The following is a 72,089-nucleotide window of genomic DNA, read 5'->3' as shown; positions in this document are numbered from 1 at the left end:
TCGTCGTGCACGTTGATGATTCTGGTTGGTACCAGCGATTTGATTTTTCTGCCCATTAGCAGTTGAGCAGGACTTGCCAAGCTGTAGATCACCGGGGTGGACCGCCAAGCCAGCAGTTCCAGATGAAAATAGTTTCCCGCACTTTTTGATTTGCCGAGGATGGATTTCACTGTTTCGACTTGGCGCTCAATGAATCCATTAGATTTTGGGAATGTTGGGGATGAAGTGACGTGGTCAAAATTCCATTTCCCAGCAAATGAACGAAATTCTGCGCTGGAGAAATGAGGACCATGATCACTCATAAACGTATCAGGAATTCCGAACTCAGAAAAAATCTGTCCCAAGTTCGCAAAAATCGTGCGACTGGGAGCAGACTCGGGCAGGTTGCGAACAATAGGAAATTTGGAATAATAATCTGCGATGACAAAGAGAACAATCATTTATTGCAGCACCTGGAATCATGTTTATGTGCAACGACCCATACACACACCGCCTGTCCCCTCCCCAGAACTCCACCTTCATACTCCAACTTCCGGTTCCACACCGCCCGACCACACCAACGGAAGCACTTCCGGTTCCACACAACGAATGTTATACCATTACATTCATATTTGCTCGCCTCACCAAATGGTCAAACACTCCGACGCAACCGAATTCACATTCAGGAGCTCCCAGCATTTGCTGCGGTGCCCCATCAATCTTCGAGCCAAAACAAGAGTTCTGAAGCCACAGTAAGTGGGAACTGTGAACCATCTGCAAGGTCTGGTAATGAACCTGTGAATCATGACTGTAATGCCACTCGTGCTACCAGAGCAGAGATGGTTCAACAATCTCCCCAGCGTTCTGCCAGTTTTAGTTACATGTTGCCTCCATCACAGAACCTGACAACTGTCCATACGAGGTCTGGGCCGTGTTGTGAAAGCGCCATGCCGTCTTGATCTATAAAACACTTTGCTTATCTGATGTTTGCATTTATACACTTTGATTATCTCGTGTTCACTGCTCTGGGTTACTGGTTTAGTGTTGTAATGATCTAATCACAGTGCAGACATGCAATGGTATTTCACGGGTTTGCTGTTTTACTTGATTACTTTTCTTGTTGTGGGAAAGGGAGATGTCATGGTACATGAGTTGTGTTGAACCGGAAGTGCTGGCTTGCGTTTTGGAGTATGAAGGTGGAGTTCCTGGTGGAGGGGGCAGAGGGTGTGTACGGGGTCGTTGCACATATACATGATTCCGGGTGCTGCAATAAATGATTGTTCTCTTTTACATCGTGTCGTGATCTATTCCACATCAGAAATTTACACTCATGAGATAATGGCGATGATTTTGGTGCATCAAATTCCACATCAGAAAGCTCCAGAAGAACTCCATTAAAAAAAACATGTCGCACTCTTTCACACACGCGGCCAAAATAGAGGGGAATAACAGGGGTGTGTCTGACAAACGATCGGAATGATTGGTAACTCGGATAAATGATAAAAATGTCGAAATGATCAATGCTTATCGCAGCTCAGGAAGGAGAATGAGCGAAACACACTTTGGGCGGTGTATAAATGAGAACGAGCGAAACAAGCGATCGGTGTTAAAGAGCATATCCATAGCTTAACGTATGAGCACCTTGTTCTATTTTTGTAACACCCCCAAATTATGTGTTTTTAAAATGAAAAGCGCCCTCAGGCGATTCTGAACAATTAAAAACATTGGGCGCCATTTGGTCCATATGCCGCTCCTTGGGGATATTTTAGTTAATAAGGCTGCGTTGATCAAGGGCGGATCAAGTGAGGATCAAGTGAAAATCAAGCGAAGATCAAGCAAAGATCAAGCGAAGATCAAGTGAAGATCAAGTGAAGATCAAGCCTGGATCAAGTGAAGCTCAAGTGAAGATCAAGCACGGATCAAGTGAAGATCATGTGTAGATCAAGCGAAGATGAAGCGAAGATCAAGTGAAGATCAAGCATGGATCAAGTGAAGCTCAAGTTAAGATCAAGCACAGATCAAGCACAGATCAAGTGAAGATCAAGTGAAGATCAAGCACGGATCAAGTGTGGATTAAGTGTGGATCGAGTTAATGGGAAATGTTTCTGGGTTTCTGTCAACCCTCGACTCTGATTCTGCAACTGGACCTGACGGCATCAGCCCACGGGTCCTAAAATCCTGTACTTCCGCTCTTTCACTCCCTCTATCTGTTCTCTTCACCCTCTCTTTTGCTCAAGGTCATCTGCCATCTGCTTGGAAATCTGCCAACATCACTGCTTTGCACAAAAAAGGTACAAAAACAGATCCCAGCAACTACAGACCAATCAGCCTTCTCCCAATTATCAGCAAAGTCATGGAATCCAACATTGCTTCAGATATGAAATCTTTCCTCTTCTCCAATGGCTTGATCTCTGATCATCAATTTGGTTTCAGACCTGGTCACTCTACTCTGGACATGCTGCTTCTGCTTTCTCAACAATGGATGGAGGTCCTCAATGCCAAACAGGAAATTTGAGCTGTCTCCCTTGACATATCACGTGCCTTCGATACGGTCTGGCACCCCGCTCTGCTCACCAAACTCTCCTCTTTTGGTATCCATGGAAATCTCCACGCATGGCTGGCGGACTTCCTCTCTAGTCGTAGTCAACGTGTGGCCCTGGATGGGTTTCTCTCATCTCCTCTTCCTGTTCAGGCTAGAGTTCCCCAAGGCAGTGTTCTGGGCCCTCTGCTTTTTCTGGTCTTCATCAATGATCTCTCTGACTCTCTTTAAAATCCTCTCTATCTCTTTGCTGATGACTCTACTCTCTGTAGCTCCATTCTTCATCCCTCAGATCGGCAGTCTGCAGCCTCCTCACTCTCTGCAGACCTGGACAAAATCACAGACTGGGCAAGCAAGTGGAACATGTCTTTCAATCCTGACAAATCTCACACTCTTACGATGTCTCTCCGAAAAGACCGACTGGACAACCCTCCCATCCACTTTCTGAATAATCCTCTCCAAGAAGTTCTGTCACTCAAGCTTTTGGGTCTCACTATCTGCCATGATTTTTCCTGGGAAAACCACATTTCAAATCTGGCCTCCAAAGCCAGTCACCGACTGGGCATCCTCCGTCGTGCGAAGTCCTTCCTTGGCACACCTGATCTCCTCACCACATACAAGGCTTTCATCCGCAGCTCAATGGAATACTGCTCTCCCCTCTGGGCTGGTGCTCCTGCCTCACACCTAGCTCGTCTTCACGCTGTTGAAACCAAAGCATTCAGAATCATTGGAATCTCCCACGATGAAGCTAACTCCAAGGGCCTCTCACTCACTCACCGCATGCAGGTTGGTGGCCTTTCCTTCTTCTACCGACTCCTCTCTGGCCTTGCCCCCCCAGCTCTCTCTGGGCTCTGTCCCGCAAATATTCCTACGAGTCGCATAAGATCTGCCTGCAACCCTCTTATGGTTAAACTGCCAAAATCAAGACTCTCTGCTCACCTTCACTCCTTCATTCCTCTTTTCTCCCGCCTCTGGAACAAACTCCCTCACTCTCTTCAATCCCACTCCACCCTCCAGGTTTTTAAAACAGCTGTTCACCACCATCTCTTATCTTCCCCCATCCAAAACCTTGATCTTTTGAATCCCCGCTAATTTCACCCCAATTCCACTTTTTTGAAATCCCAACTTCTGTCCTGGAAGTCCTTGGTGTCCTTGTGTTTTATACTTCTCCCACCCCCCCCCCCCCTTCCCACGCCTCCTACCCCCAAGCCCTCTCCCTCCCACACATCTCCCTGCTCTTAAATGTTGTGTGCTCTCAAGTGTTTGTGTGCTTCCCCTTCTCTTGTCTTCCGCTCCCTCTTTTTATATATTTTGTTTGTCTGGTTCATTTGTTTGTGAAGTAAATGTCGGCTCTTTCACGAGCCTCGATTCAGTATACAAAAAACAAACAAAAAAAAAAAGTCACAAACGGTCGGATTTGGAAGAAAGGAAGAACAAGATTTATTTACACTTTCTACAATAATCAGCAGAAGAAAACACAGTGCAGCCTTAATCACAGTCTTAACTTATCCCAAGACAAACGGGCCCGTTCACACTCAGACACACTCACACGGGGTTGCAGACGAACAGGTTGATGGTCCAGGGATGGCGTCCAGGCAGCTCGCTCTCCGGTCCCCAACTCGCACTGCAAAGGAGATGAATACAGATGGCAGGAGCTCTCTGCGTGTCGTTTTCGCGCACAGGCTAACACGGGGCGAACGGTAGGCTGGGCTTTGGCGGTTACACTCGCGTGGCTGCGTACGTAATAAATGAACAGGCGCTAACAATGCGCTTCTCAATTAAGGGCTCTCCCTCGTGCAAGTCCTTTCATATGAGTCCTCCGGCAAGGCGCAATTCCTTCCAGATCTGGTAACGAGTTCTTCTCATAAGTCCTGCTGGCAAGTCCTTTACAATGCGCGATTCCTTGCAGTCCTGTTGAAGGGCTTTGTGCACTCACTTATATAGCCTTGCCCAGCGAACCTTCCAGCACTTGCTAGACGCCTCTTACCACGCCCTATCACGCCATGACCTCTCAGCCCTGGTTGGCTTGTAGCCCTTACCGTCATCGCCTTCTGATGCGCTGCTTGGTGTGGCCACACCTCGACCCTCGTGCTCCTCCCTCTTCTTAGGCCTACCTCGTGTTACCCGACTAGTTTCAAGCAAAACCAAGGGCAGCGAACGCTGCTGCCAGCCAAAGCGTAACAAACTTGAGGGATGCCAAATGGGGCGCGGGATCGAGTTTGCCTATGATGTAATTGGAGGGTGGCCGCAAAATGAAAAGGCCCTGAGCTCATTTCTTCACACAACGCAGATGTTACTAGGGAAATGGCCTACTCTTACACATACTATGACATAACTAATACTCTAAGTGGGCCTACGTGTTGCTTGTGGACTAACTATGGGGGGCAAACCTTTAACCTTTAATGATGTCATATGTACACTCTCAAAACCGTATCAATATTCACCAAAACCGAATCGATTTGGACTTGTCACACACGCAACCTGTCCACCAAGTTTCATCCAAATCCGTCCATAACTTTTTGAGATATCGTGCGATTATATTGTTTCTGGCCCTACCTCCCAATGGTAAAATAATCGCTAAAAAATTCGACGAGCCAGATCCGGATCCAGATCTTCAACAAAATCTAATAATTTCGTTCTTGTCACATATGCTACCTCACTGCTAAATTTCGTCCAAATCACAAACAGACAGACAGATGAAAAATCATTCAAAGTGACGCTTGGAAAAAGAGAACACAGTAGGAATGGCACTCAGTAAAGCATCCTTTTGACCTCAAAAATAGTTGTTGGCTGAATTCAGTTTGCTGATATGAAAATGCTATTGAAGTCAATCGGATGAAAATTGAGGATTTTAGAAATCTGGCAAGGTTGTTGATCTTTGGCCTTCGTTGACCTTTTGGCCGATGTTGATCTCCAAAATAGTTGGTGGTTGATTTTAATTTGCTGATATGAAAATCAGATTCAAATTTCAAGTCAATTGGATGAAAATTGAGGATTTTAGAAATTTGGAAAAAGTGGGTGGTTGACCTTTGGCCTATGTTGACGTTGTGACCTATGTTTACCTCAAAAATAGTTGTTGGTTGAATTCAGTTAGCTGATATGAAAATCCTATTGAAATTTCAGTGCAATCGTATGAAAATTGAGGATTTTAGGAATTTGAAAAGGTTGTTGACCTTTGCCTTATGTTGACCTTTTGGTGTATGCTGATCTCAAAATTCGTTGGTGGTTGATTTCACTTAGCTGATACGATAAATCAACATAGGCCAAATTTCTAAAATTGTAAATTTGCATCCGATTAACTTAAAATTTGAAGACAATTTGCATATCAGGTCACATAATTCAACCACTAATTATTCGTGAGGTCAAAAGGATGCTCGACTGAGTGCCATTCTGCTTTGTTCTGTTTTGCCAAGTGTCGCTCTGAGTGATTTTTCATTTGTGTTTGTTTGATTGTCCACACACAATAAATATGATTTTCGCTGCAACCATTGGTCCGATTGACAGGAAATTTTCACCATAGGTGCAACTCTACCTGTGGAATTTATTTAATGATACTTATGACGTCATAGATCATGGTATGGGCACCACCTTGGAAAAAATTGAAAACTTTTCACCCCTACATCTCCGAAAGCCCTGCACAGATAAAATTGAGACATGGCTTATTGTAAATAACACTCCATGGGGAATAACATATGCTAAGGATGTCATAGGTGCTTCCATTATGACGTGATAATTCGACAAGTACAAAACTTCATCCAATCAAGATGAAATTTGTTGAGCATCATCTTGGGATAAATTGGTGTAGAAAAAATATGATGTCATCGGCCATGTGGTTCGGCCGCCATATTTGCTTTAACACAAAAGCCTTAAAAGCCACTAAAACCCGTCCTGGTGACTGTCTGCAATCTCTGATTGCTCTTTTTCTTTTTTTTTCTTTTTTTTTTAATATCCTGAATCGAGGCTCGTGAAAGAGCTAACATTTATTTCACAAACAAATCAACCAGACAAACAAAATATATAAAAAGAGGGAGCGGAAGACAAGATGGTGAGAGAGGGGGGAGGACACAAACACAACATTTGAGAGCAGGGACATCGAGAGAACTGTGGGAGGGAGAGGGCTTGGAGGGAGGTGGGAGAGGTATACAACATATGGACACTGCAAAGACTTCTAGGAAAGAAGTTGGAATTTCAAAAAAGTGTATCTGGGGTGAATTATCAGGGGTAGAAAAGATCAAGGTTTTGGATGTCGGAAGATAAGAGATGGCGGTGAACAGCTGTTTTAAAGACCTGGAGGGAGGAGTGGGCTTTAAGGGAGTGGGGGAGTTTGTTCCAGAGGTGGGAGAAAAGGGGAATTGAAAGGGTGAAGGTGAGCAGAGAGTCTTGATTTTGGCAGTTTAACCATAAGAGGTTTGCAGGCAGATCTTGTGTGACCTGCAGGAATGTTTGGGGGGGGGGGGGGCACGGCCAGAGAGGAGTCGGTAGAAGACTGAAAGACCACCAACCTGCCTGCGGTGAGTGAGTGAAAGGCCCTTGGAGTTAGCTTCATCGCGGGAGATTCCAATGATTCTGAACGCTTTGGTTTCAACAGCGTGAAGACGAGCTAGGTTTGAGGCAGGAGCACCAGCCCAGAGCAGAGAGCAGTATTCCATTGAGCTGTGTATGAAAGCCTTGTATGTGGTGAGGAGGTCAGGTGAGCCAAGGAAGGACTTCGCATGACCGAGGATGCCCAGTCGGCGACTGGCTTTGGAGGCCAGATTTGAAATGTGGTTTTCCCAGGAAAGATCATGGCAGATAGTGAGACCCAAAAGCTTGAGTGACAGAACTTCTTGGAGAGGATTATTCAGAAAGTGGATGGGAGGGTTGTCCAGTCGGTCTTTTCGGAGAGACATTGTAAGAGTGTGAGATTTGTCAGGATTGAAAGACGTGTTCCACTTGTTTGCCCAGTCTGTGATTTTGTCCAGGTCTGCAGAGAGTGAGGAGGCTGCAGACTGCTGATCTGAGAGATGAGGAATGGAGCAACAGAGAGTAGAGTCATCAGCAAAGAGATAGAGAGGATTTTCAAGAGAGTCAGAGAGATCATTGATGAAGACCAGAAAAAGCACAGGGCCCAGAACACTGCCTTGTGGAACTCCAGCCTGAACAGGAAGAGGAGATGAGAGAAACCCATTCAGGGCCACACGTTGACTACGACTAGAGAAGAAGTCCGCCAGCCATGCGTGGAGATTTCCATGGACACGAAAGGAGGAGAGTTTGGTGAGCAGAGCGGTGTGCCAGACCGTATCGAAGGCACGTTATTGTTATTTGTTATTCTTGTTATTTCTTGCTTGTTATTCTTGTATAGGAGCTTATTGGAAGCATTGAAGAACGCTGACCTTTCCACACTAGAGGGAAGGTGTTGGAGACTGCTTATGGTTTAATATTGTTACGGGACCGCGGCGAGGATGTTGTTTGCCGAGCGGATGGCCGCCGCGCCCAAACAGTTACCCCGACTAACCCGATTCCTGAACGTTGGCCGAATCCCGCCACAGATATTCAATGAGGGAAAAGACAAAGGCGACACGGATGTGAAGAAGAGGAAGACAGAAGTAGGGAATACGAATATAATTTATTTCTATTTACAACCAAAAGTAACCAAGGAGAAGGAAGGATAATAAAATAAAGACAGAAGGAATCAAGAAGACACAGTGAAAATTGCTAGCTTATCTAAACAGTCTTACTTTACCCAGGGACAGAACAAACGAAGACAGACTCACGTGGTGAATGATGACAGGAATGGAAGGAGGTGGATGGCTGGAGGGAGAGGGTGAAAACTGGAACCGGAGCACGGTCAGGCCGGGAGTGAGCAGCCGCCGCCCCCCTGGTCGATCGGCACGTTTAGCAGCCGCCGTTCCTTCGCAGCCACGGACGAAAACTGCCGTCGAAGCTCAAAGCTGTGGTGGTTGCACTTGTCCTCAGGCTTGAGACTTGTCACTTGTCCTCTCTGCTCCTTCTCTTGCTTCGCCCTGACTCCCTCTTTTTGCTTCTTTCTCCCTCTCTCTCTCTTGCTCTTTTTGCTTCGCTTCGCCCTCTCTCTTAGTCCAAACACTTAAAGGCTTCCGCGCGCGCTCTTTATAGCGCCTCAGGCGATCAAGCCGCTGGTGTCCAGGACACACCCATCGGTGAGCTCACCTCGGCCCTGGTTGGTCGTGCGGGCTCCCGATCCCGCCCTTAGAGGAGGCATTGGCAAGGCCACGCCTTGTTCCCGGCGCTGGGCTGACTCCTCCCACCTTCGGTTCTGAGATTACCTCGTGGCTAATGGAGCCTTAGGATGAAACAAACCACTGCTGGAGCAACCCTAACAAACCGCCCAGTGCAGTTGGCAATGGTTGGAAGGGGAATGTGAAGGGAATCTACTCTTATTTCACTTGGTGCAATGGAGTATTTAAATTAATGGAAGACACAGCCTTACACTAATACACATAATAAGGATATAACTACTGAACAGGGATATATGGTGTCCTGCGTGTATGTTTTATGGAATTAACTACGGGAACGCCCTTTGACCTTTATACAACAACAAATGCAGGAAGGAGGGTGACATTTTACAACAATTCATTGCACAACAATAAAAAAAACAACATTCTCATATCCACAACAATATATTAAGGGGAGGGGAGATTGTGTTTCATAAATTCAATGGAAAAAAAAATCACAAGCGGGTCAAATATACATGAAATATGTCCTTCAGTCCTGGCAACTCTCTCTCTCTCTCTCTCTCTCTCTCTCTCTCTCTCTCTCTCTCTCCCCCTCTCCCTCTCCCTCTCCCTCTCCCTCTCCCTCGGCCTCTCTCTGAAAGTACCACCTGGCAACCTTTTCCCCCTCACATTTTGAATTTTGGGATTTGCCGATTCTTCTTGCCATTTCCTGTGCAAATACGCTCATTGAATAAATAAAGTAACTTCACTTTCCTACAGTGTTCAAACTATCTAATGATACAAATGCTCTTCCTTTAAAAAATTTAAATCTTTAATACAGGTGACTCAGTGTTATTTGCCAGTGTGATGAACATCTGATTTTCTTAAACGTGGTTTCTTATTTCTGACCTGAAAGTTATTGATTTGGGGAAACTGTCTGCATATCAGCATACCTGTGGCATGGATTACAACTGAGCATAAATACCGTAAAACTTCGTCTTCAATGCACCCCTGTGCATAACGCACACCCCCAACTTGGACCTTTGTCGTGGTGTAAAAATCTATAGACCGATATATAATACGCACCCCCATTTCAGCATTCAAATGAAAAAAATATCGATGTAAAACATGTTATTACATCTGTCAAAAATGGCGTAGTCCATCTCAACCACGACTGTCGGCCACGATTTTGTAATTGTTGAACAGAGCGACGGCAATGAAAGAATATCATGGCAGGTCAAGGAACTAAATTTACGACTCGTAAATCGTATCAATCATGATGTTCAGTTGTGATTGCGCCAAGTTCACACATTGCAGCACATCGTTATATATAAAACACAGTTTGTGTGTGTGTGTGTGTGTGTGTGTGTGTGTGTGTGTGTGTGTGTGTGTGTGTGTGTGTGTGTGTGTGTGTGTGTGTGTGATGTTACCGATAGACTCCTAAACGGAGAGGCTCACATGCTTGATATTTGGCATAGACATGGCCATTGAGCCTGGGAAGAACAGGGCCGACCTAAAAAAAATTATTTCATAATATTTTTTTACCATATTTTTACCTCAGCGCATTTCAGCGAGCAATATTTAACACAGAATCTGAGCCGGTGGCAGAGCAGCGCGCTAATTCGCTCAGAGCGATCACGTGATGTTCCAACCTTGCCACCATAAAGTCACAGTTACGCGTTCGCACGTAATTCAGAGCGAAAAGCAATTGCGTTTTTTCACATTTCAGCGAGGAACATTGCCATTCACACCACATAGGTTTTTTTTTCTTTCATCTTGAGATCCATATTTTTTGCCATAACGTAGTGCATTATGGCTCGCTCGAGCTCGAGTTAGCCAATCACCTGGGAGCATGAGGCCACGTTGGCCACGCCGACGACACGACGCAGAGTTGCAATCTTGACGAAGACTGACTGTGATAAAGGCAATGGCACCGAAGAAAATAAATTTGTCGCGTTCAACCTCCCGAGCAAGGAAAATCGCTGATCGGAGACTCCATGAAACCGATTAAGATACTTTTCACCATCGACAAGCCAATCAAGAACGTGTCTCTAGATTCAGACAGCAAGAGACAGAAGATGAGAGAACGGCACGTCTAAACGCCAATCAACAATGTCTGGCGAGGGCCAGACAGCGAGAGACAGAAGACGACACAAACGGTATTTCAAACTGTATTTCAAACAAACTGTATTTCCCATCTACACTGCCATGTATTCCTATTAACGTTATGTAAAGTACATAAATTGTGTGGATTACATCATTTGTGGATGTGATCAATTGCCAGTAACCATCGATATCCCTCCCACTCCCTCCCCCTTTCCCCCCTACCCCTTCCCCCTCCCGCTCCCCCTTCCGCCTCCCCCTCCCCCTCCCGCCTCCCCCTCCCCCTCCTGCCTCCCCCTCCCCTCCCTCCCCCTCCCCCTCCCCCTCTCCTCCCCCCATTCCCCTCCCTTTCCCCCCTACCCCTTCCCCCTCCCCCTCCCTTTCCCCCCTACCCCTTCCCCCTCCCCCTCCCTTTCCCCCCTACCCCCTTCCCCTTCCCCCTCCCCCTCCGTTTCCCCCCTACCCCTTCCCTTTCCCCCCTACCCCTCCCCCTTCCCCCTCCCTCTCCCCCTCCTCCTCCCCCCTCCCCTTCCCCCTCCCACCTCTTCTCCCTTCCCCCCCTCTTCTCCCCTCCCCCCCTCTTCTCCCCTCCCCCCCGTTCCGTTCCCCTCACCTTCCCACCTCCCCCTCCCTCCCCCTCCCTCCCCCTCCCTTTACCCCCTACCCCTCCCTTTCCCCCTCCCCTCCCCCTCCCTTTCCCCCGAGTTAAAATAATTTTATTATAAAACCCAAGTGTTCTTTTGCAGCTTCATTCAGTTGTTCATAAGATTTACCAGCGACTTATATTTCCACTAGTTTTCATAGAGCGAGAACATAGAGTGAGCGTCCATCTTGGAGAGGATGGGTGCTCGCTCGCTTCTTGTCCTCGACGCCTTCCGCTGCCACCGCATGCAGTCCATCAAGACAAAGCTCGTCACCGATAAGACAGACCTCACCATCATTCCTGGTGGAACGACAAAGATGCTGCAGCCACTCGACGTTACCATCAACAAGCCAGTGAAAAAGGTGCTGCGCCGCATTTGGAACACATGGCTGCTTGAAGGCCAGCACACCTTCACCACTGGTGAGCGCATGCGCACACCGACGCTCCAAGACGTCACAGTATGTATCGTCAAAGTCTGCAACGAGCTTGATCCTCCCATCATCCAGAAGGGCTTCATCAAGTGCTCAATTTCGAACGCAATGGACGGTAGCCAAGAATATGCTCTCTGGACAGATGGCGACACCAACACACCAGACGGCTACGAATCCGACTGCGATGAAAATGATGTTCACGACCTGGACAATGGCATAGAACATATAAATCTGGAGGAGCTTCTTCATCTCTTCATTGAGATGGACGAGTTGTATACTGAATACTTCACTTAATGATTGTGAACTTCCAGATTATATTGTTGCGGTTTTGTAAATAAAGGATCCCCCCTCCCCCCACCCCCCTCCCATAGTTAGTTACACCACAACATGTAGCCTCGTATAGTTAGTTATTTCTTATTAAATGTGAAGTATAGTCTCCTTCCCGGTGTTAGTATGCGTTGAGGCAGGCAGGATAATGGTAGGCCTCATTGCAACCTATAGTGCCTCGCCATGGGCCTAGGCCAGGCCTTGCAGGCCCGAAGGAGGAGCTAAAGGGCGTGGCCAATGAGCAGCCCATCGGAGCTGAAGGGAGTGGTCGAGGGTGACCAATAAGGGGCTGTCACGACACGTGACCCCAGGCGACCAATGGAGGCCCGTGGAACATTCGAGTGGGGTTTTGGGGGGCTATAAAACCTGGCCCGGACTCCCCGCTCTCTCTCTTGCAGGCGCTCCGATCTCTGCGACTCTCTGCCTCACTCTCTCTGCCTCGCTGACCCTGATATACTGAGCTTCTTCTTGCCGGGTTCCTGCGAGCCTCTCCCTCTGACGTGAGCTTTTGCCAGAACGCTATACTCTCCCTCACTCTTCTAGGCTCCTGCATATAGACTCTCTGACTCGCGCCAGGCTCCTGAATATAGATGCTCTCTGACTCGCGCCAGGCTCCTACTTATAGACTCTCTCTGACTTGCGCCAGGCTCCTGCATATAGACTCTCTGACTCGTGCCAGGCTCCTGCATATAGACTCTCTGGCAGGCTGACGTTCTCTTGCAGATGCTGGCTGACTCTCTCTCTGCCTCGCTCTCTCTGCCTCGCTGACCCTGAGATAGTGAGATACGCTCCTCGGATTCCTGCTACCTGCACGTCCTTGATCAACGCCCCTGCTGCGAACATCTCCGGCTGTGGTGTCCTGGGTTGGAGCGATCCTTGGGGGGTTTCTGTCCAACGAGCCCGTCCAGGCAAACTGCACGAAGCGGCCGCGCTTTGTGCGCATTACCCTCTTCCTTCCCCTCCCCAAACGAATCTGAGGGCCCTTGTCTGGTCACCTAGGTAAGGCCGCTAAGATTCTCCGCTTTTTCTTTTCTGTGAATACTGTACATTGTGAATAAATCCTGTGGTTTGGTTTCCAACCTGGCCGTCATCGTCCTTTCCACATTGGCCTAGCATCGCCCTGAATTAAAACCGCTCGATCGGGTTCGATATTGTTAACGGCACGAGTTACACGACGCACAACCGCTCGGGCGTCCAGTATCAACGTGACTCGTGCGGGGTTCAGTCCCCATTCTCACAGCTGCGTGTGTCGAAGGTACTTGGGTCGTGACCGGTAACCCTTCCGTGCGTAGCTGCGGGCTCGGCGGCTGGAATTGCTTCGCAATCCGTCCACCACAAGTGTAGTGTGGTTGGCGGCCTCAATCTCATGGACTCGGAGTTCGAGGGGGAGCAGGGCTTAACCCCCCCTTTAGTACGTCGACGAACCCGAGATCCGCAACAATATATTCTCTATAAAACATTTAGCTATTCTTTGTTGTTGTTCTTTGAGTATTGCCACATCTGTTTTCGAAGACGTCCTCGCCGATCGTTTCAATCTGAAAAAACTTACCAATGTATAGTACGCACCTCTAACTTTAAAAAGATTTTTGGGTAAAAAAAAAAATTGTGCGTTATAGTCGAGGTTTTATGGTACTCCTTAATACACATCCCTTGTGCTTGTATGTAAGGCCTTCTCACCATTGAATGTCTTCCACATAAAATTGCTGAACAGGCCCAGATTTTACATAACTATCTAAACTTTTGAATGTTTTATATGTGGCCAAATATGTGGTTTTAAATTTGGAGCTCGTATACTTGTTGCATCTCCAAAGGTTCATGCACCATGTACACTCAAGTTAGCCGTGAGAAGGATTCCTGTCATGTGCAGCCGGAATCGGAACAGCAGACTGTGCTGGTGTGTGGAATGAAGGTTGAGGAGACGGAAGGATTTCCTGAGATTCTGCAGATAAAAATAGAGGATGTGAACTCCTTTGATCTGCAGGAGGAGCAAAGTGATCAGCCGAATGGTGAGTTGTGTGATTGACATCACTTCTGATGACATCTGTGTTTGTTTAGTGCGCTATTTTTTGTATACTTGGTAGAGGCTCCTGAAAGACCTGGAGCAGAATGGAAGGGAATAAAATGGAAAGAGGAAACAACAACAGCAGAGTACAAGTGAGATGAAGGGGTGGGGAGAGAAGGACACATGGGGGGTGAACAAGCGGCACAGAAGTTGAAGGAAACACAGGAAGAAGAGGAAGGGGAAAGTGCGGATGATGAAACCAATCAATGAACAAACGAAAAGAGGTGAAGTGAGGTGAGATAGAGTGAGGTGAAAGAGGAAGAGAAAAGTTGTGAAAGAGGAAGAGGTGAAAAGAGGTGAGGTGAGAGGTTGGGGGAGATCACAATGACCTGGAAAAAGGGAATGCTTTGCAATGGGGTCACTTTGAGGTGAATAAGATCATGGTTGGATGGAGGGTGATCTGAGATTGTGATGAACAGCTTTCTTGAAGACTGTGGGATGGTGGGTTGGTGCAAACATTGATGAATTCAATACATGTGATAATGGATGGCAGTTTATTATACATGTGTCGAGATTTGAACTCAGACAAGGTATCTCAAAGACGTGTGTGCATAACTCTCAGGTATCTTGCCAGTCCAGTCCTTCAATACAATTCGTCATCAACACGTGATTTTTCCAAGCCACTCCTGAGCTTTGCTCCACTTTCTCACTCTTTTGATCCTTTCTCTTGTCATATGTTCACTCTCCTTATCTCTCCTTATCATATGTTTACTATGATATTGACACTCTCCTTATCACATGTCATGGCTTTGGCCTATTCATTCCATTGTCTGCATTTGTCAACATGTTAACCTGCCACACTCTGCATTTTGTTTTCCATGAGGATTCTTTCGAGACAAAAAAAAAATCAACCAGTCACATGTTGGATCACAATTGTTTGTAATTTGAGAATAAACGCAGTTTAGTGGATAAAACCTTCTCTATTTTCCCTTATCTCCATTTTTCTCACCTTCTCTGTTTTGTTGGTTGTGATGTTGGGTGGTGGTGAGATTCCACTGAAGATGTGGTCAGGTTGGAAGCATCTCATAACATCGAGGCAGTTTATACAGAATGTAATACTTTGATATCACATGACGCCATCCCTGAGGGAAATGTTTTATTTTCTCTCTTCAAGAAAGATTTAACGTAAAAATTTTTTAAAATGATTTCTATTGATTTTCATGCAATATTTATTTATCTATTTTAAGAGTATGAAAACAGCGATGCATGTGACACAAAACTGCCTGCATTTGATAAAAGTTACTTTTTCCAGATTTATTTGTGAAAGCGGAAGTGAAAACTGAGCACGACATTGATGTTCACCTGGATCGACCCGAACCAAATGATGCTAAAGCTTCTTTCCTCAAGAACCATCCCCACGAAGGTTTCTGTCAATGTCTATACATTTTAATTTGAGCAGTTTGATGATGAACTCTGGTGTTAAGAAAAAATACACGATGTTATGATTTAATTGCTTTAAGAAATAACCACATGGTAAATCAATTTCTCAAACAATCAATTAATTTATCCACTTCATTATTATATAAAATATTTTAACCAACAATAATATACCTTGTTGTACCTTATTATCCTCTATTTGTGCAATCATCAATTCTGAGGTTTTAATTTGACACCTGTTGTAGATCCCAATGGACTTTGTCCAAGGCGGGGGTTTATTGATTGGGTCTCGTCCGTCCGTCTGCAACCATATCTCGGAGTTGTATGGACCGATTTTGTTCATACTTGGCACAAAGACAACACATCATGGTGTTCTTATGCATGATGGAAATGTTTTACTTTCTCTCTTCAATGGAGATATTAATGTTTTGATTCATTTTGATTCATATTGTTTTGATTGTTTTGATTCATATTGATGATTTTAATTTTTTTGTCATGATTACTCTGCCACCAATGGTGGATGGAGGTTATGTTTTCACCCCTGTCTGTTTGTGACTTGCAAAATCGAAGATTTAAAAAGTATATTGGTCGGTTGCATTTGTTATTCTCTCTGTTTGTTACTTGGCCAAAAAAAACATTTTTTTGCAAGTATGTTGCTCACTCCTGTGTGTGTGTTTGTGTGTTTGTTTGTGTGTGTTTGTCTGTCCGCTCACTTATACTTGCCTGCAGCTCACAATTTTAAACCGATCTTCACGAATCTTCACCAAATAGTAGAGTTCGTGATCCGACAAAATCCTATATATGTTTGAAGGCAAAAGGTCAAAAGGTCAACATAGGCCAAAGGTCAACCACTTTTTTTCAAATTTCTAAAATCCTCTTTCAATCCGATTGACTTGAAATTTGAATAGGATTTACATATCGGCTCACCAACTATTTTTCAACCCCCAACTATTTTTGAGATCAGCATAGACCAAAAGGTCAACATAGCCCAAACGTCAACAACAATTTCAAATTTCTAAAATCCTCAATTTTCATCCGATTGACTTGGAATTTGAATGTGATTTTCATATTGGCTAACTGAATTCAACCACCAACAATTTTTTAGATTGGCGTAGGCCAAAAGGTCAACATCTGCCAAAGGTCAACCACTTTTTTTCAAATTTCTAAAATCCTCAATTTTAATCCGATTGACTTGAAATTTGAATAGGATTTTCATTTCAGCGAACAGAATTCAACCTCCAACTATTTTTGAGATCAGCATCGGCCAAAAGGTCAACATAGGCCAAAGCTCAACAACAATTTCGTATTTCTAAAATTCTCAATTTTCATCTGATTGACTTGAAATCTGAATATGATTTGCATATCAGTTTACTGAAACCAACCACCAACTATTTTTGAGGTCAACATAGACCAAAAGGTCAACATAGGCTAAATTTCTAAAATTGCCAATTTTCATCAGTTTAACTTAAACTTTGAAGGCGATTTGCCCATCAGGTCACTGAATTCAATCACAAATTATTTTTGAGGTCAAAAGGATGCTCCACTGAGTGCCATTCTACTTTGTTCTGTTTTGCCAAGTGTCGCTCTATGAGTGAATTTTCATTTATTACTTGCAAAATCGAAGATTTTTCAAGTATATTGGTCGGTTGCGTTTGCGGTGCTCTGTCTGTCTGTGTGTTTGTTTGTCACTGACCTACAGGTCCCAATTTTCAACCGATCTTCACGAAACTTCACCAAATGGTAGAGTTGGTCAAAAGCAAGAAGCCTATCGTTTTTGGGGTCAAAAGGTCAACATAGGCCAAAGGTCACCAACTTTGCTAAATTTCTAAAATCCTCAATTTTCATCCGATTGACTTGAAATTTGAAGACTTGCATATCTGGTCACTGAATTCAACCCCCAAGTATTTTTAAGGTCAACATAGTGTTACGTGCTCCTCCCCAAACCCCGGTCACAGTGTACCTTCGAGCCCCGAGGGGAGTCACGGCAGAAAGATGTGTTATTCTGTGTGTCAAAGATCAATGGTGAAACCACACCAATTGTTACCAACAAACAAGTATTGTATTAAGGTCACACAAGAATAACCGCACAAAAACAATAGTAATCAATTGTACAACCAATATATCATTCCTATGATGGTACCATCAGTTTCGTACAATATAACTCACTGTGCTCCAAGTGAGCGAAAATAACATTCCCAATGTCTCTGTCCCGGCTTCAAGCCAAAGTCGATCCACGCTCCAGTGATCGTTAGAACGATGTTGTATCGAGACCAGAATCCCGCTTGGTTGACAGTCACACTGCCAAATATGGGCAAAGGTGTCCTCAAGAGGCGACTGGGAAATCACACCTTTGGGTATGGATGTTCAACGGCTCCCCACACGGCGGACCGCAAATTCCCACTCGAAATCCACGTTACACATGCAAACCAGGCTAACGGCTGGATGCGTTGAAATGGTTGGAGCGAGGTGAAAAACCTGGAGCGATGCGAAATCGGGCGCGAGGCAAAATGGCCAACGGCCCGTTCTCGAGACGTAACGGCACTCCAATGATTCTCTTCGGAATCAACCGCAAAACCTGACACGCAGGTTTATCTGTCACAGCGATAACAACTCTGTCGCAGGAATTCCTTTCCCAGGAAACCCAAAGTTCACTCGTGACCCCCGTTCGCCAGCGTTTGCTCAAGACCTCAACGCAGCTCGCCTCCTTTTTCCTCTTCTTCTTCCTCTTCTTCGTCTGGTTCCCGATCCGGTTTCCGGTTTCTTTTTAAAACATTAATTTTTTTAACCTTTTGAAAACAGTTATCTCCAATTCACTTAAACGATAACAATAATAGTATATGGAACCAAAAATGTTTACAGTGGATGAGAACCACAACAACGGAAGTGACGAATCCGTAACAATAGGCCAAAACGTCAACATAGGCCGAATTTCTAAAATCCTCAATTTTCATCTGACTGACTTGAAATTTGAAGAGGACTTGCATATCTGGTCACTGAATTCAACCACCAAGTATTTTGAGGTCAACATAGGCCAAAATGTCAACATCGGCTAAAAGGTCAACATAGGCCACATTTCTAAAATCCTCAATTTTCATCCAATTGATTTGAAATTTGAAGAGGACTTGCATATCTGGTCACTGAATTCAAATACATATTATATTTTCGGTAAACATAGGCCAAAAGGTCAACAGAGGCCGAATTTCTAAAATCACCAATTTTCATTTGATTGACTTGAAATTCCAAGAGGATTTACGCATATGGTCACTGAATTCAACCACCAACTATTTTTGAGGTTAACATAGACCAAAAGGTCAACATAGGCCAAGTTTTTAAAATCCTCAATTTTCATCCTTTTGACTTGAAAATTGAACAGCATTTGCACATTGAGTCACTAAATAGGGAAACGAACTATTTTTGAGGTCAAAGGTCAAAGGTTATTTCGAGGTCAAAAGTCTAAAATCGCCATTTTAAATCCGATTGACTTGAAAATTGAACAGCATTTGTATATTGAGTCACTAAATTGGGAAACGAACTATATTTGAGGTCAAAAGGACAAGGTCAACTCGAGGTCAAACTTCCAAAATCATAAATTTTCACCTGAAAAATCAACAATTTTAATCTGATTGACTTGAAAATTTAACAGCATTTGCATAGCGCTTCACTGAATTGGGAAACGAACTATTTTTGAGGTCAAAAGGTCAAAGGTCAACCTGATGTGAAACTTCTAAAATCATCCATTTTCATTTGAAAAATTGTCACTTTTCATCCTATGAACCCGAGCTTTGATCAAGATAGTCAATTTTAATCTTGATGAAATTGACAATTTGCTATATTAATAGAAACCTTTGGGGGCGGATTTTGCAAGTATCGTGCTCTGCATGATGTCTTGTTGTTACCCTGTACTCGTGAAGCGAAAACAGGGTTAGGCATTCGGTTGCGTATGTGTGGCATACATGTGGCGTACTTGTGCCGTGTCTGCATTTTTAAAATTCATTTTCTCAGCAACCGTTGGTCCGATTGACACAAAATTTTACGATAGGAGCTGTGGAATTTTTTATTCATAATTATGTCGTCATAGTTCACGTGCTACGGACACCATCTTGGAAAAACGTTACACCTCCATATCTCCCAAACCGCGCAATGGAAAAAGTTGAAACGTGTCTTATTGTGAAGCACTCTCCTTGGGGAATAAGATAGTTTAATGATGATGTCATCTGTGCCTTAATAATGACGTCATAATTCGACAAACAAGTACAACCCTTGATTTGATCAGTATGAAGTTTTTTTCTGTGCAATTCTTTGTCCGATTGACATGAAATTTTCACCATAGGAGTGCCTCCTCCTGTAGAATATTATAATGATAATTATGGCGTCATCGGTCACGTTGTACAGGTGCTATCTTGGAAAAACTTTGCACCTCTATATCTCTGAAACCACTCAATGGAGAAAATTGAAACATGGCTCATTGTCAAGTACTCTCCATGGGGAATGACATATTGTCGTGTGAATCCCTCAAGGTTAACACCAGGGACCGCAGATGGCTCAAATGGCTTTAATAGAGGCGACGACCAAATACGGATTTTGCTATCAAGCGCGGGAGGAAGAAGTGAAGAGGAAGAGGCGGCAAGTGCTTACCTAAAGCGAACCGACGGCAGCTTCGATCCTGCAGGGGATTAACTCAAATGAACACGGGTTTAACAAGGAATGGAAAGTAATGCAAGGGCTTATTTTAAATAAAGGTCGGGACAGGGAAACTCGATGATAAATCTAATAATGATCCGAAATTGGGATCCCACACACCGACTTCCAAATACGAGACAGGGGAAAATGAATTACAAAAGAACACGTGCGTTGTGGGTTTTTGTAATATGGTGTGAGCTTATCTGTCCGTCGTCCAACGCGGCCCCGTCCGGCTCCAAGCTCCGGCGCGAGGAAACCCTCCTTCCGCTCGCTCGCACGCTTCGCCAGGCCCCGCATGGCCTGCACCGCTCCAAGCTCCGAGTCAATCACACACGAGGCCCCAGCACCACTCCAAGCTCTGGAAGCACCGAGAAGGACCGCTACAAGCACCACTCCAAACCCAGAGCAAACCGTCAGCACGACGAAGAGAAGCGCAGAGACCAAAAAGAAGGGCAAGAGCTTCAAGCACAGAGAGGGATCTCCAATACGAAGGGGTCCAGCGCGAAGAGAGCCAAGAGACAAAATGTCGTCCAGCGAGCCCTTTTGCAACCTGGCCTGTGACGTCAGACCTGGTGCGCCACCAACCAGAGCCTCGTAGCTTCCCGCCGTCCACCGAACCTTCCAGCGCCTTCCCTCCAATGAACAACCTCCTTCTCAGTCGTGGTTTTGCGCCTTCAACGCTGATTGGCTGGAGGTTCGCGGCTTCCACGCTGATTGGTTCCAGGTTCGCGCCTTCCACGCCAAACAATCACAGTCCTCATAGGCGTGGTTACGGCTCGTCTCACGCGATGTTGCTAGGCCAGCTGGTGGTGCGGCTGGCGGCGGCCATCCGGCGGTGCCCCGATCTGGCTTCCTGCCGGTATTCTTCCAAGGTCATTGTAAGGGAAGGGAACTAATTAATGTGTGCACTAAGGACATATTGAAGTGTTTATTTGAGTCCGTTGCTATAAGGGACAAAGGGATTGTAATGAAATTGTGTCTAAGTTGAACCCAGGTGCTATGCTGCCTCTGACCACTGAGAGGCTCCCATAAGAACTCGGACGGACAGCGCTCCGATCAATCCTGTGACATTTATTTTGTGTGGTGTAGTGCATACTCAGATGGTGCATATTACGAGATGTTCCAGGTTTGCTTGTACTAATTGCAAATCCATCATTACTTCTACGAATACTGAATACTGATATGATGCTTGTTGATTTCTTGCAGGTGTTGCTAGAGATCGATTCTGAATTAAACTCACTATTGGGACAATGTTGTAGATCTGATTTTAACAACAATTAATTCAGAATCTTCTCTTGGGCTTGAACGAGATCGACATGACTCACAAGCTCATACAAGTCCCGATCTTTGGAGCGGACCCCCAGGGCGCGGATGCACCGGCTCAACTACTTCACTGGCTAAAGCTAATGACCAGCCATCTGGACGCTCAGGAGGAACTCAACGATGTCACCAAGCTGGCGGTGCTGCATTCCAAAGTGAACCATACCGTGTATATGTATATATCCCAGTGTGGAACATACGATACTGCTGTGGCAGAAATGAGACGTATTTACATAAAAACTCGGAGTGTGGTCTATACTCGATATCTGATCGTGACTCGGCGGCAGGAACACTTGGAGACCATTGACCAGTTCATTCAAGACCTCCACCGGTTAGTGAAGGACTGTACTACTGAAACCCGCACTCATGCGGCATCTGTGATGATCTTGTGCGGGATTCTTTTGTTTCTGGGATTCGGTCTCCAGTCATCAGACAGAGATTACTTGAAGAAGAAGATTCGACACTAGAAAGGGCTCATCGGCTATCCCTCCTGTACAACGAAGTGCAGGTACAAGCCGACACGTACGATCGTCCATACGTCACTGCAGGATTAACTGGTGCAACACGACCAGAGAGAGCAACCGCCAAGCAAGTGGATGCTGCATCCTCGCCGGATTCAGAGACAACCGACGCGCTCGAGGATCTCGACCCGAGTGTGACAGAGGCCACTGCGGCCGGACCCAAGGCCAGAAGTAACGCTAAGTGCTTTGTATGTGGGAACCGGAACCATCGAAGGTCAGTTTGTCCAGCTAAGGAGGCGATGTGTCATTCGTGTTCTCGGAAAGGTCACTTTGCGAAGGCTTGTCGTTCATCCCGGGGCCGGCCAAATCGGTCGACGCTGAATGTGCTTCTCTCTCCGCCTGAGAAACAATCGGGGCCTCGCGCGGCCTTGATTGGAATCACCCCTCTCCGTGGGCCCCACGCTGAGCGCTCGACCTTGATGAGGCTTACTGCGCCGACTAAACAAGTGGCGCAATCACAACGGTACACGGCTCGACCGTCCTTGACGGGAATTCTTTCGACACCCAGCCCACTTCCGGGTTTGGCCTCACGAACGGCGCAAGCTTGTGTCGGATCTCCGCGCGTGGCTCGAGCGCCTTCTAGTGGCGGCTTGATCGACCTATGATCGACTTTGACTACACGAAAGAAGGGAGCTTGTGATTAAGGGTCGAATGTTTCCGGATGTGCATATGATGGTCTTACCAGCATGATGTGCAGAAGTTTTGCTGGGACATGATTTTCTCCGGCGACATGGGCATTTGGAAATGGAATTTGGTGGTGCTGATACTCTTGCTGTGTGTGCTCTTGCAGGGATGGAAATTGAACCACTGTCGCTGTTTCCCAATATGACGACTGACTGTACACCGGTTGCTGTTAAATCGCGACGCTACTCATGGGCTGACATGCAATTAATTGCTGAAGAGACTGCGTGGTTGTTAAAGGAAGGTATCATTGAACCTAGTCGATCACCTTGGCGGGCCCAAGTTTTGGTGGTTCGAACCGAATCGCACCGCAAACGCATGGTAATCGACTATTCGCAGACGATTAATCGGTTTACCCAATTGGACGCCTACCCACTCCCGGGAATGGATTCTCTGGTACGACAGGTGGCACAGTACTCGGTATATAGCACTCGAGATCTATGTAGCGCATATCATCAGATTCCAATCTCCGAGGCAGATCGCATCTGCACTGGGTTTGAATCCGGACAGAGGTTGTCCCAGTTCACCCGGCAGCCTTTCGCGGTCACGAATGGGGTTACGTGCTTCCAAAGGGCCATGGACGACCTCTTTGCCAAGGAGAATTTAACCGATGTCTTTGTTTATCTGGATAACCTCACGGTTTGTGGGTACGACAAAGAACATTATGATGCTAATCTGAAGCACTTCCACGAGGTTGCGCACAAGTATCGAATGACTATGAACGAGGCTAAATGTCGCTATTCTGCTCGAACGATAGATCTCCTGCGGTACACAGTGACCCACGGCTCTATCGCTCCAGATAAGGAGCGTCTGTGACCCTTGCTTGACATGGCCCCACCCCACGATCATGCTTCTTTGAAGCGCGCTCTCGGGCTGTTTGCTCATTATTCTTACAACAACAACAACAACATGCATTTTAAAGGCCATTTTCCCTGCTAGAGCGGGGGTTAGCCTTGCGGTCCCCATGACAATCTTCTCCATTTTGCCCTATTTTCTGCATCTCTCCTTGTTAACCCCCTTGCCCGCATTTCTTCTCCCACCATCTTTAGCCAAGTCTTTCTCGGTCTTCCCCGTCCTCTACTTCCTTCTACATTCATTTCCATCAGTCTTCTCAACCAGTCACTTTCGTCCTTCCTCAACTCATGACCAAACCATCTCAACCTGTTTCTCTTTACAGCATCCATCACAGGCTCTATTCCCATCAACAACAACAACAACATGCATTTTAAAGGCCATTTTCCCTACTAGAGCAGGGGTTAGCCATGCGGTCCCCATGACAATCTTCTCAATTTTGCCCTATTTTCTGCATCTCTCCTTGTTAACCCCCTTGCCTGCCCGCATTTCTTCTTCCACCATCTTTAGCCAAGTCTTTCTCGGTCTTCCCCGTCCTCTACTTCCTTCTACATTCATTTCCATCACTCTTCTCAACCAGTCACTTTCATCCTTCCTCAACACATGACCAAGCCATCTCAACCTGTTCCTCTTCACAGCATCAATCACAGGCAATATTCCCATCATCTTTCGCAATTCATCATTTGTCTTCCTCCCTCTCAACGATACTCCGCACATCCGTCGAACCATTCGCATTTCCACCCTTTCCAACCTTCGTTGCTGCTCTCCGTTCATTACCCATGTCTCGCTCCCATAAATCATAACACTTCTCACACATGCAGCACACACCTTTCCCTTCAGCTTCAACGACACTCCCCTCATCATCAGCACACCACTCAGTTCCCGAAACTTCTTCCATGCACATCTCACTCTAGCAACCATTGCCGAGTCTGATCCACCTTCTCCATTCAGCATGTCTCCGAGGTCGCAAAATGTTTTCACACCTTCCAGCTTCACGCCGTCTCCAAGATCCAACTCAACATTTCCTCCATCTGCAGCTCCCTCTGTACACACCTTACATTTGAATGTAGCTGCCCCACTGGTTAATGACCCTTTCAGACCACTACATTTTTGATGAACCCACTCAGCGCACATTGTACATTGAATGGAGTTCACTCCGACACCCTTCCTACACACAGCACAGGGCCACTTCCCAGTTCTTTCCACCTCACCACATGCTTTACCACTTGCCATCACCTTCGTCTTTCCGATATTCACCTTCAGACCTTTTGGCTCCATACATTCCTTCCACTTGTTCATCTTTTCCTTCAGTCCATCCATGCTTTCGGCAATCAACACCAGATCATCTGCATACAACAACTCCCACGGTAAACCCTCCTTTACGTTCTGAGCCAGCACCTCCATCACAGCTACAAATAGTAGTGGACTTGGTACCGACCCCTGATGCACTCCAACCTTCACCTCAAACTCACCACTGTTCCCGTCCTTTGTCCTTACAGCTGTGCGCGCTCTATTGTACATTGCCATCACTACTCTGATCAACCATTCCTCCACTCCTAACTTCGTCAATGCCCATGTCAATACTTTGCTTGGAACCCTATCGAATGCTTTCTCCAGATCAACAAACCCAAGAAACAACTTCTTCCTCTTCTCCATGTACTTCTCCTGCAACTGCCTCACAATGAAAAGCGCGTCTGTCGTTCCTCTTCCTGGCATAAATCCAAACTGCATTTCGTCGATCTTCACTTTCTTCCTTATCCTCCTCTCCAACACCCTTTCCAATACCTTCATTCCATGCTGCAATAACTTTATCGCTCGGTACGAGCCACACTCCAGAGGGTCACCTTTCCCCTTGTATAGAGGGACGAGGGTACTCAGTTCGCAATCCACTGGAATGCGGCCTTCTTTCACCACCAGATTACAGATCTCTGTCATTCTCTTCACACCCCAACTTCCTGCTGCATTCAACATATCTCCCACAACTCCCGTCGGCCCTCCCGCTTTTCTACCCTTCATTGCTTTTATCGCTTCCTCAACTTCCTTCTCAGTTATCTTCTCTGCCGGTCCTAAAACTGGGTTACTCTCTATGTTGCCATCCCCATTCATTCTCTGTATTCAACAGCATTTCCATATAGCTTTTCCATCTTCCTTTAATTCCATCTGGGTCGACAACCATTTGTCCCACTTCATCCTTCAAGCAACTCACCCCCATCACATCGCACCTCTCTTTCGCTATCTGCTTTGCAATCCTGAATCCTGCTTTCTGACCATTGGGCTTAGTTACTTAGTGGGTTATTACTCTTAGTGGGTTCAAAATTTTTCCGAGAAGCTTCGTCCACTTGTGAATTGCAATAAGTTCCCCATGAGTCACGCTGCTAAGGCCGCTTTCCATGTCCTGAAGTCCGACATAGCTGGCGCCGCTGTGTCGACGATTGACGAAAACAAGTCCTTTGTTTTGGAAAGCGATGCGTCGGACCACACGATAGCTGCTGCACTCTCTCAAGGGGGGCGACCTGTGGCCTTCTTTTCAACGACTCCTCTGCGGAACGAAGACACTCGTCTGTCGAAAATGAGGCGTATGCCATCATCGAGTCGATCAGGCTTTGGCGTCCATATTTGCTCGGTCGATGTTTTCAGATCATCCCGAATCAACAGAGTGTTGCCTTTATGTACGACACGCAACATGCTCAACACATTAAGAATGAGAAAATCACTCGCTGGTGGATTGAGCTAGCCGATTTATGTTACGCTATCAAAGTAGTTCTTGTTATCTACTCACGGTAGTTGATGAGTTCTCTAGATTCCCTTTTGCTTTCCCGTGCGGTGATATGTCTGCTGCTACGGTTATCCGGTGTCTGCAGAACTTGTTTTCTATGTTGGGAATCCGGCCGATGTGCACACCGATCGAGGTGCGGTGTTCTTGTCCCAGGATGTGAGAAACTTCTTGCTCCAGCGTAATGTCGCTTCTAGCTATACTACTCCGTACAGGCCACAGGCGAACGGACAGGTAGAACGATTTAATGGCATCATATGGAGAGCCGTTACTCTGAGCCTTAAGTCCCACTGACTAGGACTGGACCGATGGGCTTGGTCGCAACCCGGGGCGTTAAGTTCGATCAGGACTTTATTGTGCATCGCTACTAATCAAACTCCCCACGACCGTATGTTTCGTTACTCGCGTCGTTCGGGCGGTACCCGTCCTCTGCCGGGCTGGCTTGCTGAGCCCGGACCGGCCTTCCTCAAACGCGCGGTTTGCTCTGTGTAAATATGACCCGCTCGTTGACAAGGTGCGTATTCTCCAAACCAATCCCGAGCACGCTCGTGTACTGTTGCCCAACGGACGGGAGTCTACAGTCTTGGTGTGCCATCTTGCCCCATGCGGGGATATTGACGAGCCGGCTTACGGAGCAGTTGATCCGACAATGGAGAATCTACCGGCTACCCCATCGCCACATGCACCAGATCCGGATGGCTTTGTGGGGCCACTGCCGTCGCCCAATTTAGGTGGACATTCCGATGCGGGGGATTCCGGCCTCTGGGATGTGGTATCCGGTGCCTATCGGACACGTGCCGTGAGAGAAATTTGCCGCCCCAACCGCTATGGTTGGACTAACTGACATGGACCATTGCCAACTGATTACTCTGCTGCTATGCTTTGCTAGCTTGATTTCCGTCCCGAGAGGTGGTGAAGTTTTAACGTTGGGGAGAATGTAATGAAATTGTGTCTAAGTTGAACCCAGGTGCGATGCTGCCTCTGACCACTGAGAGGCTCCCATAAGAACTCGGACGGACAGCGCTCCGATCATTCCTGTGACATTTATTCTGTGTGGTCTAGTGCATACTCAGATGGTGCGTATTACTAGATGTTCCAGGCTTGCTTGAACTAATTGCAAATCCATCATTACTTCTATGATTACTGAATACTGATATGATGCTTGTTGATTTCTGGCAGGTGTTGCCAGAGATCGATTCTGAATTAAACTCACTATTGGGACAATGTTGTAGATCTGATTCTTACAACGGGGATGATTACCAGGTCTGACACACAGGGGTTTATATTTGTCCCCACAACTATTTAACACACGAACATCCTTGCATGTTCACAGGTATACTCTTACCCCGACAAACCGCCTAAAAACACAGAACTTATTACAGGGTAGATTCCCTATCGCGACAGTCAAAGCATGTTACCTATACAGAACTACCTGGCTCTAGATATTCCTTTACCCCATGACATACCAACATGTTTGTGATGATGTCATCGGTGCCTTTGTGATGACGTCATAATTCGACAAGTACAACGCTTGATCCGTTCAGTGTGAAGTGTTTTTCTCTGCAACTGTTGGACTGATGGACACTAAATTTTCACCGGAGTGCTTCCTCCTGTAGAATATTTAAATGATAATTATGATGTCGTAGGTCACATGGTACAGGTGCCATCTTAGAAAAACCGAAAAAATGATGCATCTCTATCTGCAAAACAGCTCCATGAATTTTTTTTAAATATGGCTCATTGTAAAGAATTATGGTGTTGTTAATTATGGTGTCATTGTAAAGAACTAGGGCATGCCCGTACTATATCTATATCTAAAATTATATCCCCCCCTCTATTTACATGAAATGGTTTGGTCCAAAGCGAACGGCTTGCGAGTACGGTGACAATCCCCCCCCTCTATTTACATGAAATGGTTTGGTCCAAAGCGAACGGCTTGCGAGTACGGTGACAATCCCCCCCCCCCTCTATTTACATGAAATGGTTTGGTCCAAAGCAAACGGCTTGCGGAGTTTGGTAAAGAAATCGCCATAGCGTGCACAAAAGCGCAGGAAAGCGAAAGAATCGCAAATTAGTTTTAATTAGTTTTAAAACATAGTTTAACGGCAACATAGTTTGCCAACGTGAAATAAATGAATACGCTCTCAAATGTGCCGTCCGAGGCAGAGTCTGTTCGCCACGTTCGGCACACGTGATAGCTCGCTGCTCTCTGATTGGTTGAATCGTTTTTTGGACATAGCTCGGTAACTACTTCTCCGATTAATATGAAACCTTGAAAAGGCACATCCTCGGGTCCCCAGCAATATACCTGGCAAGTTTCAAGTATATCGGACCCGTGGTTGTCGAGAAACAGCGGTCACAGACAAACAAACATACAAACATACACACAGAGATTAGTGGAATTATAGATAGATTATGTGAAAAGTGACCCCACTAATGGTGTTGCATGGGAAATAGGTGTTGTTAACAATGACGTCATTGATGCCGTAATTATGACATCATAATTCGAGAGGGACAACGCTTGGTCTGATCAGTTTGAAATTTATTGAGTGTGATTTTATGAAACAATTATATTAGAGAATATAAATTTATGATGTAATTGCTCACGTTGTCTGTGCTCAATAAGCTCAATAATCTTAATAATCTTAATAATAATCAATAAGCTTAATAATAAGCTCAATACGCTTGTTACATACACGTCAGGTGGGTCGACGACAACCGTTGACTACCTGATGGTGCGTAGGCGAGATGGGGGCACCTCCGGGATACAAAGGTGATCCCGGGGGAGGAGGCTGTTTCACAGCACCACTTGGTTGTCTACGACATAAGGGTGAAGGGTGCGAGGAGAGCTCGGCAGGTGAAGTCCCAACCGAGAATGAAGGTGTGGAGGTTGAAAGAGGTGACAGTGAGGGATTCATTAAAAGAGAGGCTGAGTAGGGCAGAGGATGATGTGGTTGAGCTTGAACGTGGTTGGATGTCAATGAAAGATAGTCTGTTGGGAGCCGTTGGAGAGGTATGTGGATGGACAAAAGGACCACCGAGGAACTCGGAAATATGGTGGCGGGATGATCTTGGAAAGAGGATTGACGAGGAGAGGAAGAAGTTCAAGGAGTGGAAGAAGGCGAAGGGTACGGGAGCAGAAAAAGCAGAGCATGAAAGTTATAAGGCAGCCAAGAAGGCTGCAAAGAAAGAGGTAGCAAAGGCGCAGGAGGCATGTAGGAAAATGTTTGGAGAACGCTTGGACTCGGAAGAGGGTCAGAGAGCGATGTTCAGGATTGCAAAGCAGATAGTGAAAGAGAGGTGTGATGTGATGGGGGTGAGTTGCTTGAAGGATGAAGTGGGACAAATCGTTGTCGACCCAGATGGAATTAAAGGAAGATGGAAAAGATATATGGAAATACTGTTGAATGCAGAGAATGAATGGGATGGCAACATAGAGAGTAACCTAGTTTTAGGACCGGCAGAGAAGATAACTGAGAAGGAATTTGAGGAAGCGATAAAAGCAATGAAGAGTAGAAAAGTGGGAGGGCCGACGGGAGTTGTGGGAGATATGTTGAAGGCAGCAGGAAGTTGGGGTGTGAAGAGAATGACAGAGATCTGTAATCTGGCGGTGAAAGAAATTCAGTGGATTGGGAACTGAGTACCCTCGTCCCTCTATACAAGGGGAAAGGTGACCCTCTGGACTGTGGCTCGTATCGAGCGATAAAGTTATTGGAGCATGGAATGAAGGTATTGGAAAGAGTGTTGGAGGGGAGAACAAGGAAGAAGGTGAAGATCGACTAAATGCAGTTTGGATTTATGCCAGGAAGAGAAACGACAGGCGCGCTCTTTATTGTGAGGCAGTTGCAGGAGAAGTACATGGAGAAGAGGAAGAAGTTGTTTCTTGTGTTTGTTGATCTGGAGAAAGCATTCGAAAGGGTTCCACGCGAAGTATTGACATGGGCATTGAGGAAGTTAGAAGTGGAGGAATGGTTGATCAGTGTAGTGATGGCAATGTACAAAAGAGCCCGCACAGCTGTAAGGACAAAGAACGGGAACAGTGGTTAGTTTGACGTGAAGGTGGGAGTGCATCAGGGGTCAGTACTAAGTCCACTACTATTTGTAGCTGTGATGGAGATGCTGGCTCGGAACGTAAAGGAGGGTTTACCGTCGGAGTTGTTGTATGCAGATGATCTGGTGTTGATTGCAGAAAGTATGGATGGACTGAAAAGGAGAAGATGAACAAGTGGAAGGAATGTATGGAGTCAAAAGGTCTGAAGGTGAATATCGGAAAAACGAAGGTGATGGCAAGTGGTAAAGCATGTGGTGAGGTGGAAAGAACTGGGAAGTGGCCGTGTGCTGTGTGCAGGAAGGGTGTCGGAGTGAATTCCATTCAATGTACAATGTGCGCCGAGTGGGTTCATCAAAAATGTAGTGGTTTGAGAGGGTCATTAACCAGTGTGGCACGTACATTCAAGTGTAAGGTGTGCACAGAGGGAGCTGCAGATGGAGGAAATGTTGAATTGGATCTTGGAGACGGCATGAAGCTGGAAGGTGTGAAAACATTTTGTTACCTAGGAGACGCTGAATGGAGAAGGTGGATCAGACTCGGCAACGGTTGCTGGAGTGAGATGTGCTTGGAATAAGTTTCGGGAACTGAGTGGCGTGCTGACTAGGAGGAGAGGGTCATTGAAGCTGAAGGGAAAGGTGTATGGTGCATGTGTGAGATGTGTTATGATTTATGGGAGCGAGACATAGGTAATGAACGTAGAGCAGCAACGAAGGCTGGAAAGGGTGGAAATGCGAATGGTTCGGTGGATGTGTGGAGTATCATTGAGAGAGAGGAAGACAAATGATGAATTGCGAAAGATGATGGGAATAGAGTCTGTGATAGATGCTGTGAAGAGAAACAGGTAGAGATGGTTTGGTCATGTGTTGAGGAAGGATGAAAGTGACTGTTTGAGAAGAGTGATGGAAATGAATGTAGAAGGAAGTAGAGGATGGGGAAGACCGAGAAAGACTTGGCTAAAGATGGTCGAAGAAGAAATGCGGGCAAGGGGTTTAACCAGGGGACATGCAGAAAATAGGGCAAAATGGAGAAGATTGTCATGGGGACCGCAAGGCTAACCCCCGCTCTTGCAGGGAAAATGGCCTTAAAATGCGTGTTGTTTTGTTGTTGTATGTACTCCCGATACGTGTTTCCTTCATTGTAAAAACTGTGATAAATGTTGCTTCTGGGACACCTCCGTTTAACATGGGAAATCCCTATCTAATGTCATTTACCCCCTTGTCTTTTTCAAAAATCATAAACACCTCTATTTCTCCCTCTATGAACCTATAATCCTTCTCACCTTATGAACCTATAATCCTTCTCGCCTTATGAACCTATAGTCCTTCTCACCTTATGAACCTATAATCCTTTTCACCTTATGAACCTATGATTTTCTTCCTTTATGAACCTATAATCCTTCTAGCCTTATGAACCTATGATCCTTCTCACTTACATGTAATTTTTACCCTATTCCCCCCACTACCCCCTTAATGTAGTTCCTTAGACCACTCTACGAATGAGCCTATAAATATATTATCTCTTTCTAACTTTTTAAAGAGTTCCATTCTCCTATAGAACTCATCCCCATCAAGTATATTTATAAAGTATGCAGGTTCCTTAACCTTTTGTTGTGAAAGTACAAAGTGGTATGTTTCACGGAGGGTTCTTGTTTGACCTCCTCCTCTCCCACATACCATTTTAAAATTATAATATTTATTATCCGATTGATAACCATTAAAGTTCTCACTCCACTCTAATATATTTTTCTTCCCGCCCTCCATTACCCCACTTAACAAATGAATACGTTTATCCGTCTTGAGAACCTTCTGACCAGTGATTCTCTCAACCTCTTGAATCTGATATTTTTCACATTCGTTATGTTTTCCATTTATATACCAAGGTTGATTACACCTCCACTCTTTAGTCTGGTTGATACTTGGTTCTATCATTTATATAATAGTAAAAAAGGTGGTGGTAGCCCGTTAAAATCCCTAACCCCCCTTTTTAACTAATCACTTTTATATATATCTTATCACTTATATATCTTATCACTTATATCTTATCACTTATATATCTTATCACTTATATATCTTATCACTTATATGCTTATATAACCACAAGGGAGACTATCAATTCCATTTTCTAAAATAAACCTCTTATCATCAAAAGCCCCCAATGCTTTCTTATTCACCTCTTCTGAATATAATTGATGTTTATAACTTCTTATTCCATTAATCTTTCTAAACTCTTCTTTCTTTGTTGTTAAACAGTTATAATAATCCTTAAAGTTTATTGTTTCTTTCATGACATTTTTCTTTACACCTTTTGACTTCTTATCAGTCTTTTCAACATTATTCACAATGTATTTATAAGCATAAGCCTTTGACCTCAATCCCACAAATTCACTCATAACATTTCCTCCCAATTCATCCTTGAACTTTCCAATCACCTTTTTATTTTTAGAAGAGAACAACTCACTCTCTGGACTGTAATTACTTGTATCATAGATATTAATGTCCTTTTTCATGTCTGAATAAACATCATCAGTATTAATTTTCAAAATAAAACTATCAGTATCCATATACAACAATGACACATTATCCTTATACTTTGATTTTAGATTAATATAAAAGTAATCATACATTAATGACTTTGACAAGTCAAGAATTGATGTTCCAATGTAAATAGGTTTGTCCATTTCAATACTCTCTTTAACCAAATGGATCGCACAAAAGTTCTCAGTAAAGACCTCAGCTCTAGTAAAACTCGGTCTATTAATTAATTTTGATGCTTGTTCCCAAGATGTTGCTAGTCTGATATTTTGTCTTTTCCTCACATTCTCCATAGTCTTACCAAAGACCGCATTATTCATCAATTTATAAAAGTCTTTCTCAAAATTTGTTTTTGACTCTGTTCTTCTTTGTGTATTAAAATCAATGTACCCCTTTAACCAATGACTTTGATTGAACTTTAGAACCCTGTGGATCTTCTCTACTCTTAGACCTTTTGATAAATATTGTCGCAAATTTCTTTGGTGTAGTACATAATTTTTCTTGTTGTATAATGTAGTAAGTAATTTTTCTGTTGATTCACCTATATCAAACGATCGTTGATAATCACTCAACCATTCTTTCTTTGGACTTTCTTTCTCACAAGCAAATGGAAGATCTTTATGTTTGATATGAAGTTCTTCAGGATATTTTAAATCGACCTCAAAATAATAACCAACCTTTGAATCATCCAATTCTTTTTGTGTAGAGATACATACATTTTGTAAAACCTTTGTGTAGTCTTTTTCCTTTACCCATCTTAGTTTCCCATAAGGAAGAGCTTGAGACATTGCCCAGCCATACAAGTTGTTTGCGTCATAGTACATCAAGTAAGAACTCTCTTTCGTTGAATCATAATTTGGAAGATATTTGTTATTTGCTTTTGCGTAGCTGCTCGAGCATACTTGTGAAATTCCACCTCTTTTTGCCTTTTCAATCATCAAAAGCATATCGACATCGGTTAGCAAATTCAAAACTTGTTTTGTCATTTTCAACATCGCGCTCCAAGCCAATCCAGGTGCTGTGTAGTAGTGAGCAGGATCCAATCCATATCCAGTGCGACAAACAGATCTAAAGGCTTCAAATACATCAGCCAATAAAAGCACATCAGTTTTGAGATACAAATCGTGATACTCGCCAAGATTCTTGATGTTATATTTTTCCCAAACATTTTGTGCGTGTACATAATCTTTATCAGATATATGACTGTTGTTTAATTTGTTATCGAAATTTTCTTTTAAAGGAAGTTGTGTTTCATTGAATCTCTCAAATGAGTCCATATAGTCATAGGGGTAAATTCCCTTTTGTGTTAGAAAATCTTTATCTGAAAAATACTCTGAAAGACATGGAAACTCTTTTAGATTTTGAACCTAGTTAGCCAATGGACTTGCCATGAATTTAAATGTATCAAGAAATCTGATATGAGTAATTGGAGATGTGTGAATTGTTTTTGTGAATGAAATGTATTTCTGATCCGTGTTAGGAATTGCTGAAATGTGTCCAGATGTCTTTGAAAGTTCATTAATAAATAGATGCGTATCATAATGAGCGTTGTTATGAAGAAAGACAGGAATGAAAGAGAGGAGTTGATAATTAATATTACAACTTTGATGAGCTGGACCTCTATATTTACCAGTGAGATGACAATGATCTCTAACCTTTCGACCTTCACCAATTTTTTTCCTCACAAATATGACAAACATTGTTTTTTCTAAATTCCCTTTTCTGTTCACTCGTCAAGGACATTGGTTTATTAGTTTCTCTCATTATCTTGGTTAATCGGACACAGTCTTTTTCTAGTCGTTTCACAAACTCCTCTGGGGTATTTGAGCCTCTATACTCCTCTAACTTGTTATATTTATCACCAACGGATGATTTGATATAATAACAAAAACCGCAAGGAGTATGTTTTTGATATTTATTTGTGTATGATTCTTTTGGATCTGGAGAAGCAGTATCTATTTTTTCTAGAATACTTTCAAAATCAGCATATATAACAAATGGATGTTTGATCTTTTTCTTTTCATCTTTGAATGTGATATTTGAGCCTTCTTTAGGCATATTGATTACCGTTGATTTATGTTCACCACAATAATTTGAATGTTTATCTAATCTTTCTTGTGTATGGAAGAAGTTAAGACAACGCAAACAAATACAGTGGAACCTTGACTTACGAGTGCCCCAACTTACGAGTTTTTCGAGATACGAGCCGTCGCTCGGGCGGTTTATTGCTTTGAGATGCGAGCCGAGATCTGAGTTACGAGCTTTCGCCACCCGGTCACGTGGTTATCTTGCCGTGCAAGTACAGTATCTCTGCCGTATATCGCTGCATTTTTGTTTTCGCATGTTGGTTATTTTGAGTTTACGCCAGCCGCCACCAGGTGGGTTCTGGTCACGTGGTTATCTTGCCGTGCAAGTACAGTATCTCTGCCGTCTATCGCTGCATTTTTGTTTTCGCATGTTGGTTATTTTGAGTTTACGCCAGCCGCCACCAGGTGGGTTCTGGTCACGTGGTTATCTTGCCGTGCAAGTACAGTATCTCTGCCGTATATCGCTGCATTTTTGTTTTCGCATGTTGGTTATTTTGAGTTTACGCCAGCCGCCACCAGGTGGGTTCTGGTCACGTGGTTATCTTGCCGTGCAAGTACAGTATCTCTGCCGTATATCACTGCATTTTTGTTTTCGCATTTTGGTTATTTTGGAAAATTTCTTAGTTTTAACCATGGGGCCTAAGAAAGTGAGTGCCAAGTGCAGTGCTGAGAAGAAGAAGAGGATGATGAGCTTGGCTATAAAACACGCAATCGTCGAACAACATGAGCGAGGTGTGCGTGTTGTCGACTTGGCGAGGCAGTACGATCGTAGTAGTTCTACGATATGTACGATTTTGAAGCAGAAGGAGTCGATAAAAGCTATAACGCCAGCCAAGGGCGTTACGATTATTTCAAAGCTCCGGACCTCTATCCATGAAGAGATGGAGAAGTTGTTGTTTGTGTGGTTGACGGAGAAGCAGCTCGCAGGATGCCGAGGAGGACGTATATAACGGCAGAGGACAAGAGCATGCCAGGCCACAACTTGTTCAGAGTGCTGGCGATAGCTCGCCTTCTCTTTGTGGAATACACGGTGAGATCCTTAACATCCACCAACTAATGGGACGCAAACGGGGCGCCCAGTTTAGCGGTACACACATTGATGAATCGCCCTGCCTGTGATTCACCCATGACAGGTTATAGCTGGGTCGGGATTCAAACCCAGGCTGGACAGTTTAGAGTCAAGTGTGCGTACCTCCAGTCCAGGCCATCCTGCCAACTTGTATGCTGCATACAGGTGAAATATAAAGCGCGAGATATTTTTATATATACTGTATATTTAAAAAAAAATTGGTGTGGTTTTTGGGGGGCTGGAACGGATGAATAGCATTTCAATGCATTTTAATGGGGAAATTTGATTTGAGAAACGAGCAATTTGAGTTACGAGCTCGGTCACAGAACGAATTAAACTCGTAAGTCAAGGTTCCACTGTATATATTTTATTTGTTCTTTTACATACTTGTGGTTTTATTAATTTAGCAATATCTTTAATGTATGTATAATGTGAATTTTCCTCTGAATTAAAATATAGAAGATTAATATGAGTTTGTTTACAATTGTCAGAAAGCTTTAAAACCTGAATGCTGTTTGTTTCTGTTAGACCATAAACATTAACTGATAAATTATTCATCTTTTCAAATTTAGGAATATCATTTAAAGCCATCGGAAACTTTAGATCTTTCGTATTTAATGTATTCTCATATTTTTTATAATGAGATACTCTTTCATCATGAAAATGTGGAGGATGTGAGTGTGCTAGAATAGACCAGAGAAAACATTTATTGTCTTTATTTTTGATATTGATAACTGCTTTTCTATTTTTGATAACACTGGGTAAATCAATGTAGGAAGAAGCTTTTAGAGGATCTGATTTAAGAATATGAATGTCTCTGTAAATAATTTTTCCTATATTGAATCCACTTCCTACGATTGAATTATCCACATCTTGCTCTTGTTTAATAAGTTCATCATAGACTCCTGATGTTTTAAAATCTTGATATGAAGATATAAAGTGTGGCTCAGTTCTCATGTATGGTGTATCTATAACTCCTTCGTCCTTTGTCATTTCTAATTTTACTCCCATATAAAATTTCAGTGGTTTCATTTCTTTTAGTGTTTTTTCAATCAACGTTTGAACAGCAGGTGTAACTATTTCTACAGCATCAACTATAGACTCTGGTTCAGGAGGTTTGAAGTTAAAGACTCTTATTTTAATATGTCCTTTGAATGTGCCATCAGAGTTTTTAGTTGTGATAAAATTTGATAAATGTATAATTGTTTTAAGATGTATTTCGAAGCCTTTCTTGAGGATATTTTTATTACATGCAGAACAGTGTTTTGTTTCCTTCTGAATAGGAGATAGTAGGTGAAGTAGATGAAATGTGTGTTTGTTAGTTTTAAGGTGTCTTTTGTATTGTTTATATTCTTGTTTACAAACATCGCAATACGTTGCTTTGATCATATTTATTTATATAGTAAAATTATACTTAAAACATTAAAGAGTAGGGTAGAGAGGCATTAAAAGAGAGGCTGAGTAGGGCAGAGGATGATGTGGTTGAGCTTGAAAGTGGTTGGATGTCAATGAAAGCTAGTCTGTTGGGAGCCGTTGGTGAGGTATGTGGATGGACAAAAGGACCACCGAGGCACTCGGAAACATGGTGGTGGGATGATGAAGTTGGAAAGAGGATTGACGAGAAGAGGAAGAAGTTCAAGGAGTGGCAGAAGGCGAAGGGTACGGGAGCAGAAACAGCAGAGCATGAAAGTTATAAGGCAGCCAGGAAGGCTGCAAAGAAAGAGGTAGCAAAGGCGCAGGAGGCATGTAGGAAAATGTTCGGAGAACGCTTGGATTCAGAAGAGGGTCAGAAAGCAGTATTCAGGATTGCAAAGCACATAGCGAAAGAGAGGTGTGACGTGATGGGGGTGAGTTGCTTGAAGGATGAAGTGGGACAAATCGTTGTCGACCCAGATGGAATTAAAGGAAGATGGAAAAGATATATGGAAATGCTGTTGAATACAGAGAATGAATGGGATGGCAACATAGAGAGTAACCCAGTTTTAGGACCGGCAGAGAAGATAACTGAGAAGGAAGTTGAGGAAGCGATAACAGCAATGAAGAGTGGAAAAGCGGGAGGGCCGACGGGAGTTGTGGGAGATATGTTGAAGGCAGCAGGAAGTTGGGGTGTGAAGAGAATGACAGAGATCTGTAATCTGGTGGTGAAAGAAGGCCGCATTCCAGTGGATTGGGAACTGAGTACCCTCGTCCCTCTATACAAGGGGAAAGGTGACCCTCTGGAGTGTGGCTCGTACCGAGCGATAAAGTTATTGGAGCATGGAATGAAGGTATTGGAAAGGGTGTTGGAGAGGAGGATAAGGAAGAAAGTGAAGATCGACGAAATGCAGTTTGGATTTATGCCAGGAAGAGGAACGACAGATGCGCTTTTCATTGTGAGGCAGTTGCAGGAGAAGTACATGGAGAAGAGTAAGAAGTTGTTTTTTGGGTTTGTTGATCTGGAGAAAGCATTCGATAGGGTTCCACGCAAAGTATTGACATGGGCATTGAGGAAGTTAGGAGTGGAGGAATGGTTGATCAGAGTAGTGATGGCAATGTAAAAAAGAGCGCGCACAGCTTTAAGGACGAAGGACGGGAACAGTGGTGAGTTTGAGGTGAAGGTGGGAGTGCATCAGGGGTCGGTACTAAGTCCACTACTATTTGTAGCTGTGATGGAGGTGCTGGCTCAGAACGTAAAGGAGGGTTTACCGTGGGAGTTGTATGCAGATGATCTTGTGTTGATTGCGGAAAGTATGGATGGACTGAAGGAAAAGATGAACAAGTGGAAGGAATGTATGGAGACAAAAGGTCTGAAGGTGAATATCGGAAAGACGAAGGTGATGGCAAGTGGTAAAGCATGTGGTGAGGTGGAAAGAACTGGGAAGTGGCCGTGTGCTGTGTGCAGGAAGGGTGTCGGAGTGAACTCCATTCAATGTACAATGTGCGCTGAGTGGGTTCATCAAAAATGTAGTGGTCTGAGAGGGTCATTTACCAGTGTGGCAGCTACATTCAAATGTAAGGTGTGCACAGAGGGAGCTGCAGATGGAGGAAATGTTGAGTTGGATCTTGGAGACGGCGTGAAGCTGGAAGGTGTGAAAACATTTTGCTACCTCGGAGACATGCTGAATGGAGAAGGTGGATCAGACTCGGCAACGGTTGCTCGAGTGAGATGTGCATGGAAGAAGTTTCGGGAACTGAGTGGCGTGCTGATGAGGAGGAGAGTGTCGCTGAAGCTGAAGGGAAAGGTGTATGCTGCATGTGTGAGAAGTGTTATGATTTATGGGAGCGAGACATGGGTAATGAACGTAGAGCAGCAACGAAGGCTGGAAAGGGTGGAAATGCGAATGGTTCGATGGATGTGCGGAGTATCGTTGAGAGAGAGGAAGACAAATGATGAATTGCGAAAGATGATGGTAATATTGCCTGTGATTGATGCTGTGAAGAGGAACAGGCTGAGATGGTTTGGTCATGTGTTGAGGAAGGATGAAAGTGACTGGTTGAGAAGAGTGATGGAAATTGATGTAGAAGGAAGTAGAGGACGGGGAAGACCAAGAAAGACTTGGCTAAAGATGGTGGAAGAAGAAATGCGGGCAAGGGGGTTAACAAGGAGAGATGCAGAAAATAGGGCAAAATGGAGAAGATTGTCATGGGGACCGCAAGGCTAACCCCCGCTCTAGCAGGGAAAATGGCCTTAAAATGCATGTTGTTGTTGTTGTTGTATACTTAAAACAAAGTGCCTTTTTTAGAGGCTTTTTAAAAGATGAAACTGTGCTTAAAGTAAAACGTTTACCTTTGAGCTTTTCAACTCGTTTTATGTGTATAACTTTACTTAAAGTAAAACACCTTTGAGCTTTTCAACTCGTTTTATGTATATAACTTTACTTAAAGTAAAACACCTTTGAGCTTTTCAACTCGTTTTATGTATATAACTTTAAGTAAAGCGTCTATGTATTAGCCAGAAAGTTTAGATACTCTAGTTCATCAATTTCAATTTCACTATCTGAGTCATCAATAAAGCTACTCTCATAACTATCATTTGAACACAAACTATTAGTATCATAACTATCTTCAGATCTTAGACTCTCAGTATAATAACTCTCAGAGTATTGACTGTTAATATCACTCATTTACATACCATTAAACTTCCATCAATATCTATATATTTTCTTTCATTAGAACTAATAACCACAATATTTTTTACATTAAATGTTATTTTCAAATAATCTCTAATAATCAGAGTACGGAATGATAGTTCACCACTAATATTCATATTATTAATTTCACCCACATCTTTGGGTCTATTAAAGAATATACAAATGTTTCCTCCAGAATCGTTGATGGTCTTATCATTCATTTTCAAAGCTTCTTTATCAATGACCTTTTCAAGCTTTGAGTAAATTGTTAGTAGTAGTGGAGAAACTTTTGTCAAATTTACTTTAATAGAGTTATTAATTAACATAGCTTGTCCCGTAAATTTGATAAAAGGACACATGTTATTCTCCATTATGGGTTTAATCCAAAAATTTCCATATTTATCTTTGTTCAATTTAACATCTTTGACATATTTTTCTATATCTTCCACCGAAGTAGAGATTGATTGAAATTTGTCTTTTGTGTTTTACTTTAAGCACAGTTTCATCTTTAAAAAAGCCTCTAAAAAAGGCACTTTGTTTTAAGTATAATTTTACTTTATAAATATGATAAATTCTGAAGGATATTTAGAATTTCCAGACTCCATATGATAAATTAGAAATCTGCCACCATTGTGGTAGAATAGGGCTTAATAATGAGGGTTCATATAAACAATGTATTTTCTGTGATTTAATTTTAATTAATGATAATAAAAAATATAGAAAAATATATAACTCTTTTAAATTAGAACCAAAAATGAATTACTTTACAAGATTAATAAGAGAGATGAATGTTAAGTATTATGGTGATAATACACCATTTCTTACAAGGGAAGAGACTATTTGTATTGAGGAAATGTATAAGGGTTTAATGATATTTATTATTCAAAATAATTTTAATGGAAATGTTAATACAAGATACTATATAAACAAAATAATGGATTATTTTGAAATTAAACCTGAACTCAGGATAAAATATAGAGTTTCTAAAATAGCTCAAAAAAAGTTAGATGACTTGTTTTCCAAATATATAAATGAATGATTTTTTACCCGTTTGGGAAAATAAGATAAAATTTAATAACCATAAAAATCTTCCAAATTCATTGAGATGTCTAATAGTCGGTTCAAGCGGATGTGGAAAAACCTGTTTACTTTTAAAGATGCTCCTTAGTCCTAATTTTTTAGATTATGATAATTTAATAATTTTTACAAAGTCAAGTTTTCAACCCGAGTATCAACTACTCTCACAGGGTTTTAATGCGGGTCTTAAAAAGGAAGACATTATCGGTTTATTTAAACTTCAAAACAAACTAAATGATTATAATATTGATGATATAATACAATTATTTTGTGATACACAGAAATCAAAATCAAAACCAAAACCCATAACTTGTATTCTCAGTGATAATACGGATGATATACCTTCACCTCAAGATTTAGAAAAATCAAAAAAGAACCTCGTTATCTTTGATGATTGTGTTAATGAGAGAAACCAAACAGTAATGGATAGCTACTATACAAGAGGGAGACATTCTTCTTGTAATTGTATTTATCTTAGTCAGTCATATTTTCAACTCCCTCGGCGCTCAATAAGAAACAATGCTAATACTTTTATTTTATTTAAGTTAAATTCAATAGATACAAATAATTTTTGGAGAGATAATTGTTCTACATTATGTAGTAAGAAGGAATTTGAAAATAATATGAAACACACGATTGGAAAATATAAATATATTGTTGTGAAACAAGATGAGATACTAAATGATATTTTTCAATAAATAAATACAGAAAATGAATACCGAAGAAAGAGTAAGAAAGTTTAAAGAACATCAAGAGTTGGTTTCAAAAGTTGTAAAGCAACAGGAAGACATAAAGAATAAAAGGAGACAGAAACTAACTGGTGAAGAAGCCTTTGAAAGAAAACAAGAGAAATTTTTTAAACCACTTTTAAAAACTCAACAAACGATTTCACCTACAGTTCCCACGGTAGAATTTACTCCGAAAAAATTTCAAATGCTCAAAGATTTTAGTCAAATGACAGAGCAAGAACTTGGAGAATTAGAATATGATGATGAAGGATTATTTCGGCATCTTAAGAAGGTAAATAAACTTTCCAATTATATTGTAGAAGCTCTTCAAAACAATGAATATTTGAAGGGTTCAAAAACCAGAGCAGGGTCTCATTCCAACAGAAGAACCAGCACAGTTCCATCTTGTGAAAGAAAAGTTATTGATATTTCATGATAAATTGGTGTTCTTAAGTTCTGACCAACCAAATGTTGAATTAACCCCAAGATTAATGTTTCTTCTAACAAAAGATGGATATGCTAATTCACCTTATTTTGATGAACCGCTTGATATGGAAAGAGAGGAAGATAGAGAGTATATTGAGTTGCTAAACGCACTTGATTATGGAGTTTCTGTTGTTGGTAAAAGTAAGAAGAATGAGAAGGAGAAACATATTATTGAAGCTTTAAGTAAGCTTGGTTCGGGTGTTAGTTTTCTTCCAAATGACCCATCACAATCAGTTAATAGGTTATTATTGTTGTTAGGTAGTAAGAAGGCTGGAAACAACAATTGTTTTAACTAGGGCATGCCCGTACTATATCTATATCTAAAATTATATCCCCCCCTCTATTTACATGAAATGGTTTGGTCCATGAAATGTTTTGGTCCATTCGCAACGCCAAAGCGAACGGCGAACGCTTTACATGAAATGGTTTGGTCCATGAAATGTTTTGGTCCATTCGCAACGCCAAAGCGAACGGCGAACGCTTTACATGAAATGGTTTGGTCCATGAAATGTTTTGGTCAATTCGCAACGCCAAAGCGAACGGCGAACGGCTTGCGAGTACAGTGACAATCCCCCCCCCCCCCCCCCTCTATTTACATGAAATGGTTTTTATTAGTTTTAAAACATAGTTTAACGCCAACATAGCGCCAACATAGTTTGCAAACGTGAAATAAATGAATACGCTCTCAAATGTGTCATCCGAGGCAGAGTGTGTTCGCCACGTTCGGCACACGCGATAGCTCGCTGCTCTCTGATTGGTTGAATCGTTTTTTGGACATAGCTCGGTAAGTAATTGTCCGATTAATATGAAACCTTGAAAAGGCACATCCTCGGGTCCCCAGCAATATACCTGGCAAGTTTCAAGTATATCGGACCCGTGGTTGTCGAGAAACAGCGGTCACAGACAAACAAACAAACAAACGTACAAACAAACAAACACACAGAGATTACTGGAATTATAGATAGATGAAGCATCCGCCATTTTAGATCAGTTGATGAATATGAAAATAATTAATAAATGTCAATACAAAGATATTTTATTAGATATTAAATAAGATGAGAAGCACAATTCTTAGTTTTAATTTCACAACGAGCGATTACACAGCTTCATTCCCTTACCCACTACAACTTGACCCCACAAAAGAATATGAGGCTTCTTTGTTGTCAATGGAAACTTACAATACCCTTTTTAATATCACAGAGAAAAACAACAAGTTTAGTTATCATCCAGGAAGTGGATATAAAACTATAACCGTTTCACCCGGAGCTTACGAGATTTCTCAAATATCTTCAGAGGTCTCTCGCCTTATGAAAGAAAAAGGTGGTGAACCAAAAAATATGGTAATAGATATTCAAAAACACACTTCAAAATCAACGATTAAGCTTAAAAATAATTATAAAGTTGATTTCACGATTGAAAATTCGTTCAGAGAGCTATTGGGTTTCTCTTCAAAAAAGATTGAAACTAACGGGACGTTTTACAGTGATAATGTTATCCAAATATCCTCCAGTATAAATTCAGTATTAATTCATTGTGATTTGATTGATGGTGCTTATAACGATGGAATAAGAACAAATACAATATTTTCATTCAGTGCATACTCAAACCCGATTGGTTATAAATTTAATATGGAACCAAAAAATCTTGTCTATTTACCTGTGTCAGGAAAAACCATATACAGAGTAAATTTTAGGATAACCGACCAAGATAATCATATGATATCCTTTAATGATGAAATTATATCCATCAGAATTCACCTACGTGAAGTTTTTCAATAAATAAATAATGGTTATTGTGAGAAAACACGAGTTGGGAAAATATAAAATAATTACAGGGGAGGGCATGTACCTTTCACCATACTATAAGGGTGAAGGTATGTTTCTTGGGAGAGGATACTATAAACCTAAGAGACAACGAGGTGTAGGTCATCAATTTCGAAATAAAGGAGATGGGATAATTGATACTCTAATGGGTATTGGTTCAACCATCCTTAAACATAAAGACCTAATTGGTTCAACTGCTTCTGCCGTGGGTTCAGTTGCGGGTGCTACAAAGAGTATAAAAGATGCTCAAAAGGAGTCTCATAAATTACAAGCAATCAAAGAAATAAAAAAAGGTAAAACTCAACTATCTTCACAAGAACGACAAAAAATCATTAAAATACTTGGGTCAGGGTTTCAACAATTTTAATGCTATATAAATACAAGTATGGAAGCGATTGATAGTATCTATGATTTGGATGATACGATTATCATTTCAAACTCCACTAAAAAGGAAGACTATTTTAAGGTAAATGCTATAACAGGAACAGACTGGAATTCAAACGGAACAAAAAGTTTTGAAATAAATAATCAACAAACTTACTTGAATATAGCTGATAGTTTCTTGCTGTGTAAATTTAAATTCACTAAGGCTGCGAATAATACTAATGCTACACTCGTAAATGATTTCTTCTGGAAAATGTTTGACAGTGTCCGCCTGTATATTGGAACACAAGAGGTTGAAGCGGTTGATTATGTCTCTGCTACATCTGAAATGATGAAATTTTCACTATATTCGTTTAGTGATAGAATGGGTAAGGGAGCTGTTGAAGGTTTTATTCCTGATATGTCAACGGGAACAAATGCTGACCCCGGTTATAGTCAAAGGAAGTCAATGTATAATGATGAAACAAAAGCAGAGAATAGTTTTACCGTAGCAGTACCTCTTAAAGGTATGTTTGGATTTTGTGATTATGATAAAGTTTTGTATGGGCTTAAAATTAGATTTCAACTACAAAGGAATGATAATGTAAATAGTTTGCTTTTTGGGGCTCAAAATGCTTTTGGTGATAATAATAAATTTGTTATTAATGATTTGTGTTGGTATATTAGTGAATATACTCCTAATCTTAAAACGGAAGAGATGTTAAATAGAAGACTTAACTCAAAGAAACCACTAAATGTATCATACCTTAAAAGAAGATGTCAACACGTTAAACTGGAACACACTACCTACACTTGGAATTTGGGTGTTCTTGAAGGAAAGCCACGATACCTATGGCTCATTTTTAAGAAACCAGATGGAGAGGAGGGTACTGATAATAATGCGCTGAGTGATAATGCTAAGGTGAAACAAATTCGGGTTTCTCTTGATGGAACATTTTATCCGCGAGATAGATTGGAAATTGATTGGGAAAAAAAAGATTATGCGGAAGCCTACAAGTCTTACCAAAAGGTGTGTGAAAGTAATGGTAATAATGACCCTATTTTGGATATGGTTGCGTTTCAAAAACTTTATACAATCTACGCAATTATAATAATAATAATAATAATTCATTTATTTTGTATAGCGCTTTTCCAGAAGCCCAAAGGCGCTTTGACAGAGTGGCAAACATAATGCATAACAATACATGAAAACAACAATTGCAAAAAAGACAAGAATCAATAGGGAAATATTTAAAGCAAAAGGAGGGAGAAGGAGAAGAGATAGTCAGGGGTTAAATGCTGTGGGTTGAATGTTGAATGCAGTGTTGAACAGGTGGGTCTTTAGTGATGTTTTGAATGTGGTGAGTGAGGAGGAGTCTCTGATGGTGTGAGGTAGTGAGTTCCAGAGGGTGGGCGCAGCGATGGAGAAGGCCCTGTCCCCCCAGGATCTGAATTTGGTCCGGATGGAGGGGGTCAGGAGGTTTGTACCAGCAGAGCGGAGGTTGCGGGTGGGAGTGTGTCTGGAGAGGAGGTCAGCCAGGTAGGATGGGGCCAGGTTATGGAGGGCTTTGTATGTCAAGAGGAGGATTTTGTACTGGATTCTCTGGGGGATGGGGAGCCAGTGAAGCTTGTAAAGGACGGGGGTGATGTGGTCACGGGTCCGGGAATGGGTGAGTAGACGGGCAGCGGAGTTCTGAATGTATTGGAGTTTATTGGTGATTTTTGAGGGTGAACCATAGAGGAGGCTATTGCAGTAGTCCAGACGGGAGGTGATGAAGGCGTGGATGAGGGTTTCTGCAGCCGTGGAGGAGAGGGATGAGCGGAGACGGGCAATGTTTTTCAGGTGAAAGAAGGCTGACTTTGTGATCTGTTTAGTGTATTTGTCGAAGGAAAGGGTTTGGTCAAAGATGACGCCAAGATTCCGGATGTGAGGGGAGGTGGATACTGGGATACCGTCGATGTTGAGGGCAAAGTTATGGGTGGATTTTGTGAGCGTTTTTGGGCCAATGATGATTATTTCAGATTTATCACAGTTAAGCTTGAGGAAGTTGATTTGAAGCCAGGATTTTATTTCAGTGATGCAGTTTGTCAGGATAGAGTGGGTGTCGGTGGAGACGAACTTGGTGGAGATGAAAAGCTGGATGTCATCGGCGAAGCAGTGGAATTGGAGACCATGACGGCGGATTAAGTGACCGAGCAGGGACAGGTAAAGGATGAAGAGGAGGGGGCCAATAACTGAACCTTGGGGGACACCTTGGGGGAGGGGAGCAGTGGGGGATTTGCAGTTATTGATGGAGATGAACTGGCATCTGTCATAGAGGTATGATTTAATCCAAGAGAGGGCAGTGCCGGTAACGTTAAAGGTGGATTCAAGTCGGGTGAGGAGGATAGTGTGATCGATGGTGTCAAAGGCAGCGCTGAGGTCGAGGAGGACGAGAATGTTGAGGTTGCCAGCGTCAGAGGAGAGGAGAAGGTCGTTGGTGATTTTGAGGAGAGCAGTTTCAGTACTGTGGTTGGACCGGAATCCGGATTGGAATGTTTCATACAGGTTATTGGCAGAGAGATTATGTTTGAGTTGAGTGGCTACAGCGCGTTCCAAAACTTTTGACAGAAAGGGTAGGTTGGAGATTGGTCTGAAGTTGTTTAGGGTGTCAGGGTTTAGACCAGGTTTTTTTAGAATGGGGGTAACAGCAGCAATTTTGAGGGAAGGTGGGACGATGCCTGTAGACAGGGAGGAGTTTATTGTTGCAATGATAAGTGGAGAGAGAGCAGGGAGGGAGGCTTTGACAAAGCTGGAGGGGATGGGGTCAAGAGTGCAGGTGGCAGTTTTCATTCCTATGAGGAGTTCAGAGAGGTCAGTAGGGGAGATAGGGGAGAACCGAGACAGGGGATGGCAGGACAAGGGGGGGCAGGTGGTTGGAGGGGGAGCGGGTGCGGCGGTGGTCAAGCTGTTGTAGATGTTGTCAATTTTGCGTTGGAAGAAAGAGAGGAAGGAGATGCAGTTGTCTACTGTGAATGACTGGGTGGTGGTGTTCAGGGGGCGGAGGAGTTTGTTTATTGTCGAGAAGAGTGCTTTTGGGTTTCCGGAGCCAGAGTGGATAATTTGAGAGTAGTAGGCAGAGCGGGCGCGGGAGAGGGCATCTTTGTAGTGTTGTAGGTGGTCCTTGTAGGCTTGGGAGTGAACTGTGAGACCCGTTTTATTGCGGAGTCTTTCAAGTTGGCGAGCACGAGTTTTCATCAGGTGGAGTTCAGGGGTAAACCAGGGAGCAGAATGGGTGAAAGAAACTGTTTTGGTTTTTACAGGCGCAAGCTGGTCAAGGCAGGCGGAGAGAGTGTGGTTGTAGTAGTCAGTGAGGTCAGAAGGGGTGTGGAGGTCAATGAAGGGAGAAGTGGACATTTTTTCAGAGAGGGTGGATGAGAATGAGGTAGGTGAAAGAGCGTTTAGCCTGAGTTCTCAAAAGGAAACTATAAAGTCTAATCGAGTGGATACTTCTCTATACATTGAAAGAGGGGAGAGTGAAGAGGTTAATGCATATTGTTACAGACGCGGTGGTGGATGTTGGTTCACCGAGCGGTTTGGTATGACCGCGCCTGCACGTTTACCCGATTATGCTCGAACGTTGCCGAGTCGTGCTACGCTAAATCAATTGAGGAAAAGGACACAACGGCTGGGTTAAAATGACACGACACCAAGGGTTCAGTTCTCAAGACCTCCGGAGGAGGTTATATTAGGGCGGAAGGTCAGATTACAACTACAAGAGGGACAGCATAGAAAGACAGGCACTTAGACACACTTATCTTATTCCCTGACAGACGACAGATAAACAGGACAAAAACTGACACACGGGGATTGATGGCAAGGAAAGCGGGCAGTCGATGGCTCAAGGTGCACCTTGGCTCAGGGGCAAAATCGACCCGGTCCAGTCCAAAGATGCGGGAAGGTCACAGCGCTCGAAAGTCGCGACTTGTCTTCTTCAGTCGGGGGCGCATCTCACGTCACGTCCGGTAAGTGGCCGCGTATATCCGGCGGGGAGTGACACGCCCTCGGCTCGTTAGCTCCGCCCCAGATGGAATTGGCCCGTTGCTTCTCATTGGGTGCGTGCGGGGGCGTTACCGGCTCCGCCCTTGACGAGGGGCTGACAAGGAGCCCCTTCGTGGTAACCCCGTCGGAGCGCATGGTCAATGGCGGCTAACCGAGCCGGTGTGAGGACGCACACTCCCCCGCGCCGCGCCGTTGTTGTAGTTGTTGTTGTAGTTGTTGTAGTTGTTGTAGTTGTTGTTGTAGTTGTTGTTGTAGTTGTTGTTGTAGTTGTTGTTTGGGGAAGAAGATGGGAGGAGGTATGGGAAGGTCCTAAACTCACTACTGGTGCCATATAATCACATTCTGGTGCAACGAAGAGTCAGAATTAATGGAAACGAGTCCTTAACTGACATAGACTAAGAATAACTAGCAAGATGTCCGAAAGTTGTCTACGTGAGATGCGGTGGACCTGGGCACGACATTTAATGGGGGAAAAAGGGGAAGGTCGGTTCTACAGAGTGTTATTTACAGGCAATGGGACTAGGGAATGGGGGATTGGGGATAGTTGGGGAGTATTGGGGAAATAGGGGAGTATTTACAAGCGGATATTGAGGCCAAATGCCATATCCGCAACAATATTGTTTGCTTTTGGAGGAAACAGAATTACAGATTAATACAGATAATGGTGTTATGATTAATATTACATAGGTTTTTTCTCATAAATAAATGAGTAGGAAAGAACTGGTATATGTTAATCAAATCAATCTTAATAAATTAACATCTTGTATTCAAAATCAAAAGCCTTGTATTATTAACGTTAATACAATTCAAAGAAAAGGAGCAGTAAGAATTGGTGTTTTACTCACAAGAGAGCAGGTAAAAACACTAAATGATGCTGGTTCACTTAAAATTAAAATGACAAAACCTATGTTAAAGAAATATTCAATACAAGAGGGAGGATTTCTCCCGTTTCTAATTCCTTTATTTGCTGGTTTAAGTGCGGCGGGAGCATTGACTGGTGGTATTTCAGCAGCGGTAAAAACTGCTAACAAAAGGAAGGCACAACTAAAAGCTCAAAAAGAATTGGAAAGACGTAACAAGGAGTTGGAGAAACAAATTAGTGGAAGTGGTGTAATTGTGGATTTTGCTCAAAAACTTGAAAGTCTACCTGATAAAGCTAGATTGTTAGTTGGAGATATGCTTTCCTCTATCGCTCAAGCGGGTGTTAAACTAACTAAAAGGGGTAATGGGTTATATCTTTCTCATAAATAAATGGATAAATGGTTTAAACAATTTGGAAAGAATACAACGTCAAATATAGAACTTACTAAATATTGTAAAAAACAAAAAATTGATAATGTGGTTATTTGTATGAGAGATGAATTTAAAAAGTTGTCCAAGAATACAATGAATATTATTATGAATTTAGACACACAGAATGGTTCTCATTGGGTTTGTATTCATAATAGTCAGGATAAATATTATTTTGATAGTTATGGCATGCCACCGCCTGTTGAAGTAATACAATTCTTACAGAATGGTGTTTATCAAACATTTCAAGTTCAAGAAATTAATTCTAAATGTTGTGGTCAATTATGTTTATATGTATTATTTCAACTCAACAATAATGAAAATTTTTATGATATCATTTTTAATCTAATATAAATGACATGTTGGAAAAGATGGTTCTATCTTTGGAAAATCCTCTCAGGATATTGATTTATCAAATTATTATACAAAGGCACAGGCTGAACGACAAAAATATAGTATAAGTAAAAATATTAATATGAAGAATACTTATAAATCAATCAATTAATCCAAACCCGACAGATGCAAATGACTTAATTAGATTTAGTGGTTTATCACAATATATATTTTTAAAGAAAACAGCACGTTTTGTTAAACAAGTAAAATTTACAACCACAACACCCGGTTATACTGACCATACACCTTTCCTCATTCAATTTAACTATCTGCTTACAATTGAATTTTATAAAGAAGGACATATCGTTAATATGCGAATCAATAAATGGGGGTATGATATGCCTGATTTAGGGTATAATTGGTATTTTTCAATAAACTTAGAAGACCTACATGATTTGAATCAGTCTCGTAAAGAAGAATATTAGCCGCTTGGTGAGGATAAGGATTTATGTGGAAGTACAATTAGTCAACAACAAATACATGGTTTTAAGAAAAGAAAAATATATGATAGTATAGCGATGGTTAACATGACAAAGAAGGAAGGTAATGAGATAAGGATAGAAAGCCGAGGAATACAAACCGATTTGGTAGTGGGAAGATGGGGTGGTATTACCTGTTATAATATTAATCTCACATATATTTCTGATACATAAATGGCAGGAAAAAGACTACAAGAGAATTATAATTTTTGTATTCAGGGATACCTACAAGAAAAGGGTGCTCGGTATTACATACCTTATGATTTGGAGCATATACATGGAAATTTTGTCATTAAAAAGTGGCCTTATACTGATATTGCTAAACCCACAAATAGAGACTTGTTTAAAATATTAAATAAAAATGAACTTCTCAAAGTTATGAAATATAAAACTCTTTTAGAAATCGTCATCAAATCTTATTGGTATCCTATTATGAGAAAAATAATTATAGATACAAGAATATCTCAAAATCCAGATGAGTATATGTATAATATTCTTTGGGGCTCAAGCTCAAGGGTAGCAAGGGATGAGGAAGGAGTTGAAGAAGAGAAGGAGGAAGGAGTTGAAGAAGAGAAGGAGGAGAAGGAGGAAAGGGAGAAGGAGGAGAGGGAGAAAAAGGAGAAGGAGGAGAAGGATGAAAGGGATAAAAAGGAGAAGGAGGAGAGGGAGGAAATGGAGAAAAAGGAGGAGGAGGAGAGGGAGGAAAGAGAGAGGGGGGGAAAATATAAAAATATGACCATTCCTGAGATTAATGAAAGATTGAAGTTATTACGACAAATAAATCAATCTCAACGCACCGAAGAGGAAAATAAAGAACTAATGACTCTTATGAAGATATTGGTTTTTAAATTTGCTATAATAAATTCAGAGAGCAGATATACAACATATAGTTGATGATGTTGGTGTTATTGACTTTAGTTAGTTTTATTTGTAAATAAATGGAGGAGAGAGTGAAGGCATTCCTAAGGATTCTTTGTTTTAAAAATCAAGATAGAAATGTATATGTTGAAAACCCAAAATGCTTTGGCACTATGTAGGACTTTTTCTCATAAATAAATATGAGTTATTGTCTCAAATGTAAAAAGAAAACTAAATCTAAAAATATCTCCTTTGTTAAAGCTAAAAATAATCGAGTTTATCAAAAAGGAATATGTCAAGTGTGTGGCTCTAAAAAGTGCCAATTCATCTCTCCTAAAAGTGGAGGAGACATACAAAAGTTTTTGTCAGGAAGTAAATTTACAACAACTGGAATTCCAGGGGAACTACATCTACCTGGATATCCTTTCTGTGGTCCTGGAACAAACCTGGATAAAAGATTAGATGAGGCTGACAATCCTAAACCTTGGTCTAAACCTGCAAATAGGGTTGACGAAGTGTGTATGAAGCATGATATTGCTTATGGGAAAACCACTACGTTGACTGAAAAACATAAAGCCGACAGAGAAATGTTGTATAATTTGTCTTTGATACAAAATCCAACGTTGAGAGAGAAGGTTGATAGGTTTATTGTGAGAAATTTGATAAATGCTAAATTGAAACTTGGCCTTGGTTATTCACCCTCAAAAAACTATTAGGCTCTAATGATGTCATCAAGACTGAGGAGCTTTTGGCTGATGAATTACATAAACCTATAATCACAAAGTTTAAAAGAAGGAAAGTTTATTCTAAATACACGGACCACATATGGTCCGCTGATTTAATCGAACTAAAAAATGATAAGGGATACAAGTATGCTTTAACCGTTATTGATTTGAGGAGTAGATTTGCTTGGGTTGTTCCTTTGAAAAACAAGAGAGGTTATACTCTGATGTTAGCCTTCCAACAGATATTTAATAAAAGTAAAAGAAAACCAAAGAAACTGTGGACCGATGAGGGAACAGAGTTCTATAACAAAATATTTATGAAATTTCTTAAGGGGGAGGGTATTAAATTATACAGCACCTTTAATGAAGGAAAAGCAGTTGTTATTGAGCGTTTTAATCGTACTTTAAAAGAGAAATTATATAAAAAATTCACACAACTCGGTTCCCAAAAATGGGTGTATTTTATTCAGGATATTGTAGATAATTACAATAATACAGTTCATTCATCAACAAAATCAAAACCATCAGAAACATTTACAAAATTAGAATATGAAAAGGAGATTAATTTGAGAAAGCCCAAGTTCAAAGTTGGTGATATTGTAAGAATATACAGATGGAAAAGCCATTTTGAGAAAGGTTATACAAAGAGATGGACTAATGAATTATTCAAAATCGTTGATGTAATGGATACTATGCCTTGGACTTACAAATTATATGATATGAATTGGGAAGAAATCTTGGGTTCATTTTACTCACAAGAATTACAAAAAACAAAACTGATAATTCATTAAACAACAACCATCCATACTTTCATCCACCCAGATTAGCTAATTTAATTGGTAGTAATAAAAATAAAAATAAAATTTTTTTTAAATCATAAGCCACACCCACACAGACCCCACCCACAGACCCCACCCACAAACCCCGCCCATTCAGACCACACCCACACAGACCCCGCCCACACAGACCACACCCACACAGACCCCGCCCACACAGACCACACCCACACAGACCACACCCACACAGACCACACCCACACCCACACAGACCACACCCACACGACCACACCCACACAGACCACACCCATCATCCCCCACCCCTGTGCGCCCCCACCTTTGATCCCCCCTCATCCCACCCCCACCTTCCCCACACACACAAGGGGAGGGGAGGGGTGGGATGAGGGGGGATCAAGGGTGGGGGCGCACCTTCTCATCTTTTTTCCCTTTATTCTCTTTTTGTAATTAAGAATTAAATAATTCTGGACAAAGCGAATAAAATCAAAATTATGAAATAACATTAAAAACATAAAAATTATAATAAAACATTTTTCACGAGGTATAAATTCAGTTTCTTCCATAAATTCAGTTTCTTCCATAAATTCAGTTTCTTCCAAGGTATAATATCCTCTTGTCTCCCATGTTGGCTTCACAAATTTCTTTTGTGTCTGCAAGGCACAAAAGGGATTTTAAATTAAAATCACCAAACACAGTATTTGCCTGCCGTGCCATCCCAAACCACATGAGGGCAGTCTAGGACCATAAATGAGAAACTCCATTTATACTACACACATTGTAAGATGAAAATTTTAAACTCACATGGCCAGGGAATGAGTTGACACTCCTCCCAACTATCATCTCTGCTATTGATCTATCATCATCCTTCAGAACTCCAGGTAATTCTGTAAGGGGTTCATTCAGATCCTCCCTTTGTTGGTGAGAGAGGCTGTTCAAACATTCAACCATCTCATTATTTTGTGTCTGCAAGGCACAAAAGGGATTTTAAATTAAAAATCACCAAACACAGTATTTGCCTGCCGTGTCATCCCAAAACCACATGAGGGCAGTCTAAGACCATAAATGAGAAACTCCATTTATACTACACAACTCACATGACCAGGAAATTGGTTGACACTCCGGTCGTCGAAGTTGTGAAATCCATTGGTTTCATCGTCAAAGTTCATGTTGTTTGGTTGGCTTTTAATGCTGAAATAAAACAAACAGTTGACATTTAAATACCAACTCACTGGTGATATCAAAATCGCAAGACAGTATCCAAGTATCCACCAAACCGTTTAATAACACACATACACACAGTATCAAAGTTTGTGAAGAATTAATCATATATCTTACCTCAAATCCCAGGTCTTTATGAAGTCATCGATCTCATCTATTGTCTCTGCTATTGATCTATCATCATCCTTCGGAACTCCAGGTAATTCTGTAAGGGGTTCATTCAGATCCTCCCTTTGTTGGTGAGAGAGGCTGTTCAAACATTCAACCATCTCATTATTTTGTGTCTGCAAGGCACAAAAGGGATTTTAAATTAAAATCACCAAACACAGTATTTGCCTGCCGTGCCATCCCAAACCACATGAGGGCAGTCTAGGACCATAAAGGCACAAAGGGATTTTAAATTAAAATCACCAAACACAGTATTTGCCTGCCGTGCCATCCCAAACCACATGAGGGCAGTCTAGGACCATAAAGGCACAAAGGAATTTTAAATAAAAATCACCAAACACAGTATTTGCCTGCCGTGCCATCCCAAACCACATGAGGGCAGTCTAGGACCATAAATGAGAAACTCCATTTATACTACACACATTGTAAGATGAAAATTTTCAACTCACATGAGCAGGAATTTGGTTGAAACTCCGGTCGTCGAAGTTGTGAAATCCCTGGGTTTCATCAAACGTCATGTTGCTTGGTTGGCTTTTCATGCTGGAATAAAACAGTTAGTTAAAGGAAATAACACACAGCTCACTTTACCACACAGCACCTTTAACACACAGTTATTCAACCACCAACTTTGATAAAAAGGAGAAAATTAATGGATTGAAGTTTGTGAATAATTAATTATATCTCTTACCTCTCGCATAGAATTTCAAACAAGGTGTTTAATTCGTTGTCAGTCATTGGTTCTGTTGAGACAACCTTGGATAATATTAACGGGTGAGAGAGGCTTTCTAAACACTCAACCATCTCATTATGAAGACCCCTCCGAACTTCAGTGAATCTGTAAAAGTTTCATTTGACTTCTCCCTTTGTTGGTGAAAATCAATGATTTCATTTTCGACATCAATCACCAGGTTTGATAAAGATGTACTGTAAAAGAGAAAAAACAATAATTATTGAGAGGATGTTAATGATGTTCCATATAAGACAATGAATAATTAATCGTGAGAACAAAAAAAACTTACCTGTCTTCTGATAAAGCTTCATCCTCCATCCTCCAGAGAAACATAACGTGTGTTTAAAAAAGCAATGTGTGGTTAGAGCCTTTATAGGCAAGGCTGTCATTTCCTGTGCCACGTTGGCAACTGGCTCAACAAAAGATGATGCAATGTTTCACCATAAATGATAGAACCAAGTATGAGCCAGATTACAGAGTGGTCTAAGGAACTACATTAAGGGGGTAGTGGGGGGAATAGGGTAAAAATTACATGTAAGTGAGAAGGATCATAGGTTCATAAGGCTAGAAGGATTATAGGTTCATAAAGGAAGAAAATCATAGGTTCATAAGGTGAGAAGGATTATAGGTTCATAAGGTGAGAAGGATTATAGGTTCATAAGGCGAGAAGGATTATAGGTTCATAAGGTGAGAAGGATTATAGGTTCATAGAGGGAGAAATAGAGGTGTTTATGATTTTTGAAAAAGACATGGGGGTAAATGACATTAGATAGGGATTTCCCATGTTAAACGGAGGTGTCCCAGAAGCAACATTTATCACCTACTCATGTCAACAGGATGAAAGGGAGGAAAGGGGCCTCATTTGGCCACCCATTTTGCTTTCACATTTATTTATGTCATTCTTTAGTTCGTCCTTCATTTCTTTCATGTCCTCACCCGACTTGACCATAAAGGCCCTCATTTGTGCCATAAATAGGCCCCAGTCCATTGGCACCGCGGGCTCGGCTCTCGCCGCCATGTGCGAGGCGCCGCCATTTTTCTTCCCCTACTGCCGGCCCCTCATCAATGCCCTCCTCTTCCTCCAATTCACCCCGGGGGTCCTGGGTCATTGATTCTACCTCCTCTACCTCATTTTCTACCCCCACCGGCATTCGACCATTTTGGCTAGCCATGGCACGAATTCAATTTGTTTTTAATACTAAATTTCGGTCGCTCGTAATTTGGAGTGCGTTAAGCGCACTTTGGGTCCTATCCCAAACTCCTGACACCAATTGTTGCGGCCAATATGTACAATTGGTGTCCAAAATTTTGTCTAAAAATTTTTGTCCCAGGTTCCAAATCCCCACTCCTGACTCCAATTGTTACTCCATGGGGTGTACTTACTTTTTCCTGTGACTGTATATAATACTGCTGTGCATCACAATTAGTATTACAAAACAACACCCGTGTTTCTCTGCTTTCCTGCAATGAGAAGAGTACGAGCAGGTTAGAACGGAACGCAAGTAAGAACTCACTTACAAAGAAAGAGGGACATTTCAAGAAACTCAGAAGTCCATGCGGACTTACACAAGAGCATACCTCCATCATGTGATGAATTGTTCACAACTTTTTTAATATAATGCGATACGTCGTTTTAGCCCTATCACACAATGGTGAAGAATCATTTGACAAATGTAAAAAAAATTATCGCATCAGTATCCGGATTGCGATCGTCACAGAAATTGAATCGAATGTCCTTGTCACGCACCCAACCTGTCCACCAAGTTTCACCCGAATCCGTACCTAACTTTTTGAGATATCCTGCTATATATCAGATTTAGCCCTATCTATTAGCTTCAATGGTGAAGAATAACTTAAAAAATTATCAGATCTGGATCTTCACCAAAATCTAACCGTTTCCTCTTTGTCACATTCCCAACTTCTCCACCAATTTTCGTCCGACTCCGTCCACAACGTTTTGAGATATTCTGTTCACAGACAGACAAACAGATGGGAGTGAAAACATAAGCTCCATCCACCTTCGGTGGTGGAGGTAAAAATGACAATAATGAAAATGATAACGACAGTGGTGACGTTGATCATGATAACGATGATAAATAATAATTATAATGACAATGATGACAATTAAATTGGATTAAGACCCTGCAGACAGATATGATAATGGTCTGTCAAAGCCCCTCCAAAAGATACATATGCAGTATATCTCTCCCCTCCATCTCCCTTTTCACCTCCCCACCCACACCCCACCCCACCTCAACCCCTTCCTCCTCACGCGCCTCCTCTTCCACCTACCCTTAAAACAGTAACTCATTTATTTTTGAGAAAAATTCATACAGAGTGCGAAAACCTTTTTGGTTTCCAAAATACATTTCTATCTTAATTTTTAAAACGTAAAGAATCCTTAGGAATGCCTTCACTCTCTCCTCCATTTATTTCGGGAAAAAATATGGATTGAAAACTTTAACTCTCGTCAAGAACACCAACATCATCAACTGCATAATCTTTTCCTTCTTTCTTTTCCCCATTTTCTCGTTTAAATCTCCTCTGAAATTGAAGGTATTTTTGAAAATAATATTTTCATTCGACTTTTAATTTCTTTATTTTCCTCAGTTTGTGAGTTTGATTTATTTTCCATAATACCTCTAATCTTTTATTAATCTCACTGGTTTCCATATTTTTTTATTTTTCCGCCCTCTCTCTCTCCTCCCTCTCCTCCTTCTCCTTTTTCACCCTTTCCTCCCTCACCCTTGCCTCCCTCTCTCTCCTTTCTCTCTCTTCCCTCCCTCTTTTGTCGTTCTCTCCTTCCTCATCCCTTACTACCCTTGAACCATCTCCCCATGGAATATCAAAAATATTCATCTGGATTTCTTGATATTCCTGTGTCCAAAATATATATTTTTACACAGATAGCCACAACTTTTGTCTTCTGCTCCACTGGCAATGGCATTATCGAGCTCCGAAGCTGGAAATCCCAGGGAACAAATACCACGATAACACCACCAAACCCTGAAAAGGAAAACAGTGGAGGTCAAAAAAACAGAAATGGCAGGAAGTCAAAGTTGTATCAACCTTTTTGAAACACCCTGCACATGTATACATAATATATACATACAACTCGAAAGATTTGCAGCTCAGGATTCATATTGTAAAGGATGTGTGTTAATTTACGAGCAGAGCTGTCAAAGCCAAAAGACCACGTGAACAAATGTGACAGAAAGAATGTCATCGACAGCATACAATGTGAAGATTGTGAAACCAATTATGTGGGCCAAACATCCAAACGCTTAACCACAAGGCCAACTGAACACCAACGGGCTGTATGATGACCAGTCAGGTTGTCATTGGTTGTGACACACAGACACACACACACCAACACACATTATCATGGAATCAGACCACGATCCTTGGTACAGGATCTTTGAGAGTGAACTTCGAGATTATCGAATAATGAAGCTTGGGGTGTGGTCTGCCGGTTACGATAGTTTCCACGACCCGTTTCCACACCCCTCGTCCCACTCTGGGGGTGTGGCCTTGTTCCGTAGTCGGTTGGTGGGCGGGGTTTACTTGTCGATCGTAATGTCTGGATAATGTTGGCGATTTTTGTTGGTTAAAGACTTGTGTTTTTATGGCCGGCTTGTTATAATTGTAAAAACATAGGGAAAAACCACTGAGGGCAATCACATACTGGGAGAGAACTAATCTTAGACCCTACCAAGTTAACACAACACCATCCCCCGTGTGGTGACACGTAAACGATCTTAAGCTCAGTTTTCCCTCCTTAATACATTGAGCTGTCTTCCTACCCATACACGGTGGTCCATGCTATTACTACACAATCCTATCTCCACTATGGTATTTAATCCCCTACCCCCACAAATGCAACAATATGTTCATGTTTGCTTACGTTTGTCAGAATTGTATCATGAGTATTGAACAGAATCAGTTTTTTTTAAAATACATGCCATGTGATGTTGTATTTACAGGTGGATCCATTGAATCTACAAGTGTGGCTGCACCTACTTTTATGAACAGTGTAGACCCAGACCCGCAGGACTCGCCAACTGAAACAAACAAGAGGACTTTATACAAACACAACAAAACGAATCATGAATTGTTTGCACGTAAAAATGTTCACCAGGTTCACAAAGGAGAGAAAGATGAACGCCCATACAAATGCAAAATTTGTGGAAAATCCTTCAGTCATTCAGCCAGCTTAACATCACACTTGGAAAAACACAATCGTGATTGCCCATATAAATGCATAATTTGTGGAAAATCTTTTAATCGGCCGTGCACCCTGAAAAGACACTTAGAAATTCACAATGATGAACGCCCGTACAAATGCACAATATGTGGAAAATATTTTAATCATTCATCCAACCTTAAAACACACATGAGAATTCACAATGATGAACGCCCATACAAATGCACAATTTGTGGAAAATATTTTAAACACCCATCCACTCTTAAAACACACGCCACCATTCACAATGCTGAACTCCCATATAAATGTACAAGTTGTGGAAAATCTTTTAAACACTCGTCCACTCATAATATACACATGAGAATTCACAATGATGAACGCCCATACGAATGCACAATTTGTGGAAAATCTTTTTATCTGTCATCCACCCTTAAATCACACATGATAGTTCACAATGGTGAACGCCCATACAAATGCACAATTTGTGGAAAAGCTTTTAAACACTCATCCACCCTTAAAACACATGTGAGAATTCACAATGATGAACGCCCATACAAATGCACAATCTGTGGAAAATCTTTTAAACTCTCGTCCACCCATAAAATACACATGAGAATTCACAATGGTGAACACCCATACGAATGCACAAGTTGTGGAAAATCTTTTTATCAGTCATCCACGCTTAAATCACACATGAGAATTCACAATGGTGAACGCCCATACAAATGCACAATTTGTGGAAAATCTTTTAATCTGTCATCCACCCTTAAAACACACATGATAATTCACAATGATGAACGCCCAAACAAATGCACAATTTGTGGAAAATCTTTTAAACTCTCGTCCACCCATAAAATACACATGAGAATTCACAATGATGAACACCCATACCGATGCACAAGCTGTGGAAAATCTTTCAATCAGTCATCCGCCCTTAAATCGCACATGAGAACTCACAGTGATAAACGCCCATACAAATGCACAATTTGTGGAAAATCTTTTAAACATTCATCCACCCTTAAAACACACATGATAATTCACAGTGATAAACGCCCATACAAATGCACAATTTGTGGAAAATCTTTTCAACATTCATCCACCCTTAAAACACACATGATAATTCACAATGGTGAACGCCCATACAAATGCACAAGTTGTGAAAAATCTTTTAATCAGTCAGGCCACCTTAAATCACACGTAACAATTCACAATAGTGAACACCCATACAAATGCACAAGTTGTGGAAAATCTTTTAATTATTCATGCAACCTGAAAACACACATGAGAATTCACAATGGTGAACGCCCATACGAATGCACGAGTTGTGGAAAATCTTTTAATCAGCTATCCATCCTTAAATCACACATGACTATTCACAATGGTGAACGCCCATACAAATGCACAAGTTGTGTAAAATGTTTTAATCATTCATCCAACCTTAAAACACACATGAGAATTCACAATGGTGAGCGCCCATACAAATGCGCAAGTTGTGGAAAATCTTTCAGTCAGTCATCCCACCTTAAAACACACATGAGAATTCACAATGATGAACGCCCATACAAATGTGCAACTTGTGGAAAATCTTTCAGTCAGTCATCCAACCTTAAATCACACTTTAGAATTCACAATGGTGAACACCCATATAAATGCACAATTTGTGGAAAATCTTTTAATCGAACATCCATCCTAAAAACACACATGAGAATTCACAATGATGAACACTCATACAAATGCACAATTTGTGGGAAATCTTTTAATCGAACATCCATCCTAAAAACACACATGAGAATTCACAATGGAGAACACCCACACAAATGCACAAGATGTGGAAAATCTTTTAATCGGCCATCCACCCTGAAAATACACATGAGGATTCACAATGGAGAACACCCACACAAATGCACAAGATGTGGAAAGTCTTTTAATCGGCCAGGCCACCTTAAAGGGCACATGATAATTCACAAGGATGAACGCGCTTACAAATGCACAATTTGTAGAAAATCTTTCAATCAGTCATCCACTCTTAAAAGGCACAAGATGATTCACAATGGAGGTTCCTGAATAACGATCTTTTACTGAAAAGGAGGGGGACATTTTGAGTTCTGAGAGAACTTCCTCACCTTCTAAAACCTACAAATGGAGATAACAACGAACAGGAGAATGTCTGTATACCTCTATGCATGTATGTATGTGCACAATTTCTGGAATGTTTTTTTAACTAGTCACCTCACCTGAAATAAAATGCACATGACAATTCAAAATGGAGAATGCCTGGAGAAACGCACAATTTGTGGAAAGTCTCTCATTCACCGATATTTAAAAAAATAAAAATTCATTCTCATTCTCATTCACCGATCCACCCTTAAAATATACATGGGAATACACGAGAGATTGGGGCACAGGAGCATTAGTCGCAGGGTGCAGCACAAGTGTAGAAAGGTGGGATAAGCCTTAAAGGAGGGGGTGGGATTATTATTTTGCTTATTTTTTTTACATATTAGATGCACAAATACCACATAAACACACACACAGACACAATGGAGGTGGATACTTTGAAACCTGTTTGGTCTCTGTTCCACCTTCTGAAACCCAAATTATGGATTTCCTGGTTGCTCCCTCCTCCGATATGATAGACCTGAGTAGTATTGTTTTGTTGTTTCTGGCTCACAGCACTCCAACGATGGTTCAACATGGTTCAATGTGGTTCAACATGGTCCACTATGGTTCAGCATGGTTTGTTTTTCAATTTTTCAAAATTTCCAAAAAATGTTTTATTTAATTTCCAATTTTTCAAAAAAAAATTATTTTCAATTTAATTTCCAATTTTCAATTTTTTCAATTATATAATTTCCAATTATATAATTTCCCCAATTTTTTAATTTAAAGAAAATTTGATAATAAAATAATGCTTTTTATGCATGATCAAAACATTCAAATAAATTTAAAGCTCTATTTGAAGTATTATATCATAATATGACTACAGTTTGTTTTACCATTAATCATAAGGGTTTATACCTTGAAATATACACTGCGCAAAATATGTTAATTAAAATCGAATTGGATGCTGAATATTTTGAAACGTACAAGTATAATCATTCAGAAACGATTCATATAGGATTAGGCTCACATATTAATCACTTTTTTAAATTCATAAAGAACAAGACCGAGATTGTTTTTAAAATGGAAACCCCCTTTGAATTCATTATAGATAGAACTTCATTGGTGGATAATTCCAATACATGGTTAAAAATTAATACCGAATCTATTTAAAATATCATACCAACCCCTATTCAAGATTATACGTCTAATCCGGTTCGCATTTCAATGATAAATTTTAATATGCTTTATCGTTTGTTTAAGGACCCTGTCATTGAAATAAAACGCACCAAAAATATTCTTTATTTTATATTCGAAATAATACATATTTCAAAGAAAGTTGTTTATTATAAAACAGACGATGATAACGATGAAGATGAAAACGCCGAAGACAATGACGACTATGTTAAAACAAATAAAACATAAAACGAGTGATAAAACAGAGCGTGATGAAACATGCCATGAAATGTGTAAGGAAATAGGAGATCCACCTATGGATCACGCTAGATTAACTTATCATCATTATTTCAAATCCGAACAATTTACTCATATCGGAAAAATTGGCTCGATATCTAATAAGCCTGTTGCTGAACATACCAAATTAGATGAAAATAATCAACCCAAACCTATATTATTATCTTGTAATAGTAATATTGGTATTGTAAAAAATTATATTATGCCAACTATAGATGAATAATAAAGATGAAATAACATAAAATATTGCTTTTGAAACGATAATTTATCCACTATGTTTCAACATGGTTCATTTTTCAATTATATAATTTCGACAATTTTTGCCTCCCATTTTTTTTTTTTGGGGGATACAGGATCGAGGCTCATGAAAGAGTGAACATTTATCACACAAAAAAAATCAAACAGACACACAAAACATATAATAAGGGTAGCAGTAGTTGGAAGTTGGAATTTCAAAAAAGTGAATCTGGGGTGAAATTAGCAGGGGTAGAAAAGATCAAGGTTTTGAATGGGGGAAGATAAGAGATGGTGGTGAACAGCTGTTTTAAAGACCTGGAGGGAGGAGTGGGATTGAAGAGAGTGAGGGAGTTTGTTCCAGAGGTGGGAGAAAAGAGGAGTGAAGGTGACCAGAGAGTCTTGATTTTGGCAGTTTAACCATAAGAGGGTTGCAGGTGGATCTTGTGCGACCTGTAGGAATATTTGGGGGACAGAGCCCAGAGAGAGCTGGGAGAGCAAGGCCGGAGAGGAGTCGGTAGAAGACAGAAAGCACACCAACCTGCCTGCGGTGAGTAAGTGAAAGGCCCTCAGAGTTAGCTTCATTGCGGGAGATTCCAATGATTCTGAAAGCTTTGGTTTCAACAGCGTGAAGCCGAGCTCTGTGTGAGGCAGCAGCACCGGTCCAGATGGGAGAACAGTATTCCATTGAGCTGCGGATAAAAGCCTTGTATGTGGTGAGGAGCTCAGGTGTGCCAAGGAAGGACTTCACACGACGGAGGATGCCCAGTCCGCGACTGGCTTTGGAGGCCAGATTTGAAATGTGGTTTTCCCAGGAGAGATCATGGTAGATAGTGAGACCCAAAAGCTTGAGTGACGGAACTTCTTGGAGAGGATTATTCAGAAAGTGGATGGGAGGGTTGTCCAGTCGGTCTTTTCAGAGAGACATCGTTGGAGTGTGAGATTTGTCAGGTTTGAAAGACATGTTCCACTTGTTTGACCAGTCTGTGATAATGTCCAGGTCTGCAGAGAGTGAGGAGGCTGCAGACTGCCGATCTGAGGGATGAGGAATGGAGCGGCAGAGATTGGAGTCATCAGCAAAGAGATAGAGAGGATTTTCAAGAGAGTCAGAGAGATCATTGATACAACAACAACAACAACATGCATTTTAAGGCCATGTTCCCTGCTAGAGCGGGGGTTAGCCTTGCGGTCCCCATGACAATCTTCTCCATTTTGCCCTATTTTCTGCATCTCTCCTTGTTAACCCCCTTGCCCGCATTTCTTCTTCCACCATCTTTAGCCAAGTCTTTCTCGGTCTTCCCCGTCCTCTACTTCCTTCTACATTAACTTCCATCACTCTTCTCAACCAGTCACTTTCAATTTCAGTCACAGTCACTTCCTCAATACATGACCAAACCATCTCAACCTGTTCCTCTTCACAGCATCAATCACAGGCAATATTCCCATCATCTTTCGCAATTCATCATTTGTCTTCCTCTCTCTCAACGATACTCCGCACATCCATCGAACCATTCGCATTTCCACCCTTTCCAGCCTTCGTTGCTGCTCTACGTTCATTACCCATGTCTCACTCCCATAAATCATAACACTTCTCACACATGCAGCATACACCTTTCCCTTCAGCTTCAGCGACACTCTCCTCCTCATCAGCACGCCACTCAGTTCCCGAAACTTCTTCCATGCACATCTCACTCGAGCAACCGTTGCCGAGTCTGATCCACCTTCTCCATTCAGCATGTCTCCGAGGTAGCAAAATGTTTTCACACCTTCCAGCTTCACGCCGTCTCCAAGATCCAACTCAACATTTCCTCCATCTGCAGCTCCCTCTGTGCACACCTTACATTTGAATGTAGCTGCCACACTGGTTAATGACCCTCTCAGACCACTACATTTTTGATGAACCCACTCAGCACACATTGTACATTGAATGGAGTTCACTCCGACACCCTTCCTCCACACAGCACACGGCCACTTCCCAGTTATTTCCACCTCACCACATGCTTTACCACTTGCCATCACCTTTGTCTTTCCGATATTCACCTTCAGACCTTTTGTCTCCATACATTCCTTCCACTTGTTCATCTTTTCCTTCAGTCCATCCATACTTTCCGCAATCAACACCAGATCATCTGCATACAACAACTCCCACGGTAAACCCTCCTTTACGGTCTGAGCCAGCACCTCCATCACAGCTACAAATAGTAGTGGACTTAGTACCAACCCCTGATGCACTCCCACCTTCACCTCAAACTCACCACTGTTCCCGTCCTTCGTCCTTACAGCTGTGCGTGCTCTTTTGTACATTGCTATCACTACTCTGATCAACCATTCCTCCACTCCTAACTTCCTCAATGCCCATGTCAATACTTTGCGTGGAACCCTATCGAATGCTTTCTCCAGATCAACAAACCCAAAAAACAACTTCTTCCTCTTATCCATGTACTTCTCCTGCAACTGCCTCACAATGAAAAGCGCATCTGTCGTTCCTCTTCCTGGCATAAATCCAAACTGCATTTCGTCGATCTTCACTTTCTTCCTTATCCTCCTCTCCAACACCCTTTCCAATACCTTCATTCCATGCTCCAATAACTTTATCGCTCGGTACGAGCCACACTCCAGAGGGTCACCTTTCCCCTTGTATAGAGGGACGAGGGTACTCAGTTCCCAATCCACTGGAATGCGGCCTTCTTTCACCACCAGATTACAGATCTCTGTCATTCTCTTCACACCCCAACTTCCTGCTGCCTTCAACATATCTCCCACAACTCCCGTCGGCCCTCCCGCTTTTCCACTCTTCATTGCTTTTATCGCTTCCTCAACTTCCTTCTCAGTTATCTTCTCTGCCGGTCCTAAAACTGGGTTACTCTCTATGTTGCCATCCCATTCATTCTCTGTATTCAACAGCATTTCCATATATCTTTTCCATCTTCCTTTAATTCCATCTGGGTCCACAACAATTTGTCCCACTTCATCCTTCAAGCAACTCACCCCCATCACATCACACCTCTCTTTCGCTATCTGCTTTGCAATCCTGAATACTGCTTTCTGACCCTCTTCCGAATCCAAGCGTTCTCCGAACATTTTCCTACATGCCTCTTGCGCCTTTGCTACCTCTTTCTTTGCAGGCTTCCTGGCTGCCTTATAACTTTCATGCTCTGCTGTTTCTGCTCCCGTACCCTTCGCCTTCTGCCACTCCTTGAACTTCTTCCTCTTCTCGTCAATCCTCTTTCCAACCTCAACATCCCACCACCATGTTTCCGAGTGCCTCGGTGGTCCTTTTGTTCATCCACATACCTCACCAACGGCTCCCAACAGACTAGCTTTCATTGACATCCAACCACTTTCAAGCTCAACCACATCATCCTCTACCCTACCCAGCCTCTCTTTTAATGCCTCCCTTACTGTCACCTCTTTCAACCTCCACACCTTCATTCTCGGTTGGTACTTCACCCGCCGAGCTCTCCTCGCACCTTTCACCCTTATGTCGCAGACAACCAAGTGGTGCTGTGAAACAGCCTCCTCCCCCGGGAACACCTTTGTGTCCCGGAGGTGCCCCCTATCTCGCCGACGCACCATCAGGTAGTCAACGGTTGTCGTCGACCCACCTGATGTGTATGTAACAAGCTTATTGTCCTCTTTCTGGAACTGAGTATTACAAATCAACAAATCAGCTCCATCAGCAAACTCCAAAATCCTTTCACCTTCTCCATTTCTCACACCATATCCGTAACCCCCATGAACTCCCTCAAAACCATCCATACTCCTTCCCACATGTCCATTCAAGTCTCCTCCCACCACAACAACTTCCTCATCTTTCACGTTTTCCATCAGCTTCTCTATCGCACACCAGAACTTGTCCTTCTGTTCATCGCTTCGACCAAACTGCGGAGCATATCCCGAGATGACGTTCACCAAGAGCTTTCCAATCATCATTTTCACCATCATCAACCTATCACTCACTCTAGTCACACTCACCACACTGTCTACAAACTCCTCAGAAAACAGGACACCAACACCATTCACGCCCTCCGGGCACCCTTGCCACACAAACTTGTATTTCTGTCCCTGCCTACCCTTCACCATTCTCACACCACTTCCCTTCCATCTCGTCTCTTGCACACAACATATGTCCACTCTTCTTCTGACCAATACTTCCACCACTTCTCCTGATCTCCCTGTCATTGTCCCCACATTCCATGTCCCAAACCTCAGAAACCGATCTCCACTTCGGGCTGCACCCTGCCCATATGTACTTGTGATTGTCATGGTTCTCTTTTTGAGGCAATGTTTTTATGGCCGGATGCCCTTCCTGACGCCAACCCTTTTTGCCGCCTTTAACGACAAACAGGGAATTACCAGTGAACTGGTACTCAATTTGCCGACCTCGGAAGGATGACAGGCTGAGTCAACCCCCCTGGCGTTAATTTAGCGATCGACCCGGATTCGAACCCAGGATCCTAGGATTCTAAGCCGGCACCCTAGCCGCTAGCCCAACACCAACACCACCAACACCACCAAACCCGGTATCCATGATGTATAATAATTTCTCACATTTGATATTATGTAACAATATCTTAGCTCACCTAATATTTTGCTGAAAATTTTTATTCGTTTTATTATACCTAATAATTAGATTTTTAATAGTTTTTAGTTTGGTTTTAAATGTATCATACTCTGTTTTAAAGTTTTTTATAATTTTATTATTGATGCTAATAATATCAATACACATTTTATTTATTTTTGTTTGTATTTAAATAATTATTATTTTTATTAAGCTCAAATTCTTCAATTTCAGAAGCTGGTAATTAGTTGTTCTTGAAAATAATATTTTTTGTAGACTTTTACTCTCTTCTTTCCTCCTCAGTGCAGGGTCGATATTTAATTAATCCCTGCACCGGTTCCTGAATCGTACAGGTTTTCCCCTTCTCCCTCGCCTCCCTCTCCTCCCTCTTACTCTCTTCATTGGACTTCTCCCACACCTCTCTCTCTCTTTTCACCCTTTCCTCATCCCTTGCTACCTTCTCCCAGTGTCTTGCCACTAATATCTCGAATAGACCATGCATTTCTTTTTGTTCCTCCTCAGTGCTTTCTTCCTTGTTTACCAGTACCTCGAACAGTGCCTCATAACTTTTACTAATCTCACTGGTTTCCACATTTTTATATTTTTCCTCTTTCTCTCTTTTTCCCCTTTCCTCCATCTCCCTCTCTTCCTTAGTCCTTGAAAACAGTATTTTCAGTAGAGTTTGCATTTCTTTATTTTCCTCATCAGTGCGTTGTCGATTTATTTCCGGTAATCCCTGCAATCTTTTATTAATCTCACTGGTTTCCATATTTTTATATTTTTCCCAATCCCTCACCTTCTCCCTCGCTCTTTTCATCATTTCCTCCTCTTTCCTCCTTCTTTTTCTCCCTTTCCTCCTTCTCCTTTTCCACCTTCTCCTTTTCCTCCTTCTCCTTTTTCTCCCTTGCCTCTTTCTCCTTTTTCTCACACTCTTTCTTCACCCCTGCCATATTTTCTTCTTCAACTCCTTCCTCATCCCTTGCTACCCTTAAAGCATCCCCCCATAGAATATTATACATATATGCACCTGGATTTTGAGCTATTCTTGTATCTGTAATTATTTTTCTCATAATAGGATACCAATAGGATTTGTTGACAATTTCTAAAAGAGTTTTATCTTTCATAACTTTGAGAAGTTGATTTTTATTTTATATTTTAGTCATGTCTCTAATTGTGGGTTTAGCAATATCTGTATCGAGCCATTTCTGAATCACAAACTTTCTCTGTTTATGTTCCAATTCATAAGGAATTAAATTTTTTACCCCCTTTTCTTGTAAGTATCCCTGAATACAAAAATTATAATCCTCTTGAAGCCTTTTTCCTGCCATTTTAATATAAAATGTTTATGTTTTTGAAATATACATGAGATTAATATTATGACAGGTAATGCCGCCCCATCTTCCCACTACCAAATTGGTTTGTATTCCATGACTTTGTATATTTATCTCATTTCCTTCCTTCTTTGTCATATAAACTAACGCTTTGCTATCATTTTTTTTTTTTATTCTCGAAATCGTGTATTTGTTGTTTGCAAATTGTGCTTCCACATATCTCCTTATCCCCAAACAAGCGGATAATATTCTGCTTTACTGGACTGATTAAAATCATATTGGTCTTCTAAGTTTACTGAAAAAGACCAATTATACCCTAAATCAAACATATCATACCCCTATTTATCTATTCGCATATTAACTATATGTCCTTCTTTATAAAATTCAATTGTAAGCAGATAGTTAAATTTAATGAGGAAAGGTGTATGGTCAGTTTAACCAGGTGTTGTGGCTGTAAATTCTACTTGTTTAACAAAATGTGCTGTAGAATATTTTGGTAAATCACCAAATCTAAGTAAGTCATTGTCATCTGTGGGGCTTGGATAATTGACTAATTTATAACTATTCTTCAAATTAATATTTTTTGTTATATTATATTGTTGCGGATCTCCGACTTCGGCTCTCCCCTTACCAAGGGGGGGTTAATCCCCTTGTCCTTTTACCTGGCCGACGTGAGTCATTAAATAGGGTTATTGGTCGACTTAGTCCAAATACCTAATTACTAACACCGACCGTGAAGCAAGGAAATAACTCCCGCCCGAACCACGGCGTTAGTGGACACGCCGAGCGAAGCGAGCCGCGATTCGGGCCGTTAACAATGTGACTAGACCCGATTATGGCGGTTCCGATCGTGCCACGTTTACCCAAATGGAGAAAAGACTAGGACGATCGGATAAGAGGAAACCAGGAAGATAGGAAGAACCGATGGGTTTATTAACAAATGTACAAGAAGAAGAGGAAATGAAAGAAATGTACAGGAAAGAAAGAGGAAGGAAAAGCACACAGGGCAGTCTTAATTACAGGCATAACTTATTGCCTGGACAAACGGGCCCGTCTCACACACAGTCACTCACACGGGGATTGTAGAGGAACAGGTTGATGGTCACCAGCGCGTCGAGGCTCCAGTCCGGCCCCGGTCCGGGCGATGGAAAACCCCGCAGGCAGCTCTTCACAGTGTAACGCGAACAGACAATTATATCACGGGGGGGGGGGGGGGGGGGGGGGGGGAAGGCTGGTATCCTGGCGGCGTACGTAATATTTGTATGACTCGCGCCAAACGCCCCCTCTCCAATGCCCTGTACGCAAGCGCCAATTGTGCAAGTCCATTCAAGTCCTTCAAATCGCAGCGGACCTTATACTCGTGAGTTCTCCAGGTAAGTTCTCTCATCAGCGCCAGCGAGTAAGTCCTTTCACAAGCGCATATACCCACGAGTCCTTATTAGCTCGAGTTCCTCTTCATAAGTCCTCTTAAATGTGCGCTCTCCCAATAAGTCCTGTAAAAGGGCTTTGTGCGCTCGCTTTTATAATCCAGCCAGCAATCGCTCCGCCAGCCCAAAAGCCATGCCTATCAGGCGATGTCACTCCATCCCTGGTTGGCTGGTGATCGCTTACCGGCCCCGCCCTGACGGCTGGGTGACGTGGCCACACCTTCTCCCTGGCGCTCTGCCCCCTTTTTCCGGGCCTCACCTCGTGACTTATGGCGGCGTTGAGCGAACTTACGGGCAGCTAAGGCTGCTGCTGCTGGCCAAGGAGCGCACCAAATTGGAAGGGGCCATGGGGCACAGACTGAGGAGCGTGCTTAATGGCGTCGCTTGGAGGGACGCTGCAAAATGGACGGAAGGGGCCTACTTCTTATTTGATTGACACAACGCAGATTCAACTATTGGAAAATGGCCTCATCTAACACATACTAAGAAATAACTGATGTCCTATGGTGACCTACGTGTTTCTTGTGGCCAATCTATGGGGTGCTATCTTTAACCTTTAATGATGTGATATTTATTTACAAGTGTGGGTTCTCAAAACCGCAACAATATTTTTGTCGTTCAGCCTGTGCCTTTGTATAATAATTTGATAAATCAATATCCAACTCTCGGCGTAATCCAAAGATAGAACCATCTTGTCCAACATGTCCTTTTTTAAAATGAGATTTAAAATAATATCATAAAAAGGTACATTATTGTTAAGTTGAAATAATACGTGTAAACATAATTGACCACAACATTTGGAATTAATGTCTTGGACTTGAAATGTTTGATAAACACCATTCTGCAAGAAGGTAATTACTTCAAGAGGTGGTGGAAGGCCATAACTATGGAAATAAAAATTTTCCCGACTATTATGAATACAAACCCAATGAGACCCATTCCCATTATTATCTTCTAAATTCATAATAATATTCTTTGTATTTTTAGACAGCTTTGTTAATTCATCTCTCATACAAATAACCACATTATCAATTTTTTGTTTTTTACAATATTTTGAAAGTTCTGTATTTGATGTTGTATTCTTTCCAAATTGTTCAAACCATTTATCCATTTATTTATAAGAAAGATACAATCCATTACCCCTTTTAGTTAGTTTAACACCTGCCAGTGCGAAAGAAGAAAGCATATCTCCAACTACCAATCTCGCTTTATCAGGTAGGCTTTCAAGCTTTTCAGCAAAATCTACAATTACACCACTTCCACTAATTTGTTTCTCC

The 72,089-nt window shown here is 42.0% G+C and overlaps 1 protein-coding gene and 1 long non-coding RNA gene across 2 annotated transcripts; one reads left to right on the top strand and one right to left on the bottom strand.

The window, feature by feature from the left end:
- Positions 1–53,782: 53,782 nt before the first annotated feature.
- On the bottom strand, positions 53,783–55,823 carry LOC137428467 (uncharacterized). The gene is made up of 4 exons (XR_013623362.1): positions 55,772–55,823; positions 55,441–55,676; positions 55,202–55,292; positions 53,783–54,016 (listed from the first exon to the last, which is right to left on the bottom strand). It is a non-coding gene; the product is annotated as an uncharacterized LOC137428467 (long non-coding RNA).
- Positions 55,824–59,479: 3,656 nt separating this feature from the next.
- LOC137428468 (uncharacterized) lies at positions 59,480–61,897 on the top strand. Its single transcript, XM_068118386.2, has one exon. It carries the CDS (start codon positions 59,507–59,509, stop codon positions 61,748–61,750), a length of 2,244 nt encoding a protein of 747 aa, XP_067974487.2. The 5' UTR covers positions 59,480–59,506; the 3' UTR covers positions 61,751–61,897.
- Positions 61,898–72,089: the final 10,192 nt, after the last annotated feature.

The sequence above is a fragment of the Myxine glutinosa genome, chromosome 5 (genome assembly GCF_964187855.1).
Source record: "Myxine glutinosa chromosome 5, kmMyxGlut1.1, whole genome shotgun sequence".
NCBI lineage: Eukaryota > Metazoa > Chordata > Myxini > Myxiniformes > Myxinidae > Myxine > Myxine glutinosa.
The sequence above is the reverse complement of the archived record's forward strand: the minus strand, read 5'-3'. Positions and strand labels throughout refer to the sequence as shown.

Excerpts from the sequence above, each read along its gene's own strand:
- LOC137428468 (XM_068118386.2), top strand. The coding sequence starts at position 59,507 with ATGAACAGTGTAGACCCAGACCCGCAGGACTCGCCAACTGAAACAAAC.